Source organism: Podarcis filfolensis, assembly GCF_964270895.1.
Source record: "Podarcis filfolensis genome assembly, chromosome: 4".
NCBI classification, from domain to species: domain Eukaryota; kingdom Metazoa; phylum Chordata; class Lepidosauria; order Squamata; family Lacertidae; genus Podarcis; species Podarcis filfolensis.
In genome coordinates, this window is record NC_139607.1 from 85134830 (window position 1) to 85206382 (window position 71553).

At 43.7% G+C, this 71553-nt stretch overlaps 2 protein-coding genes and 1 long non-coding RNA gene across 6 annotated transcripts; 1 reads left to right on the plus strand and 2 right to left on the minus strand.

The window, feature by feature from the left end:
* Positions 1-9449: 9449 nt before the first annotated feature.
* Positions 9450-30979, minus strand: CEP126 (centrosomal protein 126). 4 transcript variants are annotated; one of them, XM_083609578.1, is made up of 12 exons: positions 30355-30965; positions 29581-29700; positions 26816-26964; positions 24000-24090; positions 23193-23385; positions 18935-20942; positions 16525-16686; positions 15128-15252; positions 14473-14560; positions 13283-13492; positions 11873-11937; positions 9450-9680 (listed from the first exon to the last, which is right to left on the minus strand). In XM_083609578.1, exons 1-12 carry the CDS (start codon positions 30576-30578, stop codon positions 9585-9587), a joined length of 3531 nt encoding a protein of 1176 aa, XP_083465704.1. In that variant the 5' UTR covers positions 30579-30965; the 3' UTR covers positions 9450-9584. The 4 variants fall into 4 exon arrangements, with proteins under 4 accessions (XP_083465704.1, XP_083465705.1, XP_083465706.1 ...); XM_083609579.1 differs by lacking the exon at positions 13283-13492 and having other exon boundaries at positions 30355-30967; XM_083609580.1 differs by lacking the exon at positions 23193-23385 and having other exon boundaries at positions 30355-30375.
* A 1927-nt stretch (positions 30980-32906) lies between these two features.
* On the plus strand, positions 32907-55693 carry ANGPTL5 (angiopoietin like 5). The gene is made up of 8 exons (XM_083610031.1): positions 32907-33469; positions 36425-36572; positions 38304-38407; positions 39161-39254; positions 39956-40056; positions 50429-50549; positions 52163-52348; positions 53934-55693. Exons 1-8 carry the CDS (start codon positions 33371-33373, stop codon positions 54242-54244), a joined length of 1164 nt encoding a protein of 387 aa, XP_083466157.1. The 5' UTR covers positions 32907-33370; the 3' UTR covers positions 54245-55693.
* Positions 33578-36465, minus strand: LOC310760976. Its single transcript, XR_014547143.1, has 3 exons — positions 35598-36465; positions 34931-35505; positions 33578-34211 (listed from the first exon to the last, which is right to left on the minus strand). It is a non-coding gene; the product is annotated as an uncharacterized lncRNA (long non-coding RNA).
* Positions 55694-71553: the final 15860 nt, after the last annotated feature.

Genomic DNA, 71553 nt, shown 5'->3' on the forward strand with positions numbered 1-71553 from the left:
TGCTCTGGAGGGTACGACCCAAACCAATGACTCCAAGTTACCAGAAAGAAGATTCCGGCTAAACACCAGGAATAACTTTCTGACAGTAAGAGCTGTTCGACAGTGGAATGGATTCCCTCCAAAAGTGGTGGACTCGGCTTCCTTGGAGGTTTTAAAGCAGAGGTTGGGTATCCATCTGTCAGTCATATGTGAGAGTCCTGCACTGCAGGGGGCTGGTTTCAATGACCCTTGGGACACTTCTAAGATTCTATGGTTCCCCCCCTTGATTTTACTGTTTTATCTTTTGCAAATCTTTGAGGTTGTTTGTTGTCTTTACAATCAAGTGGTGTATCCGTTTTATGAAACAAACAAAATAATATACATAACGATTCGTCACTATGAAAATCACACACACTATGAAAGCAATTCAGCATGCACAAATTAAATAACTATCGTACGAGTCTTCCTGATGAGTGTTAGTAAACAGTGGCAGAAGCATCATTATTATATGCAGAGTCATCAATGTGGAAGTGTTTCAGCACTTTCTGCATACACCATCCCCTGTGGCCTATTCCACCCCCCAACCTGTTCCTGATCATTACTACTAAGGGTGTATGCCACCGCCCTCTACGAAGCCCACTGCACTCATCCCTGTCATTCATAACCTGTTCTGAATGAGGCAACAAACTTTGTTGGTTTCTTTGTATGTACTCTTTACCCCAGTTTTGTTTGACTGACACGTACAGCCTGACTCAGTATTTCTCTCTCCCCATCTCTTCCTCCTTCCAAGGGATTGGTAACATTTTAACTGGATTGATTTGGGCTGATGCTCAGTAGTATCAGTCATGCTAGCAAAGTAAGCAAAATGCCAGCATGGCTAAGGGTTTTTTAAGGCAGCAATCCAATGCATGCTTCTTTGAAAGCATGCCTCACTGTAGGGATGCGGGTGGCACTGTAGTCTAAACCACTGAGCCTCTTGGGCTTGCTGATTGGAAGGTCAGCAGTTCGAATCCTCGTGACGGGGTGAGCTCCCGTTGCTCGGTCCCTGCTCCTGCCAACCTAGCAGTTTGAAAGCACACCAGTGCAAGTAGATAAATAGGTATCACTGTGGCGGGAAGGTAAATGGTATTTCCGTGTGCTCTGGTTTCTGTCACGGTGTTCCGTTGTGCCAGAAGCGGTTTAGTCAGGCATAGGCAAACTTGGCCCTCTAGATGTTTTGGGACTACAACTCCCATCATCCCTGACCACTGGTCCTGTTAGCTAGGGATGATGGGAGCTGTTGTCCCAAAACATCTGGAGGGCCGAGTTTGGCTATGCCTGGGTTTAGCCATGCTGGCCACATGACCCAGAAGGCTGTCTGTGAATACACGCCGGCTCCCTCGGCCTGAAAGCGAGATGAGTGCCACAACCCCATAGTCGCCTTTGACTGGACTTAACTGTCCAGGGTCCTTTACCTTTTACTTCTGAGTAATAGGTAGTGGGATGATCTGGTGGTATAAACGTTAAGCACAGTTAGGAACAGATTGATTAGAATTTCAGCTTTTTCCTGTGAGGTTGCTGGTATAGTTATGGCCATCAATCTGCTCATCCCATGTAAGTATGGTCATCATGGATTCGGGCATCATCAGAGTGGCACTGGAAGCAGTTGCAGCTGCAACTGGCTTCCAGCAGTTACTTTCTTGCACAGAAAGGAGTTGGAACATTGTGTTCTATAAGAATAATGTACGGGAACAGATATTGTAGAGCTTTGGAGATATAGATCAGATGCAAGAGGCTTCGCCCACTCAAGTCATTGTGTCAGCTGCCTGATCAGTCATTGAGTCAGGGTGTGTTCACTTCTCCAGCTGGTTGTTCCAGATCCTTAGGAGGTGAAAGGCCAAGGAAGGGCACGTGTAGGATGTTGGCAGGAAACACAGGTGAGTCTACACCTGTTCTTGCAGATGTAGCCTGCAAGGTGGGATTCAAGGAAACAGGAAATCAGTTTTTAATAGGGATGCAGGTGGCGCTATGGGTTAAACCACAGAACCTAGGGCTTGCTGATCAGAAGGTTGGCAGTTCGAATCCCCGCAAAGGGGTGAGCTCCCATTGCTCAGTCCCTGCTCCTGCCAACCTAGCAGTTCGAAAGCACGAAGTGCAAGTAGATAAATAGGTACTGCTCCGGTGTGAAGGTAAACGGCGTTTCCGTGCGCTGCTCTGGTTCGCCAGAAGCAGCTTAGTCATGCTGGCCACATGACCCGGAAGCTGTACACCGGCTCCCTCGGCCAGTAAAGCAAGATGAGCGCCGCAACCCAGAGTTGTCCGCGACTGGACCTAATGATCAGGGGTCCCTTTACCTTTATTTATTTGGTTTTATTATAATTGTTGTAAACTGTCTTGGGAAGGGTGGTTGAGAAATGAATGAAATAAATTAAAACGTCTTCTTTCTGCAGAAGCTGCTCAATCTGTACACTTCAAAACTCACCTGAGTTTCCGTCTTCCATCACTTACTTTCAGATATGCCGACCCTGAGTTTACACCAGTGGCTATTATACCTTGCTTTGTCAGATAGAAGGGTGGCACAGAAAGTACCCCTATGCCTTATTGGCTAGGACCAACTGCCATTTGGCTCCTTCCCTCTCCAAATTGCCCCCATAATTAGCTACTCCGCCTAGTCATGGTGCTTAGGCAACCCCCACTTACACCTTAAAATTACAAGTGAGAGTCAAGGGATGGCATTAAGTAGACCCCACCACCACCACATCTGATATGCATTCTAACCACATACTGTACACTGTCAGCCTTAATGTGATGGGCTTTATGCATGCATGTGGATGCTCTTCCACGAAAGGGTCCTAGGTCATTCAGATCTCCATGACTTCAGAGCTTGACCTTGTTATCACCAGGGCTCTGTTGCTTCCCTGTTGTGCGTCTTCTGCAGTTGTGGTGGAGGACATTTTGCCGCTTCTGGTCACTGCCTGCTTGGTGCTGACCCATGGCAGGGCCTTCTCAGGGGTGGCCCCCCATTTATGAACTGTCCACCCTAGTAATGTGCACCTATCTCCCTTGTTATTAACATTCAGGAGAAATTCAAACATGTTCACTCAAAAGATGATGGCTGGAAGAGATTGTTTCCAGCAACCTCGGCAGTATTCTCTGTGCGGATATGCGGCTGTATTAAAATGCTTTTAGATGCTCTTAATGGTTTTTAACTGGTTTTATTTGTTTTATTGTTAATTCCACTGTTTGGCTGCTTTGCCACCCTGGGCTTCTGTGGGAGGAAGAATAGGGTGAAATAATAATGATAATAAGAATAATACTCTTCTTACACTCACACTTACTTGCAGATTTCACAGCTAACTCTTTGGACTAGTGGGGAATTGGGGTGGGTTGGGTCACCTGAACTATGGGGATAAGAGGATCCTGCAAGCAAAGGGGGGGGGGGACATGGTCTAATGGTAGATGCATGCAGAAGGCCCCAGATTTAATCCCTGGTGTCTCCAGCTGCTGCTGAGAAAGTCCCATGCTTGAAACTCTGAGCTGCTTCCAGTCAGTGTAGATGATACTGAACTAGATGAGCCAATGGCCTGACTTAGTACACAGAGGCCTTCTACGTTCCTGTGTTCCAAAGCGTGTTCCTACTGCTTCTTTTAACTGCTGAGCAGGAAGCCCTGCAGTTTCTTTGTCCAGCTTTTCCAAAAATAGCTTTTATTGCAAAATCCTGTTTTCTTTGTCTCTTGTTTACACTGGTTCAAATAAAGCTTATGAAGTGTTATAAAACAGAGGGAACCAAATGTCATCCTCTGCTCAGTCTGCTAGGTCTTCTCAGCTCCACAGGCTTTTTAGGGAGGAGCTATAGCTCCGGGTGGCGCTGTGGGTTAAACCACAGAGCCTAGGACTTGCCGATCAGAAGGTCGGTGGTTCGATTCCCCGCAATGGGGTGAGCTCCCGTTGCTCGGTCCCTGCTCCTGCCCACCTAGCAGTTTGAAAGCACCGCAAAGTGCAAGTGGATAAATAGGTACCACTCCGGCGGGAAGGTAAAGGGTGTTTCCGTGCACTGCTCAGGTTTGCCAGAAGCGGCTTAGTCATGCTGGCCACATGACCCAGAAGCTGTACGTTGGCTCCCTCGGCCAGTAAAGCGAGATGAGCACCGCAATCCCAGAGTTGTCCGCGACTGGAACTAATGGTCAGGGGTCCCTTTACCTTTACCATTGGTATGTGTTGCCCTCCACCCCAGGGTTGGTCAAACGTGAATGCAGCCCTCAGGCTAAAGAGACTTAGCTATCCCTGTTCTAAGAGGCTGTTGAAGGAATAGTAAGAAAACCCTTTGAAATGCTTTGTATTTTTCTAATGAGAAAAAATCATTCCTTGCAAAGTACAGTGGTGCCTCGCAAGATGAAATTAATTCGTTCCGCGAATTTTTTCGTCTAGCGAATTTTTCGTCTTGCGAAGCACGAAATCCCATAGGAATGCATTGAAAATCAATTACTGAGTTCCTATGGTCAAAAAAAGTCCAAACAAAGCCAAATTTGGTACAACAAGAGTTTATTAAGTGCTCTTTAAAGTCACACATACTGTAAAGAGCATTTCAAAATTCAAACCCAGAAAATTTTTTACAAAACAGCAGAGTGGCCCAATGGTCACAGAAAATCATAAAAATGCAGAAAAAAACACACAAGCTTCCAGATTCTTGCAAACCCCTCCCCAACTGTTCCCCCAGCCACCCAGCACACAGAAATTCAAATCCAGAATTTTTTTTAAAAAACAGCAGAGTGGCCCAATGGTCACAGAAAATCATAAAAATGCAGAAAAACACACACAAGCTTCCAGATTCTTGCAACCCCTCCCCAACTGTTCCCCCAGCCACCCAGCACACAGAAATTCAAATCCAGAATTTTTTTTAAAAAACAGCAGAGTGCCCCAATGGTCACAAAAAATCATAAAAATGCAGAAAAAAACCACAAGCTTCCAGATTCTTGCAAACCCCTCCCCAACACCAAGTCCTTGAATTCTAAACACCCCAACCCAAAATCCAAACCCCCCCAAAAAAGTTTTAAAAGATTAACTTACCAAATGGCTGCAAAAGAAGTTTTGGAAAAGCTTCAAAAATCACCAAAGTCTTTAAAAACCTCAAAAAAGGCTACTATGTACACTGCGTTCTATGAGTTGCTCCTCGAAGTCAAGTCGCAACTGTATTAACGGTGTTAAGAAAAAGGAAACAAACTTGCAAGACGTTTTCGTCTTGCGAAGCAAGCCCATAGGGAAATTCGTCTTGCGAAGCAGCTCAAAAAACGGAAAACCCTTTCGTCTAGCGAGTTTTCCGTCTTGCGAGGCATTCGTCTTGCGGGGCACCACTGTAAGGATTTTCCCTGGAGCCAGTTGAATACCAGGTAAATGACACACCTTCCTTCTGGAAGCTTCTCTTGTTCCAAAGTCAGTCTTTGAGAATCGGGTTTTGCAAGATACTTAGGACCAATACATGTTTTGTGTGTGTGTGTGTGTTTTAAGAAAGGCCTTTTACCCAGTTCCCTCCATTTAACCCAGGATAAGACCTTGAAATGCGGAGAGTGCAAAGAGATTTAATTGAACCATTTAAAAATAAACCCTCAAGCAAGTTGGCAGCCATTTAGGCCCTTGGAATGAATGAAAGTGTAATAAATAATATGCTCCAATCAGGTATCAGAATCTCAGTGCAGACATCAGCTAAAAATATATGCTTTAGCTCATGACTGATTTATTCTTCCTCTGCTATTCCATTTAAAAGGCATTAGATTGATGCCCTGAAAGTGACAAAAGTGTTGACTGAAAGATTCATATCACAACCAGATGAGAGATTAAAAACTCTGAAATCTAGGAACCTAGGAATAACCTGAGGGTTCTGAATAACCCTGACGCAAAAGTAGTAAGAACATAAAAAGAGCCTGCTGAATAAGGCCAGTGGTCCATCTGATTCTGCATCCTGTTCTCACATTGACCAATCAGATAATACCAATGGGAAGGATGTAAGCAGGACTGGAGCAAACAGCACTCTCTCATCCTGCAGTTTCTAGCAACTGGTATTCACAAGCTTACTGGCTTATACTTATACCACCTGGCCTTTGGCTTGGAGCCAATTTGATTCCCTCCCCCTCTTCCTTTTTTCTTTTCCTTTCTCCTCCTGCGATGAGGCTACATTTTAATATTTTAATGTTTCAGTATTTTAATGTTGTATTTTAATTTTGTTTTTAAGTTGTATTCATTCAGCTTGTTTTTATTATTGCTTGTTAGCTGCCCTGAGCCCGGCCTTGGCTGGGGAGGGCGGGGTATAAATAAAAATTATTATTATTATTACTTCCACTAAAATTAATGGGCCTAAGTCATGCTTGGTTACCTTGCATTGTGCTTTGCCTTGAATTATTTTGATTTTCTTATGTTGTACAGTGGTACCTCGGGTTACATACGCTTCAGGTTACATACGCTTCAGGTTACAGACTCCGCTAACCCAGAAATAGTGCTTCAGGTTAAGAACTTTGCTTCAGGATAAGAACAGAAATTGGGCTCCAGCTGTGCGGCGGCAGCAGGAGGCCCCATTAGCTAAAGTGGTACCTCAGGTTAAGCACAGTTTCAGGTTAAGAACGGACCTCCGGAATGAATTAAGTACTTAACCCGAGGTACCACTGTATTGTGCATTTGTACTGAATGCCTTTAGGGTTGCCATACATATCCGAAATACTGCAGTGTCCGGGCGGAAATTGGTAAAACCCTAGAATAGCTCATTTGGTTAGAGTGTGGTGCTGATAATGCCAGTGTTGCAGGTTTGATCTCTGAATGGGACAGCTGCATATATGACTAGATCAGGCATGTCCAAAGTCCATTCTGGGAGCCTAATCCGACCGACCGTTCAATTTAATCCGGCCCCTGTGGCAGTATATGTCCTGGAGTAAAATTCTAAAAAAAAAAAGCTCAGCAACTTCAATCCTAAAAAAAGCTCAACTTTGGTCAGCCCTCATGCATGTTCACTTCACAACTCTGGCCCTCTTTGAAAAAAGTTTGGACACCCCTGGAGTAGATGACCCTCAGGGTCCCTTCTAACTCTACAAATTCTATGATTCTATGATTTTGCTGTTATTTGTAAGTAGATAAGCTTGTGTAAAGCAACAAATAAACTTGATGATTATGAAGTCAGTTTGCAATAAAGAAGGTTTAGAATTGGGCTAGAAGGTGCTGCATCACATTGAAGAAGCATAAACTTGAGTTCTGTGTCAATTTGCTTGATCAGCAATACAAAATGTAAGCTGAGAAGCCAACGTAAGAAACACAATGGGGACAAAGCTTTTATTTGAGAGATCCAACTCTATGATTCTATGATTCGATATATCTCAGAATTATAATCTGCCCAGACATGAAGCATTTTTTTTTCTGGAGCAAAACTAAAACCTATGCAGCGAATGTTGCATTGTAAAACCAACGACAAAATAAATGATAAGCTTTCAATCTATTTTCCCCTCAGAAAACTGCTGAAATACAAGAACATGAAATAATGGAATTAGCAGAGGAAAGTCCAGAAATGTTGAAGAAACAAAAAGCTGTAATATTTTTGACGTCTCGGACAATATTCTCAGAGAGCAAATTATAAGGTCTCTTCACTGAATATGACAGTAAGGAAAAAAGTGTTATAAATTGATGAGTAGGTGCAGTGCTTTTTTCTGGGGGGGCATGGGGGTACGCATACTCCTAAACATTTTGTGAATCTTTGTACTTTGGTCCATTTACTGTATTTATTTTTCCCGATTTGAACTCTAAAATGGTGATTTTCTTGAGTCAAATGAAGAGTACTCCTAAATATTATTTTTAGAAAAAAAGCACAAGTCTGTTGCAGAATACAAAAAAAGCAGCAAGAACTATTCAGTGAAGATGCTGGAAGTGTGGTAAAGACTTGCGAGTTCTGGCAAAATTGACTTACATGGCAAAAAAAGACAAATATGAGATTTTTTCATGAGAAAAGGGGAAACGTTTGTTCTGTTTCTCACTCTTTTGCGTTGCAGACTGGAGAAAGGATAATAATTGATCATCTGAGAAGGTATCTGTTTTTCCTACTAGGAGACAACAATTGTACAGAACTGTGTTGTGTGTATTTGGAACGTATGTTTGCTCTTACATTATGTTGTAAACTATAATGTCATACTTGTAGTCTATCTGCCTCCTTATTTTGCTTGGACACACGGTTGGCAACAGCACCAGACATTCTTGGGCAGCTGCAGGGGGTTGCCTGACCTATGGTATCCTTGAATTTGTTTTCCTGGTCTAGTGCTCTGACTGGCTGGGTCCAGTTACCATTTTAATTTTCCCCAATGTATCATCAGCCTGTAGCATTGTGTAGAAAACTGAGCTGGCCGCTGGCAGGTAGTGTTTGAAGCATTGTTACATGACACTGCTGCCAGGACTCACCAATAGATTAGGAGCTCCACAAGAGGGCATTTTGTCCAGGGTCTCCTCAAATCTTTCTTGGAAAGCTATTAATATCCTCCCAATTTGTAAGTCATTTTGGGAGCCTCTCAGTGCTATAAAATGGGATTTACTTAGTCTAAAGTTTAAACACACACAAATCCTAAATGGGTGTGGTTCCATTTGTTCTAATTATTTCTCACATTGTTTACAGACCAGGACAACCAATCCACATTCCCACTTAGGAATCACTTGTATCTTTGAAGATTACCATCAGTCTCTCCATAGTCTTCAGTTGCCACAAAAATGCCAGTACTTTCATGAAAACCCTTAAGCCGTCAGGGCTTCTCACTTTGTCATGCAGAGTCCTGGATTCCCAATTGCAATCCTTTCCTGTATTGGGATAAAACCTCTCACACACTGGTACATCCATTCTGACTCTACAATATATGTTTGTTTCATTCAGGAATATACCTACATGTAAAAAATGGCATGTTGAAATAAAAACAAATTTTAAAAAGTGATTGAAACTGTAGGGTAAATTTCAACAGTAAAACTTATGGGAGTTGAAACAAGTGATGTTCCAAAACCTTTCACCATTGTTCAGTTATCTTCAAGTTATTCAGTGAGCCATATCATTTTTCTTTTAGGACACTGAGCAGAGAGATGCAATAAGTAGCCGCTTGAGCAAACTATCATTGTTATGACTTTAAAGTATTGTTTTCTGAATCTAGGAGTAGAACCACTATGAAAATATTAACCTGGTTAGCTCTGCAGATAATTGATTATCATTTTCTACAACATACCTTTTACAAATGTAGTAGAAATTTATTAGCAGTTAATGAAAGCAATAAAGTTGGGAGATGAACTTATACATAATTTTTAATCAATAGCAAAATAATTTCTTTTCTTTTTAATTAAAAATGTACAGTAAATTTATAAACAACAGCACTCATTTAAAAGTGAGGTATTCCATTCTTTTAAAAAAATACAATATATTTTACAATAAAGTGCATATAAAAAATTTATATTTTGCCCTAAAGGTAAACTAGGTAACAAGCAATCAATACTTGTGTTACATCTTTTATTTTGTTTGAGTTGTTTTTAATAGCATTTAAGGCATGTTGCAAATAATTATGTTACAAAGATAGCAGCTGAGAATATATTAAAATAGATCCCAGTTCAATAGCCTCTGTTAGACCAAATCAGTATCTTCTCTGCGTTAGGTTTCGAGGGTCACCTGATGCACTCTTGTATCTCTGCATGGTAGGGATGATGTCCATGTATGAGGGAGATGCGACCTGGAAGACCAAGAGAAAACACAACACAAACAGCTTAAAGTATTCTGACTATACATTATTATTATTATATACCACCATTCATCAAAAGATATCAGGGCACTTCACAGAATACAAAATAAAACACAAGTAAATAATTAAATCAAAACAACAAAACAACCCCCTCTTCCTACAGACATATTTAAAAGGCTGTAAGATATTAATCAGCCAACAATAATAGACTACCTTGCTGTGATGGATAGGAGACTGAGTTCGCTTTCTGAACGAAGGTTAGATCTCTGTGTAGTGACTCTAACCGTATAAAAAAGCATTGATAGCTCCTGCGAACCTATCCTTATCTCCATCTTAGCTTGCTGATGAGGCACAGGTTCTCTGTTCTGGAATAGCTACGGTATGTACAGTTCTCAAGGCTCTCACCACCTCACCCTTTTATAGCCACTGAAAGAAGAACCACTAAGATTGTTATTTATGCTTAACAGTGATCTTCATGGTCTTCATAACTGCAGCCTGCAGTTGAAGAGGCTAAGGATGGTGACTCCAGCTCCGGAACTGATGGAGCTAAGGATAGGTTCTGAGCAGTGTATGTTCGTTTTTGGAGATGCTGGATACCAGAGCCAAGACCCGGTGACATAGAGAACTGGGTTTCAAGCTCAAGTACAGATAGTCCTGAAGCAACATTAAGGTTTCCTGGATGAAAATACTGTAGCAGGCACCTTGTTTGAGTACAGCCAGTTATTCAGTCACCAAGTGGGTTAGTGTGGCAAAACAGAATCTGGGTGCAACAGACCTAGAGACAAAATGTCTGGTAGATTGAGGGACTAGGCTCTTAGTGGGTCTTTGAGATTTGACAAGTGGCCAACCTATATTCTGGGACACTGAATCTTAGAACTGGAGAGTTGGAAGGGATCCCGAGGGTCATCTAGTCCAACCTCCTGTAATGCAAGAATCTCAACTAATAATAATAATAGTAATAACAATAATTATTATTTTATTTTATTTTTATACCCCACCCATCTGGCTGTTTCCCCAGCCACTCAGAGCAGCTCCCAACAAAACACTAAAAACAGAATAAAACTTCAAACATTAAAAACTTCCCTAAACAGGGCTGCCTTCAGATGTCTTCTAAAAGTCAGTTGTTTATTTCCTTGACATCTGATGGGAGGGCGTTCCACAGGGCGGGCGCCACTACCGAGAAGGTCCTCTGCTGGTTCCCTGTAGCTTCACTTCTTGCAATGAGGGAACCACCAGAAGGCCCTCAGAGCTGGACCTCAGTGTCTGGGCTGAATAATGGGGGTGGAGACGCATCCATGACAGATGGACATCCAACCTCTGCTTGAAAACCACCAATGAAGGGGAGTCCACTCCACTGAGAGGCTAAGAGGATGACCGAGGCTTCTTCCCCACTTATCCTTCTCAAGAGTTGAATGGAGAGGGACAAGAAGAAAGGCTTAATTAAAGGAAGCCTTTCATCTAGGGCAAGTGGGCTGGATCGAATTCATCCACCCTGTTCAAAATGAACCTTGGCATGGAGTACTTTACATATAGAGGGGTTGCAAATAGTTCTAGGAAAGAGGTGCTGAAGTGCTACTGGAGGATGTTGAATGCTGGCTGAGGCAAGCATCACTCTCTGGGGTTTCATTAATAGCTAAAGAAATAGGCAGTTGGGTTGAGGCCTTTATACACGTTGAGACCAACAGCAGGCTGGACTCTGCCCAGATTTACAGGGACTCAGTCTTGAGGTACAGAGACCAGGTTTGGGTCTGTTCACATATTGCAAGTCTGAGATGGATCTCCAGTTGCCTCCTTTGCAGCGGAGCCACTAAGCTGGGGGGAAATTGGAATGGGGAAATGGCAGATGGGAAAAGTATTAAGTAATCTCTCCTATCTATTCTCTGCCTTAAATTCTTGCATACCATCCTGAAACAGCTTTCTTTCTTTTCTTTTTCTTTTTTATAAAAGGCATCCAGGACACTGTTACATGCATTAGCACACAGTTATTACAGGATATTAGACGGACACATCTTGCTGGATCAGATTAAAATTCATGTAGTCCAGCATTTTGGTTCAGACAGCAGGCAACCATATGTCTTTGAAAGAGTACAAGTGGATGATTATCTCTGCTGCATCTTTATCATAAACAAACAACATATTGTTCATATGCATTTTACAATGGAAGAGCAAATGGGTATGCTTACCAAAGGGGAAAGAGTCTGTAAAACATTTGTGGAGGATGGTATTTTTTTCATGGTTTCATGGACATCTAAAATAGTATAAAATAAGAAATTTCAAGTTTATGGTGGGGAAAAACAAAGTGTACAATAATTTATTCTTCCTTCAGATTGTAAATAATTCAGACTCGATGCTACCTACAGTTTTTGTTCCCTTTGCAGGGCTGCAGAAGCATTAATTTTATTTCATATTTATTATTTAATTTCAAATTTGTAGAGAGAAGGTCTATAAATGCCTACAATTCATGGCGGTATATGAAACTATGCTCAGAAGTGGTGGGGCATCAAGTGCTAGTTGCTGCAGAGCAATAACCCCTGCTTGGGGGCTTCCAAAAGGCACTTGAATGGCCACCGTGGGAAACGAGATATGAACTCTTCTAGTACAAAGCTCTTTTATGTTCTCAAGCGTTCAGCTCAGCTTTTTCTGGCTATTCCGTTTGCAGGCATGTAGTACTTTGGGATCCACGAACAAGGTGGCACCATAGCCAGGGGCACTCTTCTACCAATTCTACTTGGTAGGCACCCCTTTCAGAATTAAGTCTGGCGGCCATCATTTGATGGGCTACCCTGTGGAATGAGGTAGCTTGTCCTCTGACAGGGGTGGGTTCAGAAGCAAATGACAAAGGATTCTGAACTTCTTATCTCCTCCTTCTGTCAGTATCCCCCGCCTAATCTCAGATCTGTCATAAATCAAAACAAAGTTTGAAATAGGGTGTGAGCAGCAAAACATTCTGGTCCTAAAGCATGAGAGAGAGGCAGAAAGGATAGAAAATTGTTGAGAGCATACCCGTTATTGGATAATTTGTAAGATTTGAAGCAACTTTGGATGTTCTCTGTCTTTGAAAAGAATGGACTTTTGCTTGACCAAACGAATACCCCAATTATAGTTGTATGGGAGTCCTCATGCCTAGAGAACTTCCCTATATCTACCATCTTCACAGAGGCTCCAATCTGCTTTAAAGTGCTTATGTGCAAAAACTGGCCTTGCCATGTGATTCTTGCATACATACCATTTGGCTGCAAATGGGGGCAACTCTTTGACTAGGGAAATGAAAGGCAGGTTGTCACATTCCCATCTTCTGTACTGTAAGCTAAATCTAGGAACAGCAGTTCCACTATCACATAACCTTGTAACTAAATAATTATTATGGCACTGCATGGTATATTTGTTAGAAAACTGGGAGAAAACACAGTTGGAAGCTGAAATGGTTATTCTGGCAGTATTGCTTATTTACATTTAAACTGCAAACCAATGTGCACTTACTGGAAGGCCCACTGATCTCAGTGGAACCTACTACCAAGAAGACAGGCAGAGAGTTGTATTGATAGAGTTGACTACCCTGGTGAATTTCATAGCATGATCTGCTGACTACTTACTAAGTAGCTTTTGATTAATGCGGTCGAGTGACTGAAGAACTTTGTGCTCTTCAAATGACAATGCACTCATTCCTTGCCGTGCAGGTCTGTTTAGCACTGTAGTCTGTTTGTATGGTTGAACTGTGTCCAAATCAATCAAGATGTCACTTTCTGTAGCTGATGTGTTTGCTAAGTTTTCTGCCAGCATAAACTGTGTAGTACTGTCTGAAACTAATAAAAGAAATGTGTATTGTAGAAAAGGTTAGAAAGAAAACAAACAAAAAACTGGATTTGCTCCTGGGGTCAATTTGTTTTAATACCCACCTTTTACAGCCTTTCTCCATTGCTAACAACATGTCTTTGTGCATCTTTCACAAATAATTTTATTTATATTTGTTCCCACAGAGCATCATGACCCTATCCGAGCAACATTATAATTGTGTTTGAGGACGCCCAGTGGTCTAAATCACTGAGCCTCTTGGGCTTGCTGATTGGAAGGTTGGCGGTTCGAATCCCCGTGACGGGGTGAGCTCCCGTTGCTCGGTCCCAGCTCCTGCCAACCTAGCAGTTCGAAAGCACATCAAAGTGCAAGTAGATCAATAGGTGCAGCTTCAGTGGGAAGGTAAATGGTGTTTCCGTGCTCTGGTTTCGTCAGAAGCAGCTTAGTCATGCTGGCCACATGACCTGGAAAAACTGTCTGTGGATGAACGTTGGCTCCCTCAGCTAGTAAAGCGAGATGAGCGTTGCAACCCCAGCATCGTTCGCGACTGGACTTAACTGTCAGGGGTCCTTTACCTTTTTTTATACGCCTTTTCTGTGCATCTAAATATTTCCCCCACTTTTGATTCGGAAAGCAAATGACATAAGACTATCATCACTTTCCTATAATGTTTCTGTGAGAAATGGACACATGACAGATACCCGATCTTTTAAAAAATTGCCTTTTTTCTGTGGTTTTCTTCAACTGTTCTTAAACCTTTTACCATTTCTCACTACCCGGAACCCTCTTGTGTGTTAAGACTGTGTCTTTTTTTTTTACTTATGTACAACACCTTGTTGTTACAAGCACTCTACAAATGGGAGTTTATATGCAAAATTCAAAGATATTCCTTAAGTGGGAAGGACACAATACTTAGCAATGAATAGGTTTATAATAAAAACCTTAAAATAATAATTCATAGCAACAGTCAGATTGAAACATGCTGTATTACCTTCATCAGAATTACTGATGCCACCCATGGCTTGCACTATATCATTTGCACAATGAGGTGGTGCTCGCTTCACAGCTTGTGTCGTATTCTATAAAAAAAGAATTTTATTATCAAACTGCTTGAAAAAATAAATCCTAGCATTTCATGGTCCAGAAGTGCTAACGTTACTCTGAAATGAAAATCAAATAATGAAAAAGCCTTAAAACACACACACACACACACACACACACACACACACACACACACAGAGATCTATAACATATGCTGCTGTATTATGGAGGACCATTAACCTGTGATAGTGGTGATACTGAACTACAGCAGAAAAATTTAATAGACTGCGATTCCCACATAGTGCTCTATGATAACTCATGAACAGGTTACATATGCAAGTATACTCAGGATATAGTAAACCTGAACAGTTATTTGTGAAATGACTCCACCAGAGAGTTTCCTTTATAATGTACAGAATACCCTCTCTCTACATTCTGCCTTATCAGAGAAGTGGAAGCAAGAGGTCTAGAGATAACTGTAGAATCTATTTTCTACTGGAAGTAACATTGTAATTTTCTTTAATTTTTTAACTGCACGATACAGAATCCATTTCCCTGGGACAGCAATTTTTGATATTTTTCAGTCAGAAATTTATCAGATATACCTGTACGGCACTAGTGGGCTTCCATACTGCAGAGGCTGCCTTTTGTCTCCTCTGTTCTAAAAGAGCCTTGCGTTTATTTTCATTATTTTCAATACTTTGTTTTCGTCTTGTCATGGCAAAAGTAGCTGAAAAGGATAAAAAAGCACCACAAAACACACACCTTGTTATATTGTTTTATACTTAAATTATAATTATAGTTTCAATGTTATCTTTTGTTTATAAGCTACTTTGAACACATATAGGGAAAACATAGTAACAAATAAATAAATATGCAGAAAAAAGGAATACAGATGGCTTAACTTGAGTTTACTTTTGGATTATATCAGTAGTGTTGAGCAAGATAGATGGCAAACCTGCTTGTATGGTACATATATGCTTCGCCTCATGGAGCAAATGTACAATTCTGGGTGTGTGTTGTTTGAGAGAGATGTGGATCAGAAAACCCGTGTGAGGAAAACAACAAAAACTTCCTCCTGTACCATGGCTCTATTCCAAACCACTTCTATTTACTCTATACAAAACGACAATCCAATTATAGATCTCCCACCATTGCATCTAGTTTGGGCCTTTCCTAGTTCAACTATCTGAGATTCCTTTAGCAGGAGATGATGGGGACTGAACCTGGAATCTTTTGCAGGCAAGAATGTGCTCTACCACTGAGCTATGGGTCAACATTTGGGGTAGTTTATAACTAGAGCTGCAAACTTTAATTGGTAGATTAATTAAATAGAGCTTTAGTTTATTGATGGCAGCAAATTCAAATCAATGAAGTTAAAAGGATATATTTGTTAATTTAGCTTATTTTCAAATTCTCTAATTTTCCTCTTGTGGTAAAAATACTAAAAATTATACTAGTTCTGATATTATAAAGGAATGTTTGGAAAAGACAAGTGCAAAAGAATTTTCATGAATAAAGCCCTCGATTAGCACGTGAGCTGTAGAAGAAACCACTTCAGAATATACCAGCATACTCTAATTTATCAATATGAACTCTCAGTACTTAGGAAAGTTCCACAACCATATATGCCTATCCCAGGTACCCTTCTACATTACAGTGGTACCTCTGGTTGCGAACGGGATCCGTTCTGGAGGCCGTAACATGAGGCATCACTGTACTTACTCTCAAAAAGTTGCCAGTGCGGAAAATACAGAATTGAAACTAGGGTACAGACTCAATCCAAACTTCATACATGGCTCATTGACTAAAGATATTCCTTAACTATACATATATTACTATACATTTTATACATATACATATGTATATATGTATATGTATACTATACATGTATAACTATACATATTACTATACATTTATTATTCAAGATTCATTAAATTTGGCCTATATATATTCTCGTTTTCTCCCCCCCCAACAAAATTTGATAAAGGAAGAACCTTACTGCTTGGTGGAGAAGCAAATATTGGATTCACTCTGACACCTGATTTAATACTGCCCATCAGATTGCCACCATCAATTGTGATGTGAGTCACATTAGGTCTAGTGGGTTGCAAGTCGCCATTATTTGAATTATTACAGAGTGTAACACCATGTTGTGAATCTCCTGAAAGAAAAGAAAAACACACAAGAAGATTTAAAAATTACATTGTCAGGCTAACTTCACTCAGCAGTTCAGAAATTAGTCAGGAATGTGTGTGTGTTTTACAACCAACTGTATTATTTCACCCAATTGCTTTAAGGCATGTGGGGTGAAGTTGCAGCAAGACCTAATTTACCAGCAGATGATTAGACCAAATCAATGTATGAATGCGTAAGTTAAACATTCACTCAAGGCGCATCCAATCTCCCTTCATTACTGAAGCACCACAGGTTTAAGCACACTGTCCAAGACTCTGTTAGATGACAGCCAAAGCACTCAGTCATTAACAAAAATGAGCTTTCACTTCATTAGTAGCAAAATGTTATATCAGATAACAGCTACTAATATTATTATTGATGTTGAATTAATAAATCACCTTTCAGATAAATTTACAGGCAATTTACAACCATAAAACAAACCAAGTGAAACAAGTAAAAATAAATTTAAATACAATACAATACACAAGGCAGAGACATGTTCCCCCCTGCCCCCCAAGCTGGAAAGGCAAAGTGAAGCGAAAACATATTCAGTTGTTTCTGGAAACTCCAGATAGTGGGCACCTGTTGTATCTCAATAGGGATGCTTTTCACTTAACAGGGACAGCTACACCTGCTTCAAATTACTGTGTAGTGGGATTCTGATATTTTAGGAACTTCAGGGAGAGATCCTCCTGCAAAATGCAGTGGCCTACTAGGTACATAGTGAATAAGGCAGTTTCTCAAGCAACCTAGTCCTAAACTGCGTAGGGCCTTATACAGTGGTACCTTGGTTTACAACAATAATCCGTTCCGGAGGTCCGGTTGTAAACCAAAACAGGTTGTAACCCAAGGCGCGCTTTCACTAATGGGGCCTCCAAAAAAAAGGGTGGGTGGGTTGTAATCCAAAAAAAGGGACACACACTTCCGGGTTTGACGTGGTTGTAATCCAAAATGGTTGTCGTCATCGTCATCTAAAATGGTTGCAAACCAAGGTACCATTGTATGTTCATACCAAAACCTTGAACTTGGCTCTGTAGCCTGTGCAGATCCCACAGGCAATATGTTATATATGCTGGTGGCAGTTTGCTCCCATAAGCAACCTAGGCATCATGTTGCATGCTAGCTGTAGCCTCGGGACCATCGTCAACATCCCCACAAAGAGTTCATTGCAGTAATCCCACCTTGAAATTACAGATGAGCTGAGATTTACAACATACTGGGAAATCTGCTTGCGTTACCAGGGCTGATATCCTGCCCGCTGGAGGAGGAAGAGGGGAGCGGGGGGAGTGCACAGCCCTGGCAGCGCGATCCTGGTGGGGTGCCATTGCAGCTGCCCCCCTGCCTGTGCTGGGTGCCATTCCCCTGCCCTGCCCCGCCTGCTCTCTGCCCCCCCCCCCCGGTGCCAGAGCATGAAGCTCTGCCACTGATCCTGCCTGGACTGCCTCTAGTACCTGCTGCCACTGAGAACTCCTGTAGTTGTCAGCCTCTCCTTCCCCTTGCAAGTGGGCTAATCTGGTGGTGTTGGCACTAAAAAGTACTGGGAGGAAATGGCTACTTCATTCCATTTGGCAAGTCAAGGTCAGCAACACTGTGGGAGATAAATATGGCAGCCACCAGGTGTCGAGCAGAGCTGATAACCTACTTGGCTCCAGGCCCCCTGCCAAATAAGCCTGTTTGTGAGGGGGAAGGAGGTGGCTGCAGTATTGTTAACATCAGGGAGTCCAAACAGTGGGAGGTGCTGGGTTGGGTGAGGGCAGCCTGCTCATGGCTCCTCCAAACCCAGAGCTGGGCTTGTTTATATATGAAAATGCATCAGGGATGGCTTGATTCAGCTCTACTAAAAATTCTAAAGGAGCTTTCATCCTCCAGTCAGAAAAGGCACCGTGGTTTTATCCACTGTGGTTTTATCCACATTCATCAGGGCTGAGCTAGTCACACCTATTTGTAACTGTCATGGTCAGGGACTGACTAAAACCAGTAATGGGCAGAATACCACTTGTTAGAAACAATTTTTGTCTTGGTTTTGAAAGGAAGTATGTCCAGTCTGGTCTTTCTCTTTCAGTGCACTCCTGCCCTTTTGTTATTTCTGACGATAATGTGAGATTGGCACAATATGCCTGAAATTAAACTTTTTTCAAAGTCCCTCTGAATGGGCCCTCTGTTATTAGTTCTGATTTTATCAAATATACAGTCTTATAAATCCTTCTAATTCAGTGAAAACACATAAATCTTACCAGCAGCACCATCCTTTTGAGCCAGTGCACGATGCACCCCTTGCCACAAAACTGTGATTTCTTCATCGGTTGGTGTGCGATCGCGACATAATCCATTTTCTGAGTACACAGAGTTTCCTTTTGGAAAGCTGTTGCACCGGGCAACTGCTTGACCAGTAGCCTTTTTCTTCCTCAACAGCTCATAGGTAAATATGCTATACGAAGGTCGCATAGTGGCCACCTGTGAATTGCAAGCAGTACCTGAAGATGGAGAATCTGTAGTATCCGAACATAAATCTTGACCTTCAGGTAAAAAATGACTGTTTTCAGTATCTGTGTGAGCTTTCCAAAGATTTCCTGACTGAGACACACTGTCTGCTGGATTTTCATCCATTTTTTTGCCTGGTATGGGCTTACTTGGTGGGTGAGGTGCCATGATTTTGCCCTGAGTTTTCATAACCTTTGTGGCTTCGCTAGCAGACTGTGGTCGGATAATGGTGCCCTTTCGGTTTTTAGTTGTGAAAGTTGATGTGGCTTTGGCAGATTTTGGTCTTTTGATCAATTTCGTTCTACTTTTACATGGATTGCTTTTGGGATTTTTTAGTTCACAATTATATATTAGGGGTATTTCTTCACCTCTTGGCGCCATCCATGCTTGTCTAGCAACATGATATCCTTTAGATACAAAAGCATTCTGCATCCCATTATCTGAGTCTTTAACAGTAGCAATTTTTGCAGATGCCTGAGAATTCTCCTGGAGATATTCTGGAAAAACAGAATTGAGAGTGCAAGCGGGAATGCTTCTAACATTAGTTCTAGAAGTGGCAGCTCTAATTTGAGAACCAGGTGATCTGGGCTGTGCATGAGGTATTTCAATGATATTTTGTTCTGAATGCTTTTCATCACCCACTGCTCTGTTAATTTCATCAAACCACCTAAGTTTTTTACAGTTCTTTTGCTCTGCATCTTTCCCTTTCATTTTTGCCAATTCAACACTGTCTCTAGGAATCACAGGCTGAGTCCCAAATCTGACCCCCCTGTTGACAACCACTGCCTTGAAATTGCTAAGTTCATACTTAGATTCTTTTTTCAATATGCTTTTTGGAAATTTCACTACTTTTTCTTCATTGGAGTTGTTCCCTTGTTGGTCAAGATCAGATAGATTAGCAGTGGAATCTTCATGAGACATAGATAAACTATTTTTAGTCATTTCATTATCTCCATTAGCGTTCTGTTGATTTATACAGCCTTTACACATCTCTTCAAACAAAGATGCTACAACCTTTTCATGTTTAGTGCTTGCCACACAGTCTATATCTTCAGTACATCTTGCTGAATGATCATTTCCCTTCTCCATGCAATTAATTGAGAAGCTGTCATTGTAAGGGGCAGTAGGAAAGACCGCAGAGGTTGCTGTTTGTTGACAGGAGACGTGTGCTGATGAGGTTCTGTTCTGGGGAAGCTGAGAATTTCTCTCTTGTAGTGAAACAACTGAAGGATCAGGGACAGCCCAAGCTTTGTTTATTTCGTGTACCGGGCTGTCAGTAGCTACAGGAACCTCTGTGCCTGAAGACGGACGTTTTGACAGAAAACTTTTCTCTTCTCTTTCATTTTGTGCAAAGGTTAGATTCTCATCAGAAGCATCTCTTGCAGTCTCTCTTTGTTCAGACCTACTTTGAACAAATGATTTCTGATCAGGACTGCATGTGTCCTCGTCAGAAGGTATGACATTGTATTTTATTAAAATATCACGAAAGGGGGAGGTTGTCTGGAAATTTGAGGTATTTAAATTTGTAAGCCAATTATTTACATGCTGATTTTTAGAAAAAGTCATGTCAGTTTCATCAGAGAAACTTTTATTTCTAGTCTGTAATTCCTCTGAATTGTGGACTGAGGAGTCCAACTGTGCAGATAAAGAAGATGTTTCACTGGGTGTTGTGCAACCTTCATTTGGTTCTGCAGCCTCAAGACTGTCCACACTGCAAACACTTTCTGTATGGGCTATTTCATTCACTTCTTGATGAAAATCCTAAGACAGAAAAGCAAACAGCTTATAAATATCACTAAGACCCATCTTCTTGGTAAAGTTTAAGAGAAAATTAGGGAAATCAGAGAGGTCCTTATGTTTTCGTGTGTGAAAAGTAGTAAGATTTTCAGGTTTGCATTTCAAATAAACATCAATATGTCCTTGTGGACACTCTACCAAATCAAAAAGGAAAAAGTTGGGAATAATTTGATAGAAAACTGTAGAATTTTTCAAGGATACATTTCAAAGATCTTTTTTCAAGTCATCTCTGCAAGTAAGAATATCATTCTGAATACAGGATGAAGTGTGCTAAAAATGTCACAAACAGCCAGTATTCTTAATTAGAGCTTCTATTTGGTCACTGATTTTCAGTGGTAGAAAAATATTGCAAGTTCTCATACACCGCACATTTTGGGTGCCACTTCTGCACAGGGAAGAACTCATTTCAGTTGTATATCGAATTTATAGGCAGCCACATGCCTGAGATTTTTCTAGCTCTAATTTCAGTCTATTTAGCTGAATGTTTTTTCAAATGTCTGGTGCTGCAAGTTTAGACAGAAATTACCTATGAAAGCCCCTGGGATACACAACCTGGCAGGAATAAAATAAGTTAAGCGCCAGTGCTAATGTGTGATTGTTAAAAGCTCACTTGTTTTTCCAGGCTTTTGCTAGCCATTAATACCATCTTGTTGTATTTGCCCTGGTTTCTGTATGCTGCTGCATTTGTTGCTTTAAGGTATTTTAAAGGTATTTTAAAATTTGTTGTGAACCACTTTGAGAAATGAAGGGAGGTATAGAAATGTATTAATTTTTTTTAATCAGATAGTTGGAAACCACAATAGCATCCAAACTAATGATGATTTTGCTTCATTGTTTTCAGCTTAAGTCTTATAAAAATAGTTTACCTTATTCTCTTCCTTGCTTATAGCTAAGAACCAGTGAAGCTTGTTTCTTTGGATAAAAAATATTACTGGATATCAGCCCAGTAATTTTTATTGCAGGCTCTTGAATTTTATTTGAAAACAGGCGCTATAACTCAAAAATCACAAAAAAGTACATACAAACCCTGTGGTGACTATATTACAGCAATATTCTGGTTTAGAAGTGAATTAGGTTTAGAACTGAAATTTTGTTTGATTTTAAAGGGATATATTAATAGGAAACAATATTCATACTGGCATAGTGACCTTTTTATATGCCCTAAAAGGGGGGATTTTTAGGAATCTTTGTAATCCTACCAGACCTGTAAAACCGCAAAGTGAGAGTTCAAATGACCACAATGTATACGGATATGGTGTACAGTCGATTGCAATGATTTTGACTGACCCTATTCAACTATTGCTTTCCACTCACATTTGCTTATTAAATGTGAGTTTCAAAGCAAAGCACCACAGTGAAACAATGTCAGTGGTTACTCTGTAGCATTTGTCTGTCTGTATGTTTAAACTCTTACATATTTACAGTCAAACCTCGGCTCCCGAACGCCTCTGTTTTGGAATGTTTCGGTTCCCAAATGCCAAAAACCCAGAAGTAAATTCTCCAGTTTTCAAACGTTTTTTGGAAGTCGAACGTCCAACGTGGCTTCCACTTGAGTGCAGGAAGCTCCTGCAACCAACTGGAAGCCGCGCCTTGGTCGTCGGACATTTCGGAAGCCAAACGGGCTTTCTGAATGGATTACGTTCGACAATTGAGGTTTGACTGTATAAGCAGCTCCCCTTTCTGGTAATTATCTTCAACAGTTGGGAAATTGTATCTGCTTTGCCAGAAAACCCCCAGCGGCCCCTAGTGGCAATTTAACGATGCAAAAGAAAAGTAAGTTGTTTATAGTATTGCTTTGCAATTCAAGCAGCAAACCAAACTGAATACAGTTGCTTGAAAGAAACCTAAACATAAGCAGTGAATGGATTTTGATGCTCTTTGACTGATAAAGCAACTGCAACAGCAACTTCAGCTGAGGATACTGCAACACACCCGGTTCAGCAGTGATGTGCACCTTCACAGGGGTGACATGCCTAGGATAAGGAAGACTCTGTTAACACCTTAATGTCCTTTCATGTGAAGTTCTACTTCTGTGTGGGGGTTATCATGCTGTTTTACCTTTCAAGGTGATAGAAGTCCTGGGCTTCTAGATCCTTAAATTGGCACTGAAGCAGGTGCAATGGGTCTAAAAAGTTGGTACATTAGGTACTCCTACTTAGATGGTTTATGAATTGCACCTTTAAGAGGATGTAAATAACTGCCAGGACATCATACCTGAAGGTTGCTGAAATGTTGTTCTTGTAGTTGTTGCTGCATTTCATTCAGATTTTGTTGGAAGAGAAGCTGGGAATTGTCCGGGTTTGAACCACTGTTTTCCTGCATTATCCTATCACAGCCAGCTTTCACTGAGCTCTGTTTCCAGGAAAAGGGATCATTTCTAGTAGCTGAGGAAGTTGTGTCAGCAGCTCTTGCAGAGAAGAAACATTATAGTCACTTCCAGCTACATTTTTACTACTTTCACGAAAAGTTTCACAGTAAAAAATTACAGCTAAAGTGAAACATTCTGCACACTAAAATTAATTTAGTAGCTATAAGGTACTATAGAAGGTACTTGTGAAAAGCATATTTCAGTAAAAATTTGCCCCAAACTAGGAATAAAGTGATTCTGCTGGTGTTGCATTTAGCTGCATTTTATATACTGCATTAAGTTCTTACTTTGCTTTACTAAATGCATATTTCTGGGGGAAATATGTGTCCTCTTCATAGAAAGCAAGTTTTCTGTCCCTTCCTGCAGCTACCTGCACCTCTGAAAAGCTTCTTAGGAGAGTTGTGGGGACCTTGGACAACATGGGATTTGATGTGGCAGTTGTTGAATGAAGGAAGGCTCACCCAAAATTGGGCCTGGATTCTAATACGTTAATTTACAGAAGTTAATGGAAGGAAAATTTCCCATGACCTCCCCTCACCCAACATGTTCACTAGGGAATGAGGAAAAGCATATTTTATATGATCTTGCATTTAGCTTCCGCCCACAAGTACTGCAGCAATTTTATGATTGAATTAAACAAATAAAATATCTACCTTCCAATGACTTTGGATGGTGACAAATGTAATCCTGTTACTTGAATTTTCTTTAAAGCCTCATCTAATTTAGGTTCTGGTTTTCTCTGCACTAGGAATTAAAAAGAATGACAGCATTTAGAAATATTGAATAAAAGGTCAAGCTTTTAAACACAAAAACTCAGGAATAGTTCCCCACCCCTAGAAAGCTCCTACAATTCTAAAATTGTGCCCACATCAGCCCTCTACTACTATAGTCCTTCTTCTGCCTTGTTGTTCCCATACAGCATGGCTTTGCAAACTCTGCACACTCTGACTTATTTAAATGCACCAACAATTACTGCAATTCCTAAACTGTTTTTTGAATTTTTGAGGCATCCGATAATGATAGTGTATTTACAACTAAGGCTAAATTTACAAATGATACTGGACCCTAAATTAAGCATATGTGATTGCAACAAGGAGTATGCAATATAAGGGACAAAAAAAGAGAACAATCCACGATAGCCTACTTCTGCTATTTATTTCAGTCCAGTTCATTTTAATGGGGTCCATATAAAAAAACTTCCTGGTAGATTGTGCCAGTAGATGTTTTTTGGTAGGTGGAAATAGAAAGCCCTGATAAAGGTAGGAGAGGAGGGCAGTGACTATAAGAAATGTCTGGTCAAAATTATTATTTTTTAGATTGCTTGCTATCTTTCTGCCATAAATGACATTAAAGGTAGCTTAACAATTCATAAAAATATTAGTAATGAAATAAAAAAGCAGAATATATATATATATGAAAGTACACCCTTGTTTTGAAAAGTAATATAAATAAAATGCAGCAGTTAAATAATTTCTGCACCCAACAGGCCATGCAAAGGAGAAAATCTCTGGCTCCCAGTTCATTTCTGCACTCAAAGCAGACATTCTACCACTGAGCTGTGGCCTGGTATTGATTGATATTTATATCAATAATATTACTCATGGGTGGCTTCCTTTAATTCAGTAATTAATTATGAAGAAACAGGCACACACAATGAAATTAATTCATTAACCATCAAAAGTTTTGATGTATAAACTTGGTGTATAATTTTTATGAAAAAAAACAAGTAAGAAATCCCTGGAGAAGTTTCACAGTCAAATCAAAATGCATCATTACCAATGCTGCTTTTTTGTCTTTCATTTGATCAGTGGATAGGAAACATCCACTGAGAATCGGAGGTGACGCACTCATGACTTCCTGAGTGGAGAATATTTAAGTGAAATACCATATCACATAGTTTCAACCTTGGAAAGTTGACTGAGACATCAGACTGTCTGTGTTCACAACTGTTAGATGCCCGAGAGAGTACTTTATAATTCATGAGAATTATAAAGACTGGAGCAGAACCAAATGTGTATTTGTGAATCGTTCACAATTGTTATGCTGTGTCATCAAAAACAAGTTTGAAATAGGGATCCTGTATTTAAATACTAAAACAACCTGAAATATACAAAATTACATCTCATACGACTGCCCAGTAATGAAGTTTGTTTACGTATGAAACCAACTTCAATGATACATGAAGTAATTTGAAATTAATGAGTTTAAACAGTTTGCAATCCTGGTCACTAACAGTAAAGGCTCAGCATCATTCTACACACACCCCTACCTAAGGACACCCAGGTTTCCAAGGCAAAGAATCACATACAAAAATGCAGAAAAACTGAAATGAAATCGATTGCAGGCTGAATCATAGAATCAAAGTCAGCATTATGAAATACATGTGCCAGTGGTTATATTATCACAAGATTCAAAGTCTTCCACATTGCACAGTCTCTTCACCCCTAAAATTACTGCTCTTTGCTGCAGTTAACATTGAAGAGGTACTGCACCCTCCCAAAACTAATGCTCAATCAAAATTGTCAGTTTTGACACAGCTAATCTTAGGCTAGAGAGCCAAACTTGCATCACAGATGCAGAGCTCCCAAAGCACAGCAGCCTTTTACACTGTCAGTAGTGTAGATCTGCCTTTGGAAACCTATTTCTGTGCTCACAACTGTGTTACTAGATCAGGGATTGCCAGCTGTTTTGCATCCAATGATCTATGGGAAAACCCCACCAGTGGTTTCACGAAAGCAGAGGCTGTGGCCAGAGCTAAAAAAGCACCTCTTACTTCTTTCTGTCACCTTTCCCCTTGTCCTGAAAGCTCAACAGCTTTCCTAAAAAAACCCAAACTCAACAACTTTGGTCTGCCCCAGGTGGGGGCTGCTACACTGCTGGAGCAGAGACCAAGACCTGGTTAGGCAAGTGCATAATGGTAGGCAGAAGGAGCTGGTAAGATGCAGCTGCTTTGATCTCCTGGCTACCCAACACCACACATTGCTGGTGGGCACAGTATGAAGAGCATTGCATTGGCTCCACCAAGAGCATACATGGGATTAAACAGAAGTAGCAGTAAGGAGGCCACTACTCAAAACCCCAACAATCCAAGGGTCAGTCAGCACACTAAAACAGTATTATGAAAATTATAGACTTCCTCTTGTTTATATATATTTCTCATTGTCTAGCACATATTGTTCCTGACCTTTCTGGCTATTCAGATGGCTAAGTTAAGCTTACAATAACGCATTCTGCAGGATCAACATAATTGTGGGCATGGTGGTTTTTTTTTTTTATAACATTATTTCACTTTTTAAACTATTTTTTAAAAGGAAAAGATAATTTGTTCATTTAATATACACTTATGGAATGGCCCCTAGGTTTTGCAATATTTGTTTTTTTGACAGATACTAATCTGGAATGAAAACTATTTCTAACTCGCATTATAATGCAAGAATTATAGATATAGCTGCATTTGCAATATGCAAACCTTCAACTTTTTTCCGTTGCGAAAGTGGAATATGACCACGCTGGAACCTTTCAGTTGCTTCCTGATGTTTCAGTTTCCTCTGCAGCAAAATTTGTTCTCTGAATTTTTGTTCTTTTTCTTCAACGTCCTTCCATTTTTCTTCAAGTGCTCTGTGTAAAAACAACTACAGCTTTCAATAAAAGTAATCACCATGGTAAGTGGCTCGCACCATTTTGCTTAAATCCTTCTTTGTCCAAATACATCAGTGATTCATATTAAGAAGCATGTTTCAAACTCTGTCATGTCCTGACCTCTCTCCTGGCATGTGCAGAGTTTGAATGCACAGAATGCACAGACAGTTTGAATGCACTTGCATGTTTGAATGCACAGACCTTGCCTCCCCATCTCTGTCTCCACACACACACTCTTAAATACCCATTCCCTGACATGACAATCACTGATTTCCCTCTTGGTATCTGCAAGCTCACCTTTGAGCACTGGGAAATGAAGTAATAAGCTACCATGGAGTAACTAGATCTGATTGCTAGCATATGTGGCACCCCCAGGATAAAGAACAAATAATCTTTCAGATTTTTAGCAGAAAAGTCTGTATTAATGACTGAAAAGCTGCATTCAAAACGTATAAAGATTTACTGTTATAATAAAAAGTACTCTTAGAAAGATTTATTCAATTTCTTGGCACATCAAGCAAGGGATAACATATATACTTTAAAGTGTATATTCTGTTCCTTCGGGGCTTTGTGAATCCAGGGGAGATTTACTTCTTTGTTTGGCATAGAAGCTTGATTTCTAACAGTGAAAGAATACCTGAAAACTATAAATTATTCTATGTACAAATAATCCCAACGAAGTGGAGACTACTTTCCCATCAACCTCCTATCAGGTAGAATGTGCCTCCCTATTCTTCAGCTTCTTGGTGACTGTTTGGACATAGGGTCTGTGTTGAGAATAAGCTACAACTTTTTTCATTAAATCAAGTGGTCCCAGGGTGGGATTCATTACTGTTTTGGGGGGTGTTATTGTTCTCGTGTGTTTATCATTTTAATTTATTGTTGTTAGCCACCTTTAGCTCCCTTGAGGAAAGGCAGGATATAACTATTTTAATTAATGAAAATACGTCCACTGCATTGCCCCTATTCTTTAACTCCCTCTCTAAATCTGTGATTTATCGCAAGTTCCTGCTTGTTGAAATCTGTACCAAGTGCCTCTTGTACTAAGAAGAGTATCATGTCAGAAAGTAATACTAGCAGCAGTTCATAACACAGACACTGACTCAAGGAATCTATTGTTACATGAAAGTATACTATTTCGCATTGTGCAAACTAATGAACTCTGAACATTTCTTGACTGCAGCAGGGCAAAGCAAGAGTCTAACAAGAAGTAAACAAGATACTCAATCTTCCAGGTATGATTTAGTTTAGCACTTATCTCAAAAGGCCACCACTTTAAGTGTTAGGCATGATCACCTTTATTCTAGCCACACTGCCTATCCTGAAAGAAATTTATATTTAATTTAAACTTTAAGCCATGGTTTCCTACTTCTTAGATTTTCATGGCCACATTGGAAACTCATAATTAGATTAGGACCTCAGTTAATCTGCAGCATTTTATAAATTCTAAGTTTAAAGAGTATCATTTGAACATTACCGTATTTTATTTATTTGCTTCATTTTTATTCTACTCTATCAAACCAAATGATCCCAGGGCAGGGTATTGCAATTATAAAACAAGTAGCAAACAAAACAAATAGCAATAAAACATTCAAATGATATAAAATCCATAAATGTTACAACTAATACTTTTTCCTCCAGGTATCTGTGGCCTAACATATCCTACATCAGTGACAGAGATTAATTTTACAGCAACTCCAGAATGTGCACCTGTTTCCTCAGAGCAAATGTAACCCCAGCCAGACTAGGCCATCTATTCAATTACAGTCATACCTCATGTTACGTTTGCTTCAGGTTGCGCGTTTTCAGGTTGCGTCCCGCGGCGACCCGGAAGTACCGGAAAGGGTTACTTCCGGGTTTCGCCACTTGTGCATGTGCAGATGCGCAAAATGACGTCACACACATGCACAGAAGCGGCAAATCGTGACCCGTGCACGCATAGACGCGGGTTGCGTTCTTTTCAGGTTGTGAACGGGCCTCCAGATGGTAGGGAGAGACACAAGGTGAGAATCCTTAGCATACTTATGTATGCTCCATATCGCCTGATGAGCTCACTCAGCAGCATTACATATATGTTAAACAAGATGGGGGAAAGAACGAAGCCCTGCAGGCTCCCACAAACTAATTGCCATCAGGCCAAGCTAAAGTCTCCCCTTTGCCTCTACCTGGAAGCAGTCCTTCAGCCAGAAGCAGAATCAAAAATTTCACAGTGCCTCTTATGCCAGCCTACCAGAGCCAATGAAGGAGAAAACTGTGGCTCAACTATCAAGATCTGCTGATTCAGTAGGACTAACAAGACTATGCTCCCTCTGTATATCTTCTGATACAGCTGATCAATGAAAAGAACAAACCAATGCCCCAAATGGACCTGAAGCCAGATTGAAATGGGTCTAAATAGTATGTCTCCCCAAATACACCTGAAGCCCATCTGCCATGACCCTCTCAAGTACCTGGCTCAAGGCAGGTAGCTGTCGCAAAAGGGTTTCTTGAGGGGCTGTACCAACTGCACTTTCAAAATAACTTGAACCACTCCGTCCCACAAACAATTATTTACCACCACAACTAAAATATCAAGCATGCCTTACATTTACATACCTCCTCCTTTTATTTGTTTCTAGAAAATGTTTTCGTGCTCGATTACGAAACAGTCTTTGATCCTTTAGCAACTCATGACGCTCTTTTGATAAGTCCCTTTCAAGGAGAATCTTTAGATTTCTGATCATGACGTTAAAGATAACAGAAACTGTAGCGAAAACCCTAGACACCCAAGCCCACATTTAATTTGTTGAAGGTGCTTTTTTTGTTTTTCATTTCAGTGCTCCCCCCCCCCCCCGTGCTCAAGGGTACACAGTACCGGCATCTCTTGTTGTTGTTAAAAAGTGTTAAAAAGTGTGGTACTTACTGTAACAACTTCATGGTGCTGAGTACTGGCACCTATTTTTCAAGAAAAAAGCACCGATGATGATGATGATAACAACAACAAAATCAACTTCTGTTTTTGTTATAATAATTATAATAATAAACCAACTTGTTTTTTAATTTTATTATTTATTGTCGTTACATACCACCCTGTACCTGGAGATGGCTATTATTGTTGTTGTTGTTGTTGTTGTTGTTGTTGTTGTTGTTGTTGTTGTTATTGTGGCATTTCAGTGAAGTTTCAGCGAGCCTATTGAGAAGACCCCTAAGAAGCAACTGTACCAAAATGAATTATTGTGAAAATAAGAACTAATTAGGGGGCCGGCTCGCCAAATTTTGTCCTCCCTGGCCTGAGCGCCCCACCTGTTCGCTCAACAAGCGCTTCTTTCCCGCCCTCTCGCCTCCTGCCCCACAGGAGCCCCGGCCTCTCCCTCCCTGAGAGGAGGATACGTGGAGGGGCCCAAGGCGCTCAGGGCCCGGCGGCCGAGGCCCCGCGGCAGGGCGCTTTCCGAGACGCCCCTCCTCGCGCCGGGGGCAGCGGGCTCGGCGGCGCCTTCGGCCTCCCACGCCGAGGCGGCCTGGCTCCCGCCCGCTGCCCGCCCGTAGCTGGAGTAGTAGTACAAGCTGCCGTTGCCGCCGATCACGTTGCCGTTGGCGCCTCCGCCAGGCTCCATCCACGCGCCCCCCGAACCTTCAGCCGCCCTCCGCCGCCGCCATCTTCACACCCAGCGGCTCTCTGGCTTCTCTCTCCGTCTCTCGCCCTCGCTCTCCGCCCTTCGCCTCGCTCGCGGGATCCCCGTCAGCGCCCAGCGGGGGGGCTCCAGCGAGCCCTCCCCGCCGCCTCAGAAGCGCCCGCCGAAGCCCCTCGCCCGGCTCCAGGGCGCCGCCGCCCAGCCGCCATCTTAGCAACCGGCGACGCCGCTTCCTTCGCAACGGAAACCAAGGGAGACGGAGGAGGAGAAGGGGCGGAGCGCCATGCGCAGGGGCCGGCTCGGAGACAAGGGCCGCGCCGAGGCGGAGACTCTGAGGGGGAGAGGCCTTTCCGGGCTGCCCGTTTAACCTCTTCCCCGCCGTCGAATATGTGTACATGTATATATACTGCTGGCCGTTTAGTCTCTTACCCTCCCTCGATATATATATATTCGACGGCGAGGAATATATATATATATATGAGAGAATATATATATATATATATATATATATATATATATATATATATATATGAGAGAATATATATATATGAGAGAATGGAGTGCCTGACGTGCTCTGGTCCATGGGGTCACGAAGAGTCGGACACGACTAAACGACTAAACAATAATATATATATATCGAATATTTTATCTTTTTTGGGGGGAATGTTGTGGGTTTGGTTTTTTTGCCAATATATATAGGCAAACACACACACACACACATATATATACATAACTGCATATGTATATGTGTGTGTGTGTGTATACTCATACATACATATATACCGGTACATATGTATATATACGCTTAACCAGTGCTTTTTTTTCTTAAAAAAATGTTTATGGGCACTCTGATTTTGACTCAAGAAAATCACCATTTTATAGTTAAAATCAGGAAAAACAAATACAGTAAATGGACAAAAGTACAAAGATTCACAAAATGTTTAGGGGTATGCGTCCCCCTGCGTCCCCCCAGAGAAGAAAAAAACAATGAGCCTAACCACCTCACGCGAGGTTAGGCTGATATATAGGGTTGCTGTGGGTATTAAAAGAACAGGGAGAGAAAACCTGGTATGCCACCTTGCGCTCCTTAGAGAAGGGAAGGATATATAAATGTAATCGATAAGCTGTGGAATAAAAATAAATCAGGTAAGGCTTGACTGGCCCCATCCCTTCTTTTGTGTGTGTAAAAATAAATAAATACATATACATATATCATTGTCACATTTATATGCATGGGCGTAACCAGGATTTATGTTGGGGAGGGGCGGGCTTCATGTTAGGGGGGCAGAACGTCAGTTAAGTATTTGTCTTGATTTTTTTGGCTATGCCACCTCGTTTTTATATTTATAGTACTATTTATACTATATATTTATAGTCCTTCTAGTACTCCAGGGCAGCTTACCTGTGTGTTGGACTAGATGACCCTCCGGGGTCGCTTGCAACTCTACAATTCTGTGATTCTATGTGAAAAACTGCAAGGTACAGTAAGGCAAAAACCTGCCTAAACAAAAAGGGGCAGTTGTTTGCTGAGATTCCTGCCTTGGAGGGGTTTGGGCTTGTGGTCCCTTCAATTCTATTATTCTATTATCCCTGCTCATTTAATCCCAACAGCAACCCTGTTAGGTGGTTCCATGTGAGTTCCAAGGAGGAGTGGGGATTTGAACCCTGGTCTTTCCCAGGTCTTAGTTTAAGACTAACCACTATGATACACTGGCTCTCAGGTGTGACTGTGGGTGGGCAAGATGTCCCCACCCTCACTGAGCCTCTGATATACAGAAGTGCTCCGCTAAGGCAGCCTTCATCAGCCTGGAGCCCTCCAGAAGTTTTAGACTACAACTCCCATCAGCCCCTGCCAGCATGAGTGCTGGTGCTGTCTGATGGGCGCTGCAGTCCCAAGACATCTGGAGGGTGTCAGTTGGTGAAGGCTGCCCTGAGGTACCATGGACCTAAGCCATTTCTTATTGAGGTCAGTGGCGTTTTTTGTTCCTGTGAGTTAGTGCAAGCTGATCTGTATATTATTTCCAGATGGTCAGAGTCTGAAATCAGTAGTTAGGATTTTGTGCTCTTTTCTCCCCTAGAACAGGGATTGGTAGCTGGCATCCTGTGGGCTGAATTTTCCCTGGCAGCCTTCTCTTTCTCTCTACACTTCTTGAAACAGCATGGAGAAAGGGAAAGAGGAAAACCTGAGCATGTGCGAGGATGGAACGTAGAGAAGGTAGAGGGGAGGAAGATCCATAGCATTTCAGATAGTGTGAAGAAGAGATGAAGAGAGGAATGGTGGAGGGGGAGGGTGGGCTTTCTGGCAAGCCATTTTGGGGGTGGGGTGGGGGTCTCCAGAAACCCCTTCAATGTGGTCTGCTCCAGGTGGCTAGATGCTATGGCCTGGGCAAAGATCTGATGACACTGGCAAGCCATATAAAAAAGGAGCCCTGCATTTCGTCCTGCAGAACATTGGCACTAATCCAACCCTCCCAGAACAGTTATTTTCAGATCTTAATTAAGTACTGTAGCAACTGCTTTATGTCAGCAATATTTGCTTTTAGGATCAAATGATTTTATGCTTTACAATTGCTTGGGGGATTAAAGCAGACATGGGTTACATAAAATTTTGTGTAAGTTTTCTGAAGTCCGGGCATAAAAGGGTTGGCTTTCAGGCTAATGTTTATGCTGTACACATTCCTGAATTCTTAACTCAAGACTTCATCAGTTAGTGGACAGTCTTTTCCAAGGCAGTTTGAAATTCTTTGAAACCTTTTCCTTTCTTCAACTCAGAGATGATCCATCTCAGTGCATCCTCACTGATCTTCCTAAATATCATATTTTTCATTGGGGCTGATACTGTGTTTGGTAATGCCAAGCCATGTTCTGCAATGGTAAGGTTTGCAATGTATTGCCTTGATAAGATTAAGGAAATCCTGCTTTCAACATGTTTTTGCTTCGGAGGGCTATTGTTTGTCTGTAGAGTGCAGTTGTATTTCTATTGAAAAGACCCTGCTGAAACTATATTAATGCAACTAACATAGTAAATGCAGTTGCTTGCCTAGATGAAAAGATAGACTGAAGATCCCCACTAAAGTTACTGAGAGTTTTTTCATTAACATCTGTGAAGGCATGGCTTTTTATCAGGTCATTAATAAAAGTAGAACTTGGAGGCATACCTCTTCACAAATAGTAAATGGCCTTTGCAATTTTTGGATCGTCTTCTAAACACACATACACTACTGTAAATACAAAATAACATCTTTTGTTTTTATTTTACTTGTGTCATGGGGCATTCTGATCCTTTATTGCAATACACCTAGAGGTTCTCAATGGGTTTGTGTAGAAAGTTTTGAAAAACATTTTTAAGGGAGGATTACATTTCAGTGTTATAATGTTTCTGGCCGTGTGTGTGTGTGTGTGTGTGTGTGTGTGTAAAACCCTAAAGCTCTAGGTTACTTAACCAACATCTGGTTATGTTATTGCTATTTTGTCAAGGGTCAGTTTGTAATTGATGCTAAAATCTTATACCCACTTATCTGGGAGTAAGCCCCATTTCACTTAATGTGAGGTACTTCTGAGTATACATGTATAATAGGATTGCATGTAAGGCAATTTCTTGAGCTTCATTCTCACCTCAGTTCTCTTTTTTTTAATAATAATTTTTATTGGTTTACAACAAAAACAAAAACACATATTAATTTCACATCGAATTTTTCACAAATTCTTCTTTTTCTGGACTTCCTTCAGCTTTTCCGTAAATCATCCATAGTCATTATTTAAATTACGCATTCCTTAGATTTATATTGACATTATTTATATCTTTCTTTCTTATTCCCTTTAGACAATACTTCTTAATTTTTCACAGTGCTTCTTTAAATCCCTCTAGCGTTATCTGTCCCTCACTTATATTTTCCAGATATTCCACAAATTTCCCCCAGTCCTCGATGAACTTTTGGTCTCTTAAATATCTAATCTTCCCTGTCAATTTATCCAACTCCACATAGTCTAACAGCTTCATTCTCCAGTCTTCCACTGTTGGTATTTCCTGTTGTTTCCATTTTTGGGTCAGTAACACTCTTGCAGCTGTCACTGCATATTGAAAAAATTTACAGTCCTTTCTTTTTATCTCATTTCCTAGTATTCCTAACAGAAAGACCTCTGGTTTCTTTATGAATGTATATTTTAAAATCTTCTTCAGTTCATTATATATCTTTTCCCAGAAGTCTTTCACTTTCTTACATTCCCACCACATATGGTAAAAAGAACCTTCTTTATCTTTACATTTCCAACACTTATTGCATGTCTTATACATTTTCGCTAGTTTTACCTGTGTTATATACCATCTGTAAAACATCAGTTCTCTAATTACTTAACACTGTTTGAAATCTGCATAGTTGGCTGCTTACAGTTCTTTGCCCTTAGTAATTGCTTTATTCTTATGATGTTGCTCCTGCCAGAAGGGGAAGATACTGTGGGAAAGAGCTGTAGCTCAGTTTGTTCATACCTTGTATACAAAAGGTCTCAAAAGGTCCCTGTCACCTCTAGGTAGCACTGAGGGGAAAAACAAGCCTGAAATTCTGGAGAGCTGCTGTTAGTCACTGTGTAGACCATGGGTAGGCAAACTAAGGCCCGGGGGCCGGATCTGGCTCAATCGCCTTCTAAATCCAGCCCACTGACGGTCTGGGAATCAGCCTGTTTTTACATGAGTAGAATGTGTGCTTTTATTTAAAATGCATTTCTGGGTTATTTGTGGGGCATAAGAATTCACTCTTTTTTTTCCCCTTTCCAAAATATAGTCTGGCCCCCCACAAGGTCTGAGGGACTGTGGACCGGCCCCCTGCTGAAAAAGTTTGCTGACCCCTGGTGTAGACAATACTAAGCTATGTAGAACAATGGGCTAACTCAGTACAAGGCAACTTTATAGGTTCTCTATGTTTCTGTGTCTATAAAAAAAAGTCAGACAAACATGCTTACTACATATGTTTATTCACAAGTAAGTCCCACTATGTTCAATGGAGCTTACTCCCTAGAGTGTTTAGGATTGTGGCCTTAAAGCAATAAATAAGTATATTTTGTTGGGGCTGTAGGAGAGCCGCAAAGAATACAGTCCAATCAAAACTATGAGCTGTTCTAACAGAATATTTCTTTATATGGGGAAGGAGAGGAATTTGAAGGAAATATTTGGAAAGCCAATGGCATTTTCTTCATTGCTTCAGGAAGTTCAACAGTTCAATATTTCCATTTTTAAAACCTCTCTCTTAACTTCTTATTTTTATACTAAAATGGGAGCATTAAAACATCAGCATTTAATTTGTAAACTGGAAGGTACTGGCCATACAGCCCTGTGCCCTGTGCTTTTAAGCTCTGTACCCTTAATTCAACATCTGAGGGTTGGTTGTGGTTTTTCTCATCATTCAGTGAGGAGGAAAAAGCCCCCTTTTTTACTTCGTCAAGGGGCACTGTATTATGCCTTGTACTCTGTGGCTGGGTTACATATTCCTGGAAATCACCTGGATCATACTGGGTAATACCCAATTATATAACTTCTGCAGAGATTTGCTGGCTCTTTTCTAAGCTGATCACATATTAAATAAGCATAAATGTGACAGTACTTTAGTCAGTATATATCACCCTGAATTTGGCTTGGTAATACTGGCAGCCAGTGCAGCTTTTTGGCTCCATGTGCTCCTCTACGCTGCCCCACTTAACAGCCTAGATTTCACATCTTCTGAACCATCTTATTCTGAGATGAAAATGTTTGCCGTCTTTTTAAATTACTGATAATCAACAGCCTGTTTTATCTACATTCTGTACAGATCTTTTCCCCCTTCTGTTTGGTATGTCAGGGTACTTTGGCCACAACCACTGTGGAAGAGGCAGCCAGTCCAGGAACAAAAAATAAATCTTCAGAAAATCCACAGGAGAAGAAAAAATGCCACGTGCCCTGTGATTTTCAAGCTAAAGTGTTAAGAGAAGAAAAACATTACATGTGTAGTATGTACTTTTGTATTTTAGAAACTCTTTCCTTTCATTCACTGTTGCAAGCTAACGGGATATTGCTAAAATTATACGATATTGAACTTATTTGTATTTTGCTTACAGTATGTTAAGTTTATTTATTAAAAATAAATATACTACTTACCTATTTTCACTATATTAAGAAATTTACATAAATGCAATTTAAATGCAACAATACTCAGCAAAGCTTCCTAAAAAGTAGATAAAAATAAGATAAAAATACATCATAAGTGTGAATCACAATTAAAACTGAGCAGAGTGCAAAACTAAAAATTTAAAACTAAGGGTCTGAGTCCAGGGAAACTGTGAACATACACATTTTAAAGCATTGGTTAAAGATCATTACTATCTCCACCTCATGAGTGGAAGGCATTTCAGAGGGTGGGTGCTACACTGAGAATGCCTATTTCCATGTTGTTGCTAAGCGGCAATCCACTGGTTATGGATCTTTGAAATTCTTAACCAGGCGTAGGCAAACTCAGCCCTCCAGATGTTTTGGGACTATAACTCCCAACATCCCTGACCACTGGTTCCGTTAGCTACGGATGATGGGAGTTGTAGTCCCAAAACATCTGGAGGGCCGAGTTTGCCTATGCCTCTTCTTAACAATTGCCTCGGTCCATACTTGGACTGCTAGGTATCCTGAGTCAAAGTTGTTTAGGATTTAATATCAGTAGCAAAACCCAGAACTTGATTTTGTTGTCAATAGGCAGCTAGTGCAGATCATTCACTCAACACGAGTGTAATATATCTAAAGCTTGGTGGGGTTGGATGAGCACAGGGTGAAACAGTTCTAAACCTAGTAGGCTGAACCTTTCCACATTCGTAATATAAATACTTCATTTCCTGCTGCAACTCTGGTTTGTTTCAGGAATTTTCTGCATCTACAAATGCAGACATTAATGTTAAGTGGTATGAACATGCAAAACTTGCCTTATTCCTGTTGTTGATCCACCCAGCTCAGTCTTGTCTGCTTTGACTGGCATTAGTTCTTCAGGTTATCCTGACAGATGACTTTCTTAGCCCTGCTTATTGCAATCCTTTGAACTGGAGATACGAGGGACTGAGGTATCATCGTCTTGATGTGCCACCCCCAGCACCTTAAGACACTAAGCAATTTGATTCAAATCCACAAATCATCCAAATCCCACTTTTTACAAAGAAGCCGATTTAGGGCCTAACTGTGTGTGACGCTAACGAAGTGCTGAGTAATCACGTTGGCTTAGAAAACAAAGAAACAAACATGGAGAAGCAGAGATTGTTTCCAACTTCACAATGTGCAAGGAGAGGTGGTTTGAGGTTTCTTTCCCCAGCTGTGATCTCAGTAAATGTCCTCATACCACCATTATCATTAGAAAGAGGAAAGTTCCCACTGATGTGAATGGGAGTTCCAACCTACTGTCAATTACTATGGCAGCGAGTTTGAGGAAGTCCACAGCTGGGGAAGGAAGGTTTAAACCTGCCCCAGCACTGCAGTGCTGATTGCTGTTTGTCCCCTGTGCCTGGCATTTAATTAAAAAGAAACCAACAACCTGATTGCTAATCACACAGATAGTTAGCATCACAATTGTTGGCATCACATGTAGTCTGGTTTTTACCCTGGTTGAAATATTACCACACAACGCTAATTGCTGAAGAAAGCTCTGTTATGGGTCATTGCATTATTTCCGTAACTTTTTAAATGACTGACGGTCTGTTTGCTTAAAGGGAACTTGCAGAATTCTCTAGTTGAATATGCAAGAAGTACCAAGAAGATGATACGGAACATGATGGATGATCACCAGTCTTCTCTCGATTATCTTTCCGATCAGGTATCAGTTATTATTTGCAGAATGCATTTCTTTCTGTACAGGACTAATTCCACTGAATGATCTTAATTCAGCTGAACTAAATGTCAAAATCCAGTTTACAAACACAGCAAGCGCATTTCATAAAAACAGTTTGTCTTGCAACAGGAAGTATTTGGTTACTGTTTTCTGCATTGGAAAGAAACTACTGATTTCTTACAGTGCCACAAACACCATTTTGGGTAGATATGAGGGAGCCATTAAGGTCAGAAAATATATTGTTAGCTTTTTATGTAGGACCCTCCTCAGATTTATTCTGTATCAGTCAGTGAATAGGTGGGAAATGGCAGCTGTATTCTTAAAAATATGAATTATAAACCGTGTGTATGAGCTAGCCAAAGTTAAGCATTCTTCAGTCATATTGATTTTACTAGGAGATACTTAGGCTATTGTCTTCAGCTTAATTTCTTAACTCCTGCTGAGCTCAGTGTTACTTCCTTCTGAGAAGTTTTTCTTAGGATTGCTCTACATAAAACATGCTTAATCGACCAAAATCAATGGGGTGCACCACCAGATGTATATTCAGTATATTCAGTATATTTACTCAGAATTAACCCCCATTTAGTAATTTTTCTTGGGATTGTAGAAGTACCTAATTTGGGCTGAATTACATCCCATGTTAATGTTTGTTTCAAGGTTATGAATAAAAGAAAAGAGGCAATGCTGGGCTCCCCTGAACATTAAGAATGGTTTAAGGTTTTTCTTGTGATCACACAGGTCAATGAACTGATGAGTCGGGTTATGATTTTAAACACAGAACTATCTAGAAAACCAATTGATGTATTTCCTCATCGAGCTGTTCAGTCTCACGGTAAATACTTTTTGCTTCCTGACTTTTCCCATTTCTCTTCTTGCTCCGTATCTCCTCCTGGTACGGCAGTGGTACAAATAAGAAAGATTGGGGGTGGGGGAGTGGTTTGCCATTACTGATTTTGCAAAAACAAAAGTGTTTATTGATCATTTCATTGTTGTATTCTTTTTGTAAGTTGCTTTGAGAGTTTTTTTTAATAAACTATATAAATTTTATGAAATAATAGCAATAATAATAATTAATCAGAAGTAATAAATTATTTTTCTTTGCCATCCATCTGATTGGATATGAAAGGGAAAGACAGAAGTCGCTCCTTGTATTCAAATACATGCCAATGTGGACTACTCAAGTCTAATGCAAATGGGAAAATGCAGATTAACAGCTACATTATGCTCAAATGTGGGTAAACTAATTCTTTGGAATGGTACAATAATCTATGGGTAAAAAGACATGTTGCACTGCAGTCAGGTGCAACTAATGTGTGTATGTGTGTGCATGCTTAACCTTTACCTACCAGTCACTTTGCCTAGAAGCCTGCGTTCCATGTTCTTGTTTATATTCACATGGGTCCGAAACCTTGGCAAAGAGTCAAAGCCAGGGGGAGGCAGTTCAGGGGGAAAGTGACTGTCAGAGAAAATATTAACTCTGTTTCCTTTTTACAAAGTTGAACCTGAACTTCCTCTGGTAATGTTGTCTGCCAGGTTTGGATTGCAGCGATATTAAAGATACCATTGGCTCTGTTACAAAAACTCCAAGCGGTCTCTACATAATCCATCCAGAAGGATCAAGTTATCCCTTTGAGGTAATACAGATTTTTCATTTTTACTGTTTGCTTAGATTGTTGTTTTCCCCCTCTTCTTATGGCTGCATTAAAGCAGTCCCTGTCGCTTTAGCAGTAGTTTTAACACTTTCCAAGCCGCCGCCAACTGCCAATATTTTAAATCTGATATGGGGGGTCAGTTTGTTCAACTGGAAGTACTGTAACTTAGAGGAGAGGAAACATAGTCACTGAAATGTACTGACTGTAGCATGAAACATTGGAAAGCAGATGAGTACAATGCAGCTGATTCACTATTTTTCATAGGCATTTCAAGTACTCTTTTTTTCCAAACTAAAAACTAGCAGGTGTGGTTCAACTCCCATAGGAAAGAATAGCAATGTTGGCACTAAGTATAATAATTTTTATAGCATGCCAGCAGTCCTCGAAGTCTTAGGCAATCCTCTTGCTTGTAATTTTTCCCAGCTAGCAAACACCCTAAGAGACTCCGGCTCTTGGGAAGCTTAGATGGCTGTACCATTTGAGCATCATTTAGCCTGGGCGAAGGGAGAACTGCCGCTTTCCTACAGATGAAATGCTTACCTTGTGAGACTGACAGCTCATTAGCTATGCCAACTTGTTTTTCTTTGAGCAGTATTCCAAGGGCTCAGAGCTATCACTAGCAGTAGGTGGAAGAACAGATATAGGGGTCCCAGGAATACCTAGGAGTAGCACACAACTACCCCAAGGAGCAGTCTTTGACTTCCTCTGACGTTCACTAACTGACTTATACTGAATCATTCGCCCATGTAGTTTAGTCCTGAGTGACAACCCAGTTGGTATTGGTTCTGCAGGGTTTCAGACAGGAGTCTTTCCAAGTCCTTCCTGGAGATGTGCAGGATTGAACTTTTGCATGCAAAGCAGGTGTTCTGCCACAGAACTCCAGCCTTTTACTGTATGACCCTATCTCATTTGCCCACACAAATATAGGGGAAGACTAGGTCTGCTTATGGGAGCAAGAAATGCATTGTGTAAACTAGTCTCTTCGAAATTGAGGGGGCTTAATTATTTAACTGTGTTTGATATCAGCTTGCTGATCTTTCACTGAATTGCAGAATAACAGTAAATGAAATACTAGTGATGCTTGTAAGAAAATGCTGAATTCATTTACAAATACGAACAAGACAGAACACCCATTTGTCACAGCGCAAAGCTCTGTCTCTCCTTTTGTGTAGTCGACAAGAAAAATCATAAATACCAGTGTGACATATTTTTTTATATGGCACTTTAACAGTAAAGATAAAGTGGCTGCCAAGGCTGCGTTCACACCCCCAGGATGGATAAACATGTCAGTTTCGGTTTCTCATTTTTCCATTCTTAAATTTGCTTCTCCACATTTACACATCAGTTTTTTGACCCCCCCCAAAAAAAAGTTCTCATGGAAATTCACCAGCATTTTAGTGTGGATTTCTGCTGATATGCACATTTTTGTCTGCAGCTTTGCCTAATACACACATTTTTGCAAAGCAATTTCCCTTAATATGTGTTTTTGTATTTTGTTTTCACTTATATATGCATTTATATGCACATATGAATTTTTGTACAGATTACTTGGCAGGAGAGCTGCATTGCAAAATTCTAAGAAGTGTAGATTTTGAAAGATAGCCGTGTTTCACTTCTCATAGCGTTTTGGAAAGTGCGAATTAACAGAATCGAATTTCTCCTCAACCCCTATGGGAGAGAGAAAAAAGGGTTTAACATGGAGCTTTGCTTCTTAGCTGCACTATGATTTTGAAAACCAAGAATGCAGTCACAGCAGTGCACAGAATACTGTTCCAGAGATCTGAACTGACCTGCCAAACAAACACTCCCTCTTGGGATCAGTCTTGGGATTGTTGCTTTTGCCAGATCAGCCTTGTGTGACTAATAAAGACTTAAGAAAATGTGCTTTCGATTGTGCACTCCAGATCTTTAATCAGAGGACTGTGTAGTGAGAACACAAGGAATAAAAGGTGGGCAAGTGTTTACAGGCTAAAGGAGTACCTGCAGAGTTACAACTATTATTCAGAACTCACAATTAACTGAACTTTTAAAAGGCCTCTTTACAGAAACTCTAGCTAACTTCTCATTGGTATAAACCTGGCACTATAAAGGACAGGTTGGAAAGAAAGTCCTGCCACAAGAACGGAGGTGGTCTCTTTCCCATGGCCATTGTAGTGGCAATGTCACAATCGGGTATGGAAGGTTCTGTCAATTCTGGTTCTCTCAGTTTCTCATTTTTCCAATCTTAAATCCAGATTTTTAGTGTGAATTTCTCCTAACATTTATATTCAGTTTTGACTAATGTACACATTTTTGCAAGCAATGTATTTTAGTATGTTATTTTCAGTGATATACTATTATTTATTGAATTTATATACCGCCTTATACCCGGAGGTCTCAGGGTGGTTTACGGAATAAAATCAAAATATAAAACCACAAAATACATAATCAAAATAAAAGCAACAACCTAATAACCCCCCCTAAATTCATTTTAAAAGAGTATAGGATGTCAATCAAATGCACACTATAGTTAAAATATCCATATACTGTATTTTTCGCTCTATAAGATGCACCCGACCATAAGACGCACCTAGTTTTAGAGGAGGAGAACAAGAAAAAAAATATTCTCTCCCTCTCTGCGCAGCGCTTCTCCAGCAAAGTGGGAGGAGAAACGGTAGGGGCTCCGTTTCTCTTCCCGCTTCGCTGAAGGGTGCTGCGCAGCTCTCCCTCTCTGCGCAGTGCCTCTCCAGCAAAGCGGGAGGAGAAACAGAAGGGGCTGTTCTGGCTTCTGGGATAGCTGTGCTGCCTGCATTCACTCCATAAGACGCACACACATTTCCCCTTACTTTTTAGGAGGGAAAAAGTGTGTCTTATAGAGTGAAAAATGCGGTATAATTTTTGTTCACATTGCTTGGCTGAATTGCAAAATTTGGATAAGTGCAAATTTTGAATGATAGCTGTGTTTTGATTCACATATTATTTCAGAAAGTGCAAATTTGGTGGATTTCGGTTTAAATGCATACTGAATCAAATTTCTCCTCCATCCCTAGTCACAACCAATCTAAAGCTTTTTGAAGCAGATAATAAGATAGTCCTCTAGGAGCTTTTGGGGGCGGGCAGAGTTCTTCTCTCACAACTGCATCATAGGGCAAATTATGGTGCCCTGATGTTGGTGATGTTGCCATTGTGGGTGTCCTGGAAGCAAGCAAGGTGGGGAGAAGCGGGGAGCTCACCCCTACACCGCTTGCTTTGCCACCTAGGCTGTAGTCAGGACATGCTGAGTGAGAGACAGGTTGTCAAACCAGTCTTACTCCCTCCCAACTTTGTAGGCGTGTTGCACTCAAGAAGCAAAAGTGGACAGAGCGACAAATGTAAATTTTACTTTGGTACAGTAGACTAGTTTTACACACATCTCTCTATCTTCCATCCAGGAAAGCAAGAGGCAGTATTAGACTACAAGGACACATTACAGCCAGGAAAAACATTCAAGGAGGGTGTGAACAGAGATGATAAAGGGCATGGCCTGGGAAGAGCGGGTGTGGATAAAGAGAGGGTTTAGTCTAAGAGGAGTCCCACATCTGGCCCCCAGGCTTGGTTCCTTACCCCCGATTCAGTCTAACATTGTGGACTGAAAAGAAAATGCTTAACATTGACAGTATCATTCCCATGGTGTTTTGTTTTTTAAAATCCTTACTCCAATTTTGTGCTTGCAGGAGTTAAATATATAAATCATGAAATAGTTTAGCATGCACTGGAGAATACTTTTGAAATAACTAAGATAATTAACTTCCATATTTCCTTTTTTTAAAAAAATAAAAACCTTTCCAGTGTTTAGGAATGACTGCCAATGTCTACAGAAGTTGAAGTCATCAAATAAGTAAAAATGTTTGCTTATGACACTGGCCAGAGATCAAGAACTAATGGAAAAACATGGTTATAGGATGTGTAGTAACTAAGGAGGAGGTTAAAACTGAAAATAAAATTAGGATTTTGAATTTCGGAGAGGGCCAGATGAAGGCACTTCAGAACAGAGAAGGGAGAGGTGCAGAAAAGTCTGACGGCTCACTCTTGAATAGAAGTTAAATTGCAAAAAAGGAAAAGCAGTTGCCTGCTAGAGGCCATTCACATGGAAAACACATCTAATTCAATTGGAAACAGCATACACAAATGGGTGCCACATGTATGTCCCTCATTTCTGGTTGGTCTAGTTATCAGGACTGTGCACCTTTGCAAAAGCTGATATCCACCCACGAAGCTGTTTGGGAGAGGGCTGGATTTGGTCCAAACATCTCTCTCTTTCTCTTTCTCTCACACACTGTTAAAATACCCTTGCTCCGTTTATATATAACTATAGCAATGTTATTGAAAGAGGACATCTGAAAAAGAAAATAAAGAAATTAGCTTTGAAATCTATACACTCATTGACTAATAATTTGACTCTAAGCCCCAGGTATGCATGTCAAAGGTGCAATCCCTGCAAGCTTCAGAAAAGCTATTTTCTTTCATACATATACATATACATATACATATACATATACATATACATATATGTCAGGGAACTGTCATCTGAGACTAAGGAGGTGAAAGGGCTCATGGAGGGTGAGAGAGACCACTCAGCGGAGGAGGGGACCAGCAGGGGGAGAAGTGGAGTTCCAAGGGAAAGTGAGTCGGAGGGAGGGCTCAGAGACACTTCAAGCGAGAACAGTGGGGAGGTTTCAGGACCTCCCGTAGGGACACCCACTCCTCGGCGGAAACTGTCACGCCGAGAGTCCAGAAGACGCGTTTCCGTTAAGGAGCTTTTATGCTGGAAGAAGTTCCGTAAACGCCCACTGTCCGATTCAACGAGCGATTGATGGAGCCATGCTTAAGGAGCTCCATCACAGACAGAGGTTTGGGGACTTAGCCAAACTCTGAGGGATCAGGATTTTACGCACAAGCAGCTCACCATCCCATCACAGCAATCGGACAGTCCCTGAAAGCAGCTTGTGCAGAGAGGCATCATGAGCAACCCAGCCGGAGCCGGAGGAGCAGCAGGAGCTGGAGAAAGTCCAAGTCTGGAAGAAAGGTACAGAGTGTTGGAACTCCAGCTAGCAATGCAAACGGCGAGGCTAGAAGAAAGGAGGGCGCAGGATGCAGAAAAGGCAAAAGGCGCTACACTAGCAAGAAAGATGCCAGGAATGGTGCAGAAGTTTGGGGGGGACCCCAGGAACTACCAAGCCTTTAGGACAGAGATGCAGTATGCTCTCGAACTGCAGTTTAACGACTTTCCCGATGAGGCATCGCGAGTGGCGTTTGTGATTGGCCATCTCGAAGGGGGGGCGAGAGACTGGGTGAGGCCCCTGATGGCAGGGAATAGTGACATGCTGAAGGACGCGAGGAAGTTTTTTCGCGCCATGGATTTGATGTTTTCCAGCGAGATTGAACGGGGACTGGTGCGCAGGCAATTGATGGCTTGCAAACAGGGGAGCCGATCGGTTCGTGAGTACTGGACTGAGTTTACAATGTTGATACATAAATTGGGGTGGGACTTATCGGCGGAACCCATTCAAATGCTCTTTGAAGAGGGGCTTTCTTCGGCGGTGAAAGACGAACTTTCCCGGGCGCCCAGGGCGGAGTCTATGGACCAGCTGACCAAATCAGCGCTGACCATTGGAGCGCGCCAGGAGGCAAGAGCCTTGGAGAAGCGGGAGGGGAAAGGAGAGCGTTGGAGGGATTTCCGCATTCCAGAGATTCCAGAACCAAGTTTCCCGCCCGGAGAGCCGATGGAAGTTGGAACAGCGCGCGCGCGCGCAGTTTCAAATCCCAGTGAAGGGAGGAAGAAGGAGGGAAAGAGCGCCAAGAAATGTTATCTCTGCCAGCAGCCAGGTCACTTTGCCAGAGTCTGCCCGCAAAGAAAGGAATGGCAAGGGATGGCGGGAGCTGTTGGGGGGAAGGAGGAGGAAGTCCAGGAGCCAGTAAAAGCCAACGCCTGTCTGCCACTGTCAGGGCACTGCAGACAGGCCAAGGAGCAGTAAAAGTGCCCACTCCGGAACCTCCAAGACCAGCCCTAGTAATAGAGGTGTTGCTAGAGCTGGCAAACGGATACCCACTAAAGACCAAAGCGCTGTTGGACTCAGGCAGCTCCTGTAATTTTATGAGCAAGGAGTTTGCAGCTGAACACCAGATACAGACACTCCCTTTAAGCAACCCCCTGCAGGTCACCACGATCGATGGGAGGGAGCTGTTGGGGGGAGAAGTTAGCCTACAGACCGTCCCAATGGTTATGAGGGTGGCAAGGCACACCGAAAGGATAGCGTTCAATGTAGCCACCCTGGGAGGGGCGCCAGTCATTTTGGGAATAGGCTGGCTAGCGTTGCATGACCCGCTAGTGGGCTGGCATCAGAGAGTGGTCTCCTTTGGGTCAGCACATTGCCTGGAACACTGCAAAGAGGGAAAGGTGCCAGAAGGGGCAAAAGCCTCCCTAGCAGGGACGGAAGTGGCGGACAAAGGGAAGGTGCCCAAACAATACGCTGACCTGAGCAAGGTCTTCAGCGAAAGGGAAGCAGATAAACTACCACCGCATAGAGACTTTGACTGCCAAATTAACCTGGTCCCTGGGGCCCAGCTCCCCGTGGGCAAGCTGTACGCCATGTCAGACAGGGAAATGCAGGAGTTGAGGGAGTTTATTGACAAAAACCTGAAGAGAGGTTTCATCAGAGAGTCCAGAGTGGTGGGGGGCAGCCCAGTGTTTTTTGTGGACAAAAAAAACACGGATAAACCGAGATTGGTCGTGGACTACCGGCGGCTGAATGCCGTGTCAGAACCAGTGACTTTCCCCATGCCCAGGATTGATGACATTTTGACCAGGGTGAGGAAGGGAAAGATATTCACGAAACTGGACCTGAGAGGAGCGTACAACCTGATACGAATAAAGAAGGGGGATGAATGGAAGACAACGATGTTCACCCCCCTAGGGGCTTTCGAATATCTTGTTATGCCCTTTGGATTACAAGCAGGCTCCGCCTGTTTTCAATCGCTCATGAACCATGTACTGGGACCTTTGCTCTACAAGAATTGCGTGGCCTTCCTCGATGACGTGCTGATATATTCAGAGAATGAGGAGCAGCATGTAAAGGATGTCAGGGAAGTGCTGAGCCAGCTGCAAGCAAACCAGTTGTGGGTGAAATTGGAGAAGTGTCAGTTCCACACCAAGGAGGTGGAATTCCTGGGGTACCGCCTATCAGACAAGGGATTAGCCATGGATCCAGGCAAGGTCCAGGCGGTGCTGGAATGGAAGACACCGAAAACGAAAAAAGATGTGCAAAGGTTCTTAGGGTTTGGGAACTTTTACCGTAAATTCATCAAGAACTTTGCCCACTTAACGGCTCCCATCACGGACTGTCTAAGCAGCAAGAAGAAATTCGTTTGGACGGCGGAGGCGGAGCACGCTTTTGAGGAATTGAAAAAGGCATTCGCTTCGGAAGAACAGCTCCTGCATGTGGATTTACAAAAACCCATGAGAGTGGAAACTGATGCCTCAGACCGGGCGGTGGGGGCGGTGCTGCTTCAGCCAGGGAGCAATGAGTCGGAATGGAGACCGTGTGCCTTCTTTTCGCGTAAGCTGAACAAATCCGAGAGGAACTACACGGTATATGACCGAGAACTACTCGCCATTCACGAAGCGTTCCGGAGATGGAGACACTTACTAATTGGCGCACAGCATAAGGTGCAAGTGTGTACGGACCACAAGAATTTGGAGTATTGGAGAACGGCACGAGTGCTCAACCAACGACAAGTGAGATGGGCCCAGGAGTTCTCCAAATTCCATTTTGAAATCTGCTATGTGCCAGGTCCAGAAAACATCAGAGCGGACGCTCTCTCTCGCAAACCTGAATATTTGGAGGGGGAGGGAGCGCCAGAAGAGAGACATATTATCCCAGAGGACCACTGGGTGTGTGGTGCGGCCTGGGTGGGGCAAAGAGAACTGGTAGAGGGAACGGTAAATGATGAGTACGCCCAGGAGAAGCTCAGAGGTTTAAGGAGAGAGGGAGAAGACCCCGGAGGTTTTGAAGAAAGAAACGGGGCATTGTATTACAAAGGGGCGCTATATATACCCGAAGGGGAATTGAGGGGGAGAGTACTCAAACAGCTGCACGACAATCCCACAGCGGGGCATTTTGGGCAACACAAGACCATGTGGTTGGTGACCAGGGAGTTTTGGTGGCCCAAGGTGAGGGAGGATGTACGGGAGTATGTGAGAAGGTGTGACCAATGCCAGAGAGCCAAAGGAGAAAGGCGGGCACCAGCGGGGTTATTAGAACCGTTACCCACACCAGAACGACCGTGGGAGGCGGTGTCGATAGATTTTATGACTGATCTGCCCAAATCCCAGGGGAAAACCGCCATACTAGTCGTAGTAGACCAGTTAACTAAGATGGGTCACTTTGTAGCTTGCTCACATGCAGTCACGGCGGAAGAGACAGCGAAATTGTTTGTAGAACATATTTTTAGGCTGCATGGCGCCCCCTTGAGGGTGGTTTCCGACAGAGGGAAACAGTTCACGTCCAGATTCTGGAGGAAGCTTATGAGCTTGTTGCACGTAGAGGTCAACTTTTCGACTGCCAGGCACCCTGAGACCAATGGGCAGGCGGAGAGGGCAAACGGTATCCTTCAACAATACCTGAGGTGTTATGTCAATGACAGAGAAAACGATTGGGTCGAAAAGTTGGCACTAGCGGAATTTGCTTACAATAATGCAGAGAATGTGTCCACCGGGATGAGCCCCTTTTTGGCTAATTATGGGTGCCACCCCAGGGCGTTTCCAGGGGAAGGAGGAGAGAGATGGAGTGTTCCGGCCGCTGAACTTTTTGTAGAAGAAATGGAAGCGATCCATCGTCAACTCCAACACAACTTAGAAAGGGCCAAAGAAGAATATAAGAGGCAGGCAGACAAGAGCAGAAGGGAAGGTGAAACAATTAGGGTGGGGAGTCGGGTCTGGGTATCCACCCAAGGATTGCCGTTCAAGGGGGGTTGCAAGAAATTGAGACCCAAAAGATTGGGACCATTTGAGGTCATCCAACAGGTCAACCCAGTGGCTTTCAGACTCCGGTTACCGAACCACATGAAACTGCACCCAGTATTCCACAGGTCATTACTGTCACCATACAGGGGGGAAGGTGTAGGGGTATCCACACGGGGGCCAGCCATAGAAGAAAGGGAAAGCCGTAACTATGTGGCGGAAATCATCGACTCCAGGTGGAAGGGTAATCAGGTGGAGTATTTGGTCGCGTGGGAAGGGGAACCGGAGTCGGAAAACACCTGGGTGAAGGCAGAGGAGGTCCATGACGAGGTCTTGATCGAAACGTTCCACCAAAGGTTCCCCAGGAAACCTCAGCCAGTAGCGAGGTTCCGGAGGGAGTACTTTGGCACCACCGACGATGAGGAGGAACTGGAGGGATTCAGGGAATCGGAGTTGGAAGGAGGTACAGACTCCGAGGAGGAGGAGTACTTGGAAACCGGAAACAGCAAAAGGTGGAGGGAAGTGTTCGAAACTTCGGAAGATGAGGGAGGTTCCTTCAGGGGTTTTGCTCCCTCGCCTCCCGCAGAGGAGGGGAGGGAAGGGGGTGAAGGGGGCCCTGGAGGGGAGGTGGATGTCAGGGAACTGTCATCTGAGACTAAGGAGGTGAAAGGGCTCATGGAGGGTGAGAGAGACCACTCAGCGGAGGAGGGGACCAGCAGGGGGAGAAGTGGAGTTCCAAGGGAAAGTGAGTCGGAGGGAGGGCTCAGAGACACTTCAAGCGAGAACAGTGGGGAGGTTTCAGGACCTCCCGTAGGGACACCCACTCCTCGGCGGAAACTGTCACGCCGAGAGTCCAGAAGACGCGTTTCCGTTAAGGAGCTTTTATGCTGGAAGAAGTTCCGTAAACGCCCACTGTCCGATTCAACGAGCGATTGATGGAGCCATGCTTAAGGAGCTCCATCACAGACAGAGGTTTGGGGACTTAGCCAAACTCTGAGGGATCAGGATTTTACGCACAAGCAGCTCACCATCCCATCACAATATACATATACATATACATACACATACACATACATACATACATATAAATAAATACATGTGTGTGTGTGTGTGTGTGTGTGTCCTGTGTTGATAACATTGCTGCACCTAGCTTGAACAAATTGTTTCCAAGAATTTTTCCAAGACCTCTTTAAAGGGAAGGGAAAATGAGAAGAATTAGTGAACTCACTGTGAAAAACTGAAAGCCAATCTTTGTAGAAATCCACATTGTGTACAAATGTTAGTGTTTGCTTAATTTGGCCGGGTGTGTGTGTGTGGTGGGAATTTGCCAGCTTCTTTACAAAAAGATTTCACCACCATCATCTATATACGTTTCAGGTATTGTGTGAGATGGATTTTCGAGGAGGGGGATGGACAGTGATCCAGAAGAGAACTGAGGGGCTCGTTGAATTTCAGAGGACATGGTCTGACTATTTGATTGGATTTGGTGACCTTGAAGGTAGCAATTTGTTATTTGTTAGGACTTTTTTCTGGTACTCCAGCCCAGCTAAAGGTAAAGGTACCCCTGCCTGTACGGGCCAGTCGTGTCCGACTCTAGGGTTGTGCGCCCATCTCACTTAAGAGGCCGGGGGCCAGCGCTGTCCGGAGACACTTCCAGGTCACGTGGCCAGCGTGACAAAGCTGCTCTGGCGAGCCAGCACCAGCGCAGCACATGGAAACGACGTTTACCTTCCCGCTATAAAGCGGTACCTATTTATCTACTTGCACTTAGGGGTGCTTTCGAACTGCTAGGTGGGCAGGAGCTGGGACCGAAAGACGGGAGCTCACCCCGCCGCGGGAATTCGAACCACCGACCATGCGATCGGCAAGCCCTAGGCGCTGAGGTTTTACCCACAGCGCCACCCGTGTCCTCCAGCCCAGCTAGGGACATACAAATTTGGTGTGTCCATGTTTGTTTTTGTTATTATATTTATATCCCTCCCTTTCCTCCAAGGAGCTCAAGGTGACACACATGGTTGCCCCCTTCCCATTTTATCCTTTCAACAACCATGTGAGGTAGATTCTTCTTATTGGGTCGGCCAGGGGCATGGACGAACAACAAGAACGTTTCCAACCTGTCCCTCCCATCAGCGTGCAGCTCTAGGGAGTTCCGACAGCCTTCCCCGACGATTTACTCACGTCTTGGAGACATTGAGCACACATCCAGAGTCCAGCAGAGATAAAACACAGTCAGAGCTAGGCTGGGGTTGTGAACATGAAGCTCCTTTATTAAGCATAAGGCAGAACCAAAGAAAACATGTCTCCTCTCTCTGATCTTCCTCGGAGAGAAGTCAGAAATGAAAGCAACAACAAACGGAAACAGAGTACAGTAAACATCCACTCCCGTGATTCCAACAGTCGGTGCTGGAATGCATAACACAGACATATCATGAACCAATCCTACACAATATCTGCACAGTGAGAGGAACAGAAACCCAACACGTCTGAGAGTTAATAAGAGTGGAGGTCCTGAGCTGTATACCTGTGGGAAATGGGGTATGATTTATAATGGGCGGGAGCCAGGGCTCCGACAGGAACGCCTGTCATATCACCTGGAAAATCCTCCCCCCCCCCAAGCTGCTTGGAAACTCAATGGATCCATTGGCCTCCAAGAGCAGAGCATAATAATGGAACCATATCAAGCACAATACACTGATATTTCCCACTGCATGTACTGAGCATTTCCCACTTCCGGGGTGACTGAGGGAGCAGATTGTTGTTCAGCTGAACCTATACGTGAAGTCTCAGATCATTGTTTTGTTATGGTAGAAGAACTAAATAGATCAGATTGATTATGCAGCTAGTTTAATTCTATCAATATTATAATTGTTTTTTAACGATTGTTTTAATAATAGTTTTTTCTGTGTTTTTAACGGTTCTCCTTTTTATCTTTAAGCTGCCTTGTGTGTGTGTGTCAGAGGAAAAAGCTGGGGTATAAATCAATAATTAAACATAGCTTCCTTTAACTGGTTCAGGATTAATAGCAAACAGATTGAAGGTGTGTGTGTGTGGGGGGGAGGGATAAATCTTCACTTCTGTTCTTTTAGAGTTTTATTTTAATTCTGTTTACAGGGGAATTTTGGCTCGGCCTCCGAAATATTTTCCACATAGCAAACCAGAAAACAGCCAGCTTCATGCTTTATGTGGGCTTGGAGGCTGAAGATGACACGTATGCATACGCATCGTATGACAGTTTTTGGTTAGAGGATGAAGCGTGCTCTTTTAAAATACATTTAGGACGTTACTCTGGAAATGCCGGTAAGACTCAGATGGGAGCAGCAGTCTAGCTTTAAAATGATAGGCTCTGCAAATGTGAAAATAGGGTGGCAAGTCAACAAATATAGACAATAAACTATAGAGCATCTGCCAGGAGCTCCTGTGTCTTGGCTGGAGCAAGTATCATGACTTCAGAAGCACATTTTCCAAGCTCTGAGATCACCAACGTTGTCATGGCCAAGGTACTCAGCTCCCATATTACACGTTATGGCTGCTTATGTGAACTGCCTTGGGAACCTTTTGCTGAGAGATGGTGTGTAAATCTGTAAAGGGAGTAATTTAATCGACACTGGAGACACTGGAAGGGATTGCATGAGAACCTCCCCACAGTTTACTGTATGTCTTTCTAGGAATGTAAGACTACATGTGTATATACACAATTGTGAGCATCCATAATGTAGGACAGCCTTTGCCAACCTGACGTTATCCAGATGTTTTGGACTACAGCTTTCATCATTCCTGCTGATCATTGGCCACGTGGCTGGGGCTGATGGGAGTTAGCATTTATAGGGTGCCAGGTTGTGGAAGTATAGGCCAAGAATTTTGGGGCAAGCTGTGTTGCAAGCAGTTGCTAAAACTAGGATTCAGCCACCATTACTAATCCCTTGTTTGTTTCTTAGAGGAAAAGATAACTGAGATTTTACTGATAGCACGGAGCTAGATGGTAAGGCAATGTATTAGACCAGCTATTTCAGAATAATCTAAGTCAAAACCTTACACACAGTTTGGTTAATAGGCAGAATGATTTCAAGGCAAGTGAAGAGTTTGCTTAAAGTCATCATTACAGACTTCACTGATGATGTTTTTTGGCCAGTCTAGAAGCCATAGGTGTTGCTGGAAGACTAGAGCAAACAAGACGAGGCAGTCAAAGTCAAGCTGTGTATATTTTGATACTTAGCCACAGAAAGCCAGCTCATACTACAAGGGTAGTGTATGAATTCTGGAAGAAGTTCTTGCTTAGACTGTGGGAGTCCTCCAGTGGAAGAGTATTAGGTAGATGTTTCATAGGCATGAAGAGCTTTTCGGTGACATCACACATACTTTGCTCACAGCAGAAGTAAAAGTCAGTGTTAGATAATTTAACAGGCCACAGAAAAGAAAGTTGCCCTATAAATCTGCTTCCAGATATTGCTGCTAGGAGCAATTCATGAATGAAGCACTTCCTATTGTGTCTATTTAAGTGTAATATAGATTATCAGAGACTGTTTCCCATCCTCTGGTTGAATCTGTGACGTGTGGAAGAAGTGCAGGAGAATGACAATTTATGTAAGAGCATAACTCAAGATCATCATAAGAGTGTTCTGGACTGGGCCAGTGGCCCATCTAGTCCAGCATCCTGCTCTCACAGTGGCCAAGATGCCTAGGGGAAGCCCACAAGCAGGACCTGGGCGCAACAGCACTCTGCCCACCTGCAGTTTCCAGCAATTGGTATTCAGAAGCATTACTGCCTTCATGGTTACTAGCTAGTAAGTATGTAGGGCCCAAGTTAGTCAGGACCTGCACTGTTAAATGCTTAATTCAGATGTGTTTAATTACTTTCCCCTATTTTTTTGTTCCTATAATTTAGGTGATGCATTTCGGGGATACAGAAAACAAGACAACCAGAACACGTTACCTTTTAGTACATTTGATATGGACAATGATGGCTGCAATCCAGCCTGCTCTCTCCAGGAGCAGCCCGTGAAGAGCTGCAGTAACTTTAGTGAGAAAACAGGCTGGTGGTTCAGCCAGTGCGGCCTTGCAAATCTCAATGGTGTTCACCGGGTCACAAGGAGGATGCTGGCAACAGGGATTCGGTGGGAAACCTGGACAGTGAATGACAAACCAGTCAAAATTAGATCGGTTTCAATGAAAATCAGAAGAACATATTTCAAATAACGGAACAATGCCTGACTTTCTGAAATTAGGCTGTCTGGTAGCTCATTTCAGACTGTAGCACGCAAAGTTTTAGTTTAGCAGTCCATTTCAAGAAATGTTAGAGGCATTTTGCACACCTTACTTTGCAACAGCACTTTCCAGCACAACATAATTATAATCCCACTACGTTGTAGCTTCATTTCTAATATTTTCACTAAATACCTGGATGCCATTATTGGCTTAATCACGATGCCTTAAGCATCGATCTCTACAATTCCAGCTTGGTCGGCGTTGCCAATTGAGCCGTCTTTATCTTTAAAATGAGTCAACATAACTTAACATCTGGGATGTCATCCTAAGGGAAAAAGTTTGGAAGAAAGGGGGAGGCAGCAGGAGAGCATCTGCTTTGCATGCAGAAGGTCCCCTGTTCAATCCTTGCCATCTCAGGTGGGACTGGAAAAGCTTCTCTGCCTGAAACCCTGGAGAGCTACTGCCAGGAGGTTTAGACAATACTGAATGGCATGGACCAGTGCCCTGACTGGGTTATAATGCAGCTTCCTGTGTTCTTGGTATATCCAAACCTGACTGCTTGCATTTGGGGATCTGATTTGGAAGGGAATCTTATCCACTGAAGAGTGATATGTGCCTGTTTTCCTCAGGCAGTGAGGCAACAGAGAGAATGAGGTGTGAGTTGGGAAGAAGCCGTTTTTCTTCTGAGATGGCATATCAGGTACATGCATATTTATTCACAGAAAAGAAATCTGTTTGCTGGTACCACACTTGTTTTACCATTGTGCCAGGTAGACTCAGATAATAGGAAATGTGCTTTAATTGGCCCCTTTGGGGCTAATTTCAGCCCCGGGAAAGGAAACCAATAAGGCTATTTCTCTCTTCTGGAAAGAAAATAAAAAGGAATCACTTAAGGGGTAGTGGAGGGTATTTTTTTTATTGCGCATCATAAAATTTCCTTCGCCAAGATTTCTGAAGCACTTACTTTTCAAATATATACGGCTAAAATGGGCACACTTTTTCTGAGTATACAGAACATGAATATTATTTCATTGTTTAAAATGCCCAGGTACTCGCTTATATCCATAAAATTATGTCTCTTATCTTCCAAAAGGTACCACCAATTTGTTTAGGATTTTTGCCCCCGAGATATATGAATAAAACAGATGTGGTTCTTTTTTAATAAATCATTGAAGTTAGGAGCAATGATAGGGTTCATACACAGTGCTAAGCCACCACGCTGTTATTTTATATAATTATGCAAAATGATAGGGCTTGCTTTTCACATCATTATTTTCTGAAGTATAAAACAACTTGCTGTGGTTTGATTGAATGTTTCCCAGCAGGAAGGAATATTAACATTGTTCCCAATGTCTTTCTTTAAAAAAATAAATGGTTTTTTGTGTTTGAAACTTCTGTTTTGTGGAAATCTTAACAACAACAATAAAGTAATATAGCATATGTTCCTGTTTCTTCTCTTCCCCCACTCTCTGGGCAGTGTTGAGTCACATAACCCACATTTGAGCAAAAATTTGTGGGGAAATTTCTCTGTGAGTATGGGGTGTTAACAGAGGGGTGGTACCTTTGGTGGGGAACACATTGTGCTCCTTCAGGGGTAGCTTGTCCACCCTTGGTCCCCACCCTGCACTCAGCTCTCACCTGTGGCTCTTAGAAGCTGTCAGCATGAGACAGTGGACACACCCTCTGAAATGGCTTTGGCTGGCCGGCTAAACCAGGTGAGGGTAGCAGATGGGTCTCAAACCCTCCATGAGTTAGGGACTTCCCCTGCATGCAAAGACAGGTGAATTGAGCGGACAAGACCAGCAGTCGCTCCAATGGTCAAGAAGGCAGTTTCTGCACATTCTGTAGAGAGAAATGAGGGGCAGGTGGCGCTCATCAACCTGGGAAGGTATCCCATCTAGGAGAAGGAAAACTCTGATGCTCAACCTCTGCTGCCTTGTGGGATATATCTTCTGGAGAAGAAAAGGCTATGGGGTAAATATGTACCCTCTGCCTTGCTGGACATCTTTGGGAGAAAAAAAGGCTAAGGAGTAAACCCTACACAATTCCAGAGTGCATTCCCTCACAGTTGGATGGCGCCATGTATGCCTCCTTCTGGCAACTCCAGCCAAGCTGGTGCCAAACGTATTGCTCTGCTTTCCTTTGGACCACATCAGCAAGGCAGAGAGCAGGTTATTTTCGTCTGGGCAGCCCAGGCCCTCCATACACACTGACTAGGCTCGCACCCCAAAGAGGTCACTTGGGTGCTGCAAGTGCAGCAAAAACAACGCAGGAGGTAGCAGTTACAAGGTACCAGTCTCTGCAGCTGCAGGTGCTGTGATTCTCTAGGAGTTTGACATCACCCCTGGAGGTGCACTTCATTGTCTCTCAAAACAGACGGATGCCAACAACCTGCATGGGTGTAGCCACCAGTGTAATTTGCTACCGTCACAGTGGTGGGTATCCTGGCTTTCTTGTTTAGGGAGAGCAGGATCTGTTTTCTTGCTTAATCACTTGATTGTTAGCAGGAACTGTGTGTAATATCCCACATTAGTCATAACTTAAGCCCATTTATATCATTAGTTCTACTCTGAGTATGACTTAGCTGGAGAAATTTATATGCTGCTTTATTACACACACACACACACACACACACCCTCTCAAAGTGGGTTACAAGAATATAAAACAGTAAAACCTAGAAAAATTCACAGCTGTATTTTAAAACACACAAACTAATTACACACATCAAAATTACCACTTCTTTCATGGAATAGAGGAAGACTGAGAAGAAAGATGACTGGATGTAGGAACAGATAAATCTATCTGTTGCAGTTTCTCATCTTTCTAATCATTTTAGTTCTCCACATTTCCACATCAGTTTGTGATTATTATTACAGTGGTACCTCAGGTTAAGTGCTTAATTCATTCCGGAGGTCTGTTCTTAACCTGAAAGTGTTCATAACCTGAAGCACCACTTTAGCTAATGGGGCCTCCTGCTGCTGCCGCACTGCCGGAGCATGATTTCTGTTCTCATCCTGAAGCAAAGTTCTTAACCCGAGGTACTATTTCTGGGTTAGTGGAGTCTGTAACCTGAAGCGTATGTAACCTGAGGTACCACTGTATTGTAAAAGGTCCTCACGAAAGTTCACCAGCATTTTTGTGCCCCCACCCACACATTTTCCTTGGTAGAATACTATTTTATTTTCAGGAATATATGCATTTCTAGACACTATTTCCCATAACATACACATTTTTGTGGATTTGCTAGGAGACGTGCATCACAAAAGTCAGATTTCGGAAGTGGAGATTTTGAAGGATGGCTGCATTTGGGGGTCACAAGTCATTTTTGAAAGTGAAAATTGGTATTTTCTTGTAAATATATATATATATTCCTGCATCAGTAGCTGGAGTAGAGTGAGCACAGGATCAGAAGTGGGTAATGGGCGACAGAAGGACTGCAACTATGAAATATAATGAAAATCTTCCATTCCTGCAGCCTCCTTCACGAGTGCCTTTTCTCAGTCCTAACACATGCTAGACTGGAAACTTTGCATGTGAAAAGTCTCGGATACAAGATGTCTTTTAGTGTCACTGAGCAGCGGAAAAAATTGTTTCTGCAGCAAGTGGGAAAGTGTACAGCCAGACTCCATCCGACGTGGCAGCAGACACTCAATGTGTTAAACATCTGGAAAGAACAGAGTCTTTTCGTCCAAGGAGTTTCCTTTCTGCTCCGAAAACCCTTTTGTCTGGGCTGCACAGTCTCTGCAAATGCACTCAAAAGGACTAGTGTTTGTGCCCATCTGCGTTATAAATAGAGTTAGCTGAATCCCTCCATGTAAAATGTATTGACGTACACTTAATTGTTCGTGCATTTGCACTGTACCAGGTTAAGGAGCGGATACTTGATATCAAAGATCATGGAGTTGTTGAGTTGGAAGGAACCTCGTGGGTCATCTAGTCCAACCCCCTGCAATGCAGTAGTCTTTTGCCCAATGTGTGTCTCGAACCCATGACCCTGAGACGATTAGACATTATGGTGAATTTTAATTCTGGAAGAAAAAGAAGAAACGGATGCTCCCCCCATAGGAGCCAACTCCTAGGGGCTGAAGTCCTTTGACTCCCCCTCCATAAAAATATTTTGAGGGGGAAACCCTCTGTAAAGTTGATGGGCATTGCCATTCAAATAATAATAATAATTTTTTATTTATACCCCTTCCTGGTTCAGAGTGGCTAACAACAAATTTAAAACACTTAATTGATGCATCCAAAAACAGCATAAAATACAGTATAAAACGTGACTAACAATAAATTCAGAATTCAAAAATCAATTTAGGGGGAAAATCCATCCAATAAACATTAGATGATCACCAGGGCTAGCTGGCTAAATTAGTCCTATTTGGGCCAGCGAGGAGATCAGGGGAGAATTAGCTGTGGGATCCCAAATGCTGTGTGTGCACTGCATCTTGTGATCAGTTATGCAGGATGGGACTTCCCTCCCACCCTATTTTATTCAAGTTGGCACCCCTGGCTCCCCCAAATCCAGAATCAGCACATAACCAGGGCGTGAGAAAGTATCCTTGAGGACAGCGGTCTATAGGCTTCCTTGGGATATTCCTGCTCCAGAAGCAGAGAGGCATGTGATCTGGGAATATCAGCATTAGTCAAACCTATGCTGCAGGAATGGGAGAACATTTTTCAGCCAGAGAGTCACATTCCCTTATGCGCAAAAGGGATGAGACTCTTACCTTTGTTCAGTGGGACATGTTCCAGCCACACAGCAGTAAGAGGTTGCATGTATGAAATATATTCGGAGTAGAATATTGATTTCATGCTCTTTATTTCAGCTCATAGTAAACAGCGAATGAATCCCCCCCCCCAACCCTCTGGCGATATTTACACAATGGGTTCCACGTGATTGGCTGATTCAACTCCCCTCCTGGAGCCTTATTGGGCTGCTCCTGCCGGCCAATCAGGTTGCTGCCTTCTGCCTATTGTTCTAGTAATAGGCTGATTCACTTCCTCCTGGATTGGGCGGCTCCTGCAGACCAATCAGGTTGCTGCATTCTAGCATCCTACCTGCTTATTGTTCTAGGATCCAAGCTCAGTACATAACATAGCTGTCAACCGTCCCTTATTTGGGGGGAAACTCCCTTAACCCAGCGCCGTGTCCCACTGCTGTCCCTTATTGATGATGTCCCTTAAATTTTCTGGGTTTCAAAGGAAGCAGCTCCTCTCCCTCCCTCCCTGCCAGCCACGGAGGAGGGAGGCTCCAACTGTGTTGCTCCAGCCTCCTCTCACCAGCCTCAGCCCCCGAGATCCCCTCCCCCACAGGACTGGCGGGAGCCTCGGGCCCTTCTGCCGCTCTCCTCCTCGCGGATGCTGAACTGAGCATCACTGCCTGGGGCTCCCGTCTGCCCGCTGCCGCCACTGCCGCTTCTGCTAGGTCGTAGTGCACTGCACCGCCGAAGGACCCAGATGAGATGGGCAGCCTGGCGTGGCCTATGAATTGCTGAGGAGCCTTGAGAGGAGAGTGAGGGCAACCGTAGAGAAAGCAGTTCAGAGAGAGGAGGAGGAGGCGGAGGCGCGGGCAGGTGTTCCAAGGGCTAACCATAGAGGGGGAAAGCGGAGGAAGGACCACAAGCGCTTCTCCCATAGATTTGTAGTGGTAGACTAGCATAGATGGTCTGATCTGTGGGTTTAATTCGGGCGCTATTTCCCCCCCCCTTCCTCCCGCCCCGCCAGATGGAACTGAGAGCTGCAGATGGAGCACGAGAGAAAAGATACAGAACTGCAGCAGCATCTTCGTAGCTTGGACTTCGTTTTGCGCGAAAAGTGGTTGCTGCTTGTACTTATTTAATTGCAGTGTTTCATCAGCTGGTGTCTTGAGCAGCAACCTCTGGAAATGAAGGGCTAAAAACCGATGCTGCTCTCCAAAATTATCTGGTCCCTTTTAACTTCACATTTCAGCTGGTTGACTAAAATCCCTTACATATTTTGGCTGCTGATCCCTTATTTTCGAGGCAACTGGTCCCTTATTTTCAAATCTGTAAGTTGACAGCTATGGTACATAACAGTGCACAAAAGTACACAGGATGCCTCCGTTTTCAATTCATAGAGTCCTTTCTACAGATCAGTTACAGTGGTACCTCGGGTTAAGAACTTAATTTGTTCTGAAGGTCCGTTCTTAACCTGAAACTGTTCTTAACCTGAAGCACCATTTTAGCTAATGGGGCCTCCCGCTGCTGCTGCGCTGCCGGAGCATGATTTCTGTTCTCATCCTGAAGCAAAGTTCTTAACCCGAGGTACTATTTCTCGGTTAGCGGAGTCTGTAACCTGAAGTCTGTAACCCAAGGTACCACTGTACATTCAATAGGAGACACCCCTGATTCTTCACCAATTCATTAAAGCTGGCAATATTTTAAAGTCTTGGGAATTTTAAAAACATAAGAAAGTAAGATGTCTGAACAATTTTAAATGTTGTCTTAAGCCTGAAGTTCAATGTGCCATAGCTGCCAAACTAAGTTTTGCCCAGTTATGGCAAAATAAATTGTCTCCATCTATATCATAGAGTTGGAAGGGGACCCTGAGGATTATCTAGTCCAACCCCCTGCAATGCAGGAATATGCAGTTGTCCCATACAGGGATCAAACCTGCAACCTTGGCATCAGTAGCACTATGCTAGTTTAACCAACTGAGCTCTGCAGGCTGGTTAGCTTTAAGCTGCCACCAGACAGCCATTTCAGCTACAACAGATAAACTAGAGAACAGGGCAAAGTTCTCCCAAGCCTGGTTTGGGGGTTAAATCTGGGGGTTTAATCGCCTCATATGAGAAGCAAGCTTTTAACATCTCAGTTAGAGTTTGCAGCTTCCCTCTCTAGTTGTCTGGCAAACGCTTGTAATAATTTGAGCCACCAGGTGGCAGCCCAAGCAAAGAAACCAAGTGCTTTATATGAATTGATCACAGGTCAACTGGACTCTCAACTGCTAGGGTAAAGAGATGCAAATTCAGCATCGCACCGAAAGCTAGACAATGGAGATGCAAGATACACTTGTGTGGGGAGCTCACAATTTAGGGGCTGCTGCTGAGAAACCCCTCTCCTGGTCCAGCTGCCCTTCCATGCACTTCTGAAGCTGGCAGAACTACCAAGCAAGCTGAGGTCTTATTGCAGCGCTGCAAACTTTGGGGTTACCCTTGCGGCTTCCCAAACACCCCTTTTCCATATAGATTGGGCTGCTTTGGATAGGGATCTACACACCTGAGTTCTTATTAGTGTGCAGGGTGGTGCCCTTTGTAAATGCAATGCAGAGAGTTCTGGATCATTGCTGCTCTTTAGGAGTTTGGATGGAAACCATAATTGGCTGTTCCCAATAACACTAAACATGAAATATTGAAGTTTTGATGGTTAGCATCCCTACATTCGGGCGATTTGCATCTAGCGCGGCACACGGGGATTGATTTGAAAGTTTTCGGTGGCCGAGGGCTTTGCGGGCGTACGTTGCAGCCGCTTTGCTTAAGCTTTGCGGATGGGAGTCTGTTAATACTTTGATGGTGGGAACATTTCATAAGTTGCACTGAGCTGCTCAGAAGGACTGGCTCCCAGACTGTAATATGTAGGATATCGCTGTGCCTGAAAGAACATTAAAAAAAACCCCAAAAGCAAATCATTCTACCTTCTTGTGAAATCCAAAAATCATGGGTTGTGCTGACAGGAAGAAGGTGGGGTGGGGGACGTGATTTTTTTTCCCTTGAAAAAAAAACTTTCCATCCCGTTGGAACCTGAGAGAGGTTTGCCCCCTGTTTAGGGCTGTGTGTGTGGAATGGGAGCATCTTGGCTGATGAATGATGTTATGTACTGAGTTGAATAGGATCCAAAAGGCAGCAGTCTGATTGGTCCTAGAACAACAGGATTCAGAATGCAGCCACCCAATCCAGCTCCAGGTGGAAGTGAATCCGTAACCTGATTGGCCTACAGGAGAATCCCGGAATTAGCCAATCACGTGGGGCCCATTGTATAAATAATGTATATAAAGCAGACATTCTGGGGGAACTTCCATTCCTCCTCACCACTATGAGCTGAATAAAGAGCATGAAATCCACTCTTGACTCCGAGTATATTTCAAATGAGATCAGCCTGGTCTCCAGCTTTGTGCAGCTTCTCCTCCTCTGATAGATGAGGCCAGCCTGGTCTCCCCTTTCCTGCAGCTGCTCCTCCTTCTTCAGCTGATGAATGAAGCTGGTCTGGTCTGCCACTTCACCCAGCTGCTCCTTCTTCTCTGGCCAATGTATGAGGCCAGATTGGTCTTCCCCTTGGCATAACCTTCTTCCAGGGAGTCAGTGAGTGCAACATCCCGGTGACTCTGCTCAGTGACAGAGGCCAGAATGTTCTTCCCTCTGGCACTGGAGTCCCTATCCTATTACTGTCGTGTGTATCAATATCACTTCTGATATTTGTATCCTGAAGTTCTTGCCCACTAGATTTTCAGAGCCACATAACAGTCACGCCAACCATCACATGCATATTTCAGTATCGAGAGTGAAGCGCAAATACAAAAGGGTAAAGGTGAAGGACCACTGGACGGTTAAGGTCAGTCAAAGGCAACTCTGGGGTTGCAGCGCTCATCTTGCTTTTGTCGGCGTTTGTCCACAGACAGCTTTCCAGGTCGTGTGGCCAGCATGACTAAACTGCTTCTGGTGCAACAGAACACCGTGACAGAAACCAGAGCACACGGAAATGCCATTTACATTCCTGCTGCAGCGGTACCTATTTATCTACTTGTACTGGTGTGCTTTTGAACTGCTAGGTTGGCAGGAGCTGGGACAGAGCAATGGGAGCTCATCCCGTGGGGATTCGAACCGCCGACCTTCTTATTGGCAAGCCCAAGAGGCTCAGTGGTTTAGATCACAACGCCACCCACGTCCCATTAGCAAATACAACAACCAGCTGACATCCATACAGATGGCTTCTCATGCATATGAAATTAGGATCTCGTCCCCACTTCCCCTTGCCCTGTGGCTAGAAAGCACGAGTCTAGGAAGTTTCCCACTTGATCTGTGCTTTCTAGACACGGGCCCAAGCCTTTGCCCCACTGCTTCCCCCCAGAAAACCCACTCTTTGGCGCTAATATGGAACAAATTGCAACCTGCAGAAAACCCAGTTGCTGTTCGTTCTCATTCAGCTCTAAAGTTTCCCCGGGGAAAGGGGCAAGGCCAACAGAGGGGTGGATTCCTTTAGTTGTATACTGTCCCAATTTCCCATCGAAAACCCCTGGAAATTCCTTGCATATTGTGAAATATACTCAGAGTCGCAAAGTGAAGGTCCCCTCAAGGTATCTGCTTTATATACATTATTTACACAATGGGTTGCACATGATTGGCTAATTCCGGAATTCTACTGTAAGCCAATCAGGTTGTGGATTCACTTCTATCTGGAGCATGATTGGGTGGTTCCTGCCAACCAATCATACTGCTGCATTGTTCTAGGACCAATCAGACTACTGCATTCTGAATCCTATTGTTCTAGGACCAACCAGACTGCTGCCTTTTGAATCCTATTGTTCTAGAACCAATCAGACTGCTGCAGTTTGGATCCTATTCAACTCAGTACATAACACCCCTGCCCTCTAAGTTCCAGTCCTGCCCGGGAGGTTGCATTCATAGTCCTCAAGGTACGCCGGCGGCCTACGTGTGCGTTGCGGCCTGGGGTGTTCCCTGGTCCGGGGTTCAGGTTCTGGCTCGTGTTCCAAGGATGCTGGCTGTGATGGGGCTGTATGGTCTGGCGCAACCGGCTCGCTCAGTCGTGGTTCTGGTTCCGGTGTCCTTTCGGCCTCACGGGTCCTCTCTGTATTTACTGATTCTGCCTCTCCTGCTTGCCCCTGCTGCTCTATGGACCGCACTGCCCCACTGTTCCCTTGGGACTCCTCTGACCTGTCCTCCTCCTCCTGGTTTTCTCCCGGGAATCGTCGCCGTATCTGGTCGCAGTGGCGGCGCCAGCATTGCCCCCCATCTGTTAGCACCTCGTACGACACGGGGCCAGTGACCCTGGTGACTGTGGCGGGTACCCATGCAGGGCCTGCCCCAAAATTCTTTGCGTACACTGGGTCCTGGGCCTTGAAGGTCCGGGGGTTCCTGCCTTCCCCCACCACTACCTCATCCTGAGCTCTATCGGGGTGAAGGCGGTCCAATCTAATTGCAAGGCGCCGACCCATTAGTAGTTCAGCGGGGCTCCGGCCAGTCGTTGAGCTGGGGGTGCTGTGCTGTGCTAGAAGGAATGTGGCAAGGCGGTACTCCCAATCCCCTTGCGTCATGCGGCGAAGGGTGTCCTTGGTGGTCCGCACCATGCGTTCTGCTTGGCCATTGGTGGCAGGGTGGAATGGCGCCGAACGGATGTGGCGGATGGCGTTCTGCGCTGTGAAGGTTTGGAATTCTCCTGACGTAAATGCAGTCCCGTTGTCTGAGACGAGAGTGTCAGGGAGCCCGTGGGTTGCAAACAGCCTGCGTAGTACCCGGATGGCTGCGGATGTAGAAGTGGACGGTACCAGTGCGACTTCCAGCCATTTGGTGTAGGAGTCCACCACTATGAAGAATGTTTTCCCCTGAAAGGGGCCAGCGAAGTCCACATGCAGGCGTGACCATGGTGCTCGGGCGGACTCCCAGGACTGGACTGGGGCCCTTGGGGGATCTGGGCGGGATTCTTGGCAGGCCTGGCAGTGTTTGACCCAGGCCTCTATCTCTCCGTCGATCCCCGGCCACCACACATAACTCCTGGCAAGGGCCTTCATTCTTACTACCCCTGGGTGTGTCTCGTGTAGGGCTGTGAGGACCCTTTTGCGGAGGGGCTGGGGAACAACGACCCTGCTTCCCCATAACAGGCACCCCTTGTGGGCCGACAGTTCATGTTTGCGGGTTGCGTAGCCGGCGAATTCTGGCCCGGGGCTGCTGCTGGGCCATCCCCTCCACACCCAGTCCAGGACCCGGGAGATGACCCTATCTTTCTTGGAATGGTGTGCAACTTCTTGTGCCTGAATGGGGCGGTCGGGAAGCAGCTCCAGGCTCATAACCTCTTGTGCAGGTGCTGGGTCGGGGCCTGTTTCCGGTAGTGGTAGCCTGCTGAGGGCGTCCGCATGGCCCATCGCCTTCCCAGGGCGGTGAATCAGTGCATACTGGTAGCTGGCAAGGAAAATTGACCACCTGAGGACACGAGGAGACAGCACTTGGGGGGGTCTGCTTTTCGGGGGCAAACAAGCCAAGCAACGGCTTGTGGTCAGTCACCACGGTGAAGGGCCGCCCGTACAAGAAATCATGGAATTTTTTTACTCCCTTCACGATTGCCAGGCCCTCCTTGTCGATTTGCGAGTAGTTCCGCTCGGTTGCGTTGAGTGTCTGGGAAAAGTATGCCACCGGTATCTCTCTTCCATCCGGGAGTTGGTGTCCCAGGACAGCGCCAATGCCATAGGGTGAGGCGTCGCATGCTAGCACCACCGGCAGCCTCTCGTCGAAGTGTGCCAAGACCGAGTTTGAGACAAGCAAGTCCTTGACTGCCTGGAATGCGGCCTCCTGGCGCTGGCCCCACACCCAAGGGGCCCGCTTGTCCAGGAGTCTGTGTAGGGGCTCCGCTACCGCCGCCTTGTGGGGAAGGAAGGAATGGTAAAAATTCAATAGTCCCAAGAAGGCCTGAAGTTCAGTCTTGTTCTTGGGCGCTGGGGCATCACAAATGGCCCGTACCTTGTCCCCAGTCGGGTGGACCCCTTCTGCGTCCACCATAAATCCCAGAAAGTCCACCTGAGGCACTCCTAGTAGACATTTTTCCCGCTTCACCTTGAGACCCGCCGTCTGGAAACGGTGCAGAACGGTGCGGAGGCGGTCCTCAAACTCCTCGGGTGTGGGCCCGGCAATCAACACATCATCGAAGAAGGGGGTGACACCAGGAATCCCTTTAAGGAGAGAGTCCATTAGATTCTGGAATATGCCTGGTGCCACGCTGACACCGAATTGCAGCCGCTTTACCCTGAACGCTCCTCTGTGAGTCACAATTGTCTGTGCCTCTGCTGTGGCCTCATCTACTGGCAGCTGTTGATATGCTTGGGCCAGGTCCAGCTTGCCAAAAATTTTCGACCCAGCCAGGGTAGCAAGGACATGGCTGACCACTGGCACTGGGTATGCATGGGCCGTGAGGGCCTTGTTTATGGTACATTTGTAGTCTGCGCAGATGCGGACCGAACCATTAGGCTTGACGGGTGTGACGATTGGGGTTTCCCAGGGGGCATTAGGCACCGGCTCCAGCACTCCTTGCTCCACGAGTCGGTCCAATTCCTCGTCTATACGGGGTTTCAGGGCAAACGGGACCCGGCGGGCTTTGAGCCTGACCGGTCGTACAGCGGGGTCAAGCTGTAGAGCAATGGGGGGGCCCGTATACTGTCCCAATTTCCCATCGAAAACCCCTGGAAATTCCTTGCATATGGCATCCACGTCCACTTGTAAGGTAGTGTGGTTCACCCCGGTGACGGCTAGCCCCAGTGGTCCAAACCATGCCAATCCCAGTAAGCTAATGTAGGGGCCCTTGACCACAAGCAAGTCCAGTTGCCGCGTCCGCCCTCGGTATTGCACCCTGAAGGTCCCCACCCCCATTGTGGGGACCTTACGTTTCTGGAAGTCCCGGAGGGTGAATGGGGCCGGCCTGAGTTTGGGACCCCCAGTAGGACACAGTTTCCTTAAGGTCCTTGCCGAGATTATGGATAGAGTTGAACCCGTGTCAAGCTCCATGCGGCATGGGGCCCCCTCTATCTGTACCTCTACATAAATTTTCTCTACGTTGGGGTGGGGCAACTGGTATACCTGGAAGTCCATGAGCTCCGTCGAGTTGCCTTGGTGCGTTGGGCCCTTGGATTGGTCATCTGATGCCTGGCGTCGGGTGGGCCGAGCCCGACACACCCGGGCGATGTGTCCCAATTTTCTGCACTGCCTGCACTCTGCGTTGCGGAAACGGCAGGTCCTCCTCTCGTGACTTTCTCCACAGCTTGCGCAGTTCCCTCCTTCTCGTCGAGGCAGCTGTGGTATGTGGGCTGCTTGAGTGTGCTGCTGTACTCGGTGCACCTCCTCCCTGTTGGATCCAGAGTCGTCGGTGAGGTCTTCGTGGTGGACCCTTGGTTGGGACGGCTGGCTCGGCCGTGCCTCTTGCGTCGACCTCTCGGCAGCTTCCGTTGCCAGGGCCTCCTCCAGAGCAACCTGGAACGTTAGGTTCTTCTTAGCGTAGAGGCGTCGTTGTAGCTTCTCATCCTTCAGGCCACCGACGAGGCGGTCACGAAGCATGTTCTCCAGCTCTGAGAAGTTGCAGAACCGGGCAGCTTGGCGGAGAGAGGTCACAAACCCAGTTATGGTTTCCCCAGGGGCTTGCCGCTTTGCGTAGAAGGCATTTCGACGAGCCACCACTGAGGGCTGTGGCGAAAAGTGCCCCTTCAGCTGTTCCATTATTGTTTTGTATGGAACAGTAGCAACGTCTTCAGGTGCAAGGAGAGCCCGGGCGATTTCAAACGTCTCCTCTCCGCAGACGCTGAAGAATATTGCCCTCTTCTTGGCGTCTTCTTCATCGGTGACCCCTTTGGCTTCTAGGAGGAAGGTGAAACGGGAGGCGTACGCTTCCCAGTCTCCAGATGCTGGGTTGAACGGTGAGAAGCTGTTGTCGGTTGCCATTCTGAGTTCCTTGTGTCCCGGAGCTGAAGCCTGGATACACGGTGCGAGGCAGCGGTGCGGCAGGTGGTGGTGCTGCGGTGCTGTGTGTGGCAGTCAGCTCAGCGGGATCCCATCCTCGTCGCCAGTGAAATATACTCAGAGTCGCAAAGTGATTTCATGCTCTTTATTCAGCTCATAGTGGTGAGGAGGAATGAATGAATGTCCCCTCAAGGTATCTGCTTTATATACATTATTTACACAATGGGTTGCACATGATTGGCTAATTCCGGAATTCTACTGTAAGCCAATCAGGTTGTGGATTCACTTCTATCTGGAGCATGATTGGGTGGTTCCTGCCAACCAATCATACTGCTGCATTGTTCTAGGACCAATCAGACTACTGCATTCTGAATCCTATTGTTCTAGGACCAACCAGACTGCTGCCTTTTGAATCCTATTGTTCTAGAACCAATCAGACTGCTGCAGTTTGGATCCTATTCAACTCAGTACATAACAAGTTGAGATTCCTGCCTTGCAAAGGGTTGGACTGAATGACCCTTAGAGTTTCTTCCGACTCTGCAATTCTAGAATTCTCTCCATCCTCCTCACAACGATCCCAGCACAAAGTCCCCGGACAAAGCCTTGTCGTTCTGGTTTGTTTAAAGGGGATTGCAAGCCATCAGAATTAATTTCAGTTGAGTGAGTTAAAAAATGTCAAAAGATGTCCCGTCCTCCCATTACAGTGCTGAGAAATGTGCAGTTCTCCCACCAAGTAATGTGTACGAAAAATGCATATACTGGGGCAAAGTATCGATAAAAATGCAAATATTGGCGACAATAATGTACAAAATGCATTATATCGTGGAATAACTATTTTGCAAAATTATGTATATTAGGCCAGAATGCAAACAGACATGTGTATATTAAGAGATATTTGCACTAAAATGCAGATGAGTTTTCACAAGTACCTTAAATATATATATATATATATAAAAATCACAAGCTGATGTGGAAATGCACAGGACTGGACTTAAGATTGAAAAAATTAGAAGCTGAGAGAATGGATAGATTCACCCATCCCTACTCAAAAGTCGGTCCTTTACTCCCAGGTAGGTGAAGCTATGATTGTAGCCTTAATAATCCTGAGTGTTTATTCCTCAAAGTGTCTCATCTAAGGCATTGACAAGTTGTTGTTTTTTTGCTGTAACAGCAAATTTCAAAGGATGTGGTGTTTTGGTTTGTGTGTTGTTTCAGGAAATGCAAATTTAGGTAAGTTTGTTTCCAGCCGAGTCTCAGCAATTCAGGGTTTAACTTTTACAGTGTAATTCACTTCATGTTTGCTAGAAAGTTAGTCTCTTTGCGTTCAGCAGGACGTATGTTCTAGGGAGTTTATTTGAGGTGCACTTCTAGCTGAGGAATGTAGCAAGGGATCCAGAATGAATATAAAGACATTTTTAAAAATGATAATATTCAGAAGCTATTTATGGTACACTAAAAACAGAAATGTGTTTTGCAATTTGCCATTTTGGATTATGTCAAGTAGTGGAAATCTTTACATCTTAATCTGAGTCACAAGTGTAGATATTTTTATTCTACAAGGTTGAAAAGGACAGGAGGAAAAAAATTGATTGCGCTTAGATTTTATTCTAAGGGCCAAAGCAAAACTTTAAACGTGATTTGACTTTATAGCAGGCTAAGCCAAATACCTTATGTGCATAAGCACTCAAGTGTTCAGTTTCCAAACTTCAGGCTGCGAGTCATCTTGCTTAATATGTAGTAAAAAGCAGCCTAAGACAATTTTGCAGAAGTACAAGCATCACAGAGCGGGTCAGATTCAACTCATCTCTGCCCACCTGGGTACCCGGTTGTCTCAAGTGTGATGTTGGAGGGACCCAGAATTGTCATTTGGAGTTACTTCAACATACATGCCAAGGATGTCTCAGGTCTGGCTCAAGAGTTCATGGCCTCCGTGGCAACTGTGGGCCTGTCTCAAATAGTCAGAGCAGGATATAGCTTTTGCTCCTTGCAAGGAGGGGTAAAAGGTAAAGGTAAAAGGACCCCTGACCATTAGGTCCAGTCGTGGCCGACTCTGGGATTGCGGCGCTCATCTCGCTTTATTGGCTGAGGGAGCCAGCGTACAGCTTCCAGGTCATATGTCCAGCATGATTAAGCCACATCTGGAGAACCAGAGCAGCGCACGAAAACACTGTTTACCTTCCTGCCGGAGCGGTACCTATTTATCTACTTGCACTTTGACGTGCTTTCGAAATGCTAGGTTGGCAGGAGCAGGGACCGAACAATGGGAGCTCACCCCGTCATGGGGATTCGAACTGCCGACCTTCTGATCGGCAAGTCCTAGGCTCTGTGGTTTAACCCACAGTGCCACCCGCATCCCTAAAGGAGACGATGGTCTGTAAATGAGGGGTGGGGTTGACTATCACCCCATGAGCATGGTCCGACCACTTCCTGGTGAGGTTTGGACTTGTAGTGACGATTCTCCCTTGAAAGGCTGAGAGACCAGCTAGGATGGTCATCATATTCTGGAGACTGGAATCAGATGGATCCCTAACTGCTCTGGGAGAGTTTCCAGTGGATGAAGCAAGTGATCCTGTTGAGGCCCCAGGTTCACTATGGGACTGTGGAACTCATAGGGCCATTGACACGATCACTCCAGTGCTGTGGAGTCCATTTCGCTCCTTAGTATACAATGGTACGTTGGGTTACATATGCTTCAGGTTACAGATGCTTCAGGTTTCAGACTCCGCTAACCCAGAAATAGTACCTCGGGTTAAGAACTTTGCTTCAGGATGAGAACAGAAATCGTGCGGCGGCAGCGGGAGGCCCCATTAGCTAAAGTGGTGCTTCAGGTTAAGAACGGTTTCAGGTTAAGAACGGACCTCCAGAACGAATTAAGTTCTTAACCAGAGGTACCACTGTACTGAGAATCTGTGGTCGATGGACTGGGCAAGGACTGGGACATAAGTGGTGTATACCTTGCTCAGGAGCCGAATGAGTACATGTTCAGGCTCATAACTGGGCCTACCGCATGGCTGTGAGGGCAGAGAAGAGATCCTACTTCACTGCCTCCATTGCATCTTCAGGGAGACCTCTGGCAGAACTGTTCCGTGCAGAGGCAATTTGAGGGCAGCGCAACCATTTTCACTGGGCACGAAGTGGAGCGGGTACCCAGCTACAGGAAGGAGGCGTGAGGGCTCTGACAGGGCCCTAGAGTCTTCCCTCCTCATTCCAAAAGCCTAGTTAGCACTTGTCCAGTCTTGGGAAGGAGGTGGAATGGGTCTAGGACCCTGTCAAAGCCATCATGCCTCCTTCTCAAAGCCCAGTATAGCGCAAGGATTGGTGTGTGTGTGTCTGAGAGAGAGAGCCTGCCAAATTTTGGTCTAGCTCAGGGCCCCTGTTCCATGTGGTCGAATAATATCTGGATGACCATAGATTCCCCCATACCTGGCTTAGGACAGCATTAAAAAAAATTAATAAAATCTACCTGTTGTGTTTTTTTTTTTAAAAAAGACTTTATAAATTCCTTTGGCTATGAGAAGCTCAGTTTCCATAGCATTATCTTCATGCCCTCAATGGATGAACAAGTGAAGGAACATCTTTTCCTTGCAGTACTTGCCAGTGATAAGCCTTAAGCCAG

Bases quoted from the DNA above. Each gene is read 5' to 3' on its own strand.
- ANGPTL5 (XM_083610031.1), top strand. From the start codon at position 33,371: ATGATCCATCTCAGTGCATCCTCACTGATCTTCCTAAATATCATATTT. The intron at 33,470-36,424 runs GTAAGGTTTGCA...TTGGTATGTCAG, and splicing joins CCAAGCCATGTTCTGCAATG to GGTACTTTGGCCACAACCAC. The intron at 36,573-38,303 runs GTATGTACTTTT...GTTTGCTTAAAG, and splicing joins AGAAAAACATTACATGTGTA to GGAACTTGCAGAATTCTCTA.
- CEP126 (XM_083609578.1), bottom strand. From the start codon at position 30,578: ATGGAGCCTGGCGGAGGCGCCAACGGCAACGTGATCGGCGGCAACGGC. The intron at 15,253-16,524 runs GTAAGGTTCTTC...TATCCTTTTCAG, and splicing joins ATTTGCTTCTCCACCAAGCA to CTACTTTTGCCATGACAAGA. The intron at 9,681-11,872 runs GTAAGCATACCC...TTGGTCTTCCAG, and splicing joins TACAGACTCTTTCCCCTTTG to GTCGCATCTCCCTCATACAT.